We start from the raw sequence: 69,760 nt of genomic DNA, 5'->3' as shown, positions 1-69,760 counted from the left end.
GCTTGTTCCCCAGGGGCCCATGGGGGCAGAAGTGGAGGGGGGAGTTCAAGCCCTCTGCAAGTCCCCAGGATGCCACAAGAGGAGAGGTGGCAATGTGGAAGAAGCTGGGTGGCCTTCGTCCCATTTGCTCCCCCAGGAGGAACATGGGCAGGGGACACAAAGCAAGGGACAGTCCTTGATCTGGGTCGTCTCCCTCGGCATCTCCTCCTCCCCGTCTGCTGGGGAGAGGTGGCAGGGCTACGAGGCCAGGCGGGACCCTTGTCCTCTTCCCACCTGCCCCTCATGGCCCGGGTTTGGATGGGGCAAGGGGGCAGGGGCCAGGGCTGGGCCTCCATGGCTGTGGGAGGCGCAGAACAGCTGGTAGCTGCGGGCTGTGGTGGTGGCGAGGGGACTTGCTCTTGCAGGCAAGCTAATCTCATTTGGTTGCTGCAGCCGCACACCCGCGCTGCATGCTAAGTGGCCTGAGGCAGCGGCCGGCCCCAAACAGACCCAGGGGAGGCGCCTAGGCCTGTGTGCTCCCAGGAGAGCTGGGGGCCGCCCTGACTTGGAGGAGAAGCCACATTGGACGGGGCGGGGGGCTGTGGGTGGGAGGGCACATCCTGTGAGGTCCGAGGTTACTCCCAGGGTGGGTCACCTGCCAAAGATGGGGCTCCAGGTGGCCCTGCTCCTCCCAATTCTCGGACCTCTCCTGTGGGTTCCTGGGTGGTGCCGGTGGATCCCTGAGCACGTGTCCCTGGGCCAGGGCCCCTAGAGAGCAAGGTGGCAGGATCGTGATTGAGGGGCTGGCTGCTGTGGTCACCTGAGCCAGGAGACAAGGAGCTGGTGGGAGGCTCTGGGAGGAGGAGGAGGCCGCTGTGGCAGGGAGAAGTCCTTGAGTCTGCAGCCCCGTGGGCCTGGCCTGTGCTCACCCAGCTCCCTGGGCCCAGCAGGGGCGTGCTGGAGGGAAGGCCAGGAAGGGCCCAGCCAAGAAATGACTGGTTGGGGCTCCTGAGAAATGACCTAAAACATCTTTAGTTTGGGGGAGGGAGGGAAGGGTCAGGGCGAGGCTGGGGGTTCGGGCTGAGCCAGGCTGGGCGCTACCACCCGCCGTGCCTCCTGATGGCAGCTGCACAACTGCTGTCAGCGCCACGTCCGCGGAGCCCCAGGACCACCCTGCGCCACCCACACTGTCGTGGCCGGGGAGAGTCCTGAAGGCACACGGGGAGCCCGCCTGGCATCGAGATGAGGTGGCTGCAACGGAGGCCGCACCCTGGCAAGACCTGGGGTGAAGCCAGAGTCTGCGAGTGGCTCCAGAGGCCACAGCAGTCACCTAGGTCCCTGCCTGGCCTTCGCTGGACCCGGTGCAGCCGAGTCCCCAACCCTGGACTCCGGAGCTCAGGTCTTGCTGGCTCCCAGGGGGTTTGGACTGGGGGTGGACCACCCGTGACGGCCGGGGAGAGGAAACCCTCTCTCCACTTTGTAGCACCCCGAGACCCGCAGCCCCACACGGCCTCTGGAACACCACGCTGCCCTCGGTGCCGTGGGACTGTGGGCAAATGCCTGGCCTCTCTCTGAACCTCAGACTCCGCCTGGAACGTGAGGACAGTGAGCGTTCACAGGGGCGTCGTGAGGAGCTAAGAAGGCAAAGGACACAAGACGACCATCACTAGAGAAGGAACGGTGCCGGGCGGCGTGGGTGCTCAGCACAGGCCCGTTCCCTCCCAGAAAGCCACCTGTCCAAACTTGAGGGCCACAGAGCCCACCAGGGCCTGGAGGAGGGTCAAAGGTCGCCCGAGTGCGCCTGCTGGGGACCACAGGAAGAGGAAAACTGTGGCCCTCAGTGCCATACTCTGCTGGTCAGGGGCTCTCAGGGCCACAGCTGTGGCCAATGCCAAGTCCTGGGAGCTCCAGGACCACTCTTCGGGTTCACCTGACCACCCCTCTCACTCCTGGGGACCACAGACCATTTGATGGAAAGTTCTGCTGCTAAGCCTCAGATGTGGGCCGGCGGCCTGGGCTGCTCAGCCCTCTCCACAGGCCCCTCGCTGCACCCCTGCCCACAGGCCCTCCCACCGGCCTGGGTCAGGGCTGGCCCAGCTCCTGCTGGGGGTCAGTGGACAAGAAAGGAGCTGCACCCCGCCCCCAGCCAGCTGGAGCCTGGGCCTGGGATGCGGTTCCACGGGCAGTTAAAAGTCCCCCTGGCTGTCTAATTTAATCACAGCTGTGTGCACGGTGACTCTATAAATAATTTTTAGTGCGACATAACCATTATTTCACTAATTGCTTCACACGCACCCCTGGCCTGTGAGATGAATTAAAGTTTGCTGAGTCAGCACCTTTGGCCGCTGCAGCTTTGGGGCTTGGGAAGTGCAACTGAGCTGTCCCCACAGCCACCTCAACCTGGCACCCCAAGAGCAAAGTGCCCCTAGCATGCAGGGGCAGAGGGTACAAGGAGCAAGAAGTGAGTAAGGGTCACCCTGTGCAGTTGTGTACGTTGTATCCTGCACAATGGTACTTGCCAAGAGGGTAGGTAGGTGCTGGAATTCAGCCCAAGCCACACCGCATCAATCCAGGTGCCCCGTGCGGGATTGCGTTGGTCCAGATGAAGGTGGTGCTTTTTGTAATTGACACAAAGGCACAGTAGGGACTAGCAGCTCCTGAGCTGAGGCCCACCTAGCAGGTTGTCAGGGGAGGCCAAGCAGTGTGTGCCCTGAGGACACCTTTGTGTTAGCTGCTGGGTGGGGACCTGGGTTCTGGGTCTGATGCTGAGTGACCTTGGGCACATCACTTTCCCTCCTGCGGTTACGGAGGGCCCTGAGGCTGGGCGGGGAACTCCAGCCACCCTGCCCCAGGGCATTCCAAATCAGTAGGTGGGCCAAGGGCTGCTCCTGTGGCCAGGTAAGCTGGGGACCACTGGGTTCAAAGGTTTCTTTTCTGCAGGACTTTCCACAGCACCGTCCTGTGCTCAAGAGCAGCGGGAGTCTCAGAGGCCAGAGATGCTGTGGCTTTCCTCAACGCACCCGGCCACGCACCACCTCACTCCCCAGCGCCCTTCCCAGAGGGAGGGAGGCGCATCCTGGAGGGACAGCAGCCAGGGGCAGCCGCTGGCCCAGTGGGGACCGTGCACCTGGCCGGGAGCTGGCTGCTCTGGAGTCATGACTTCCCCCTCGAACCTCACCCCAAACCTGTGATGTGCAGAGCACCCCCATCCCAGAGACTGGACGAGGCCTGGAGCCGGTGTGACCTCCTCCTCCTCATGCACTCAAGAGCAGGTGGCAGAGCTCCCCCGGGGGGTCTGGCTCCGGGAACTGGCTCACTTCCCTGGTTCTCAGGGGGCTGTGAAGACTGCACATTCCCGAGTAGCCAGGCCCAGGCTGGGGGGTGACCAGCTCCTCTGGGTCCAACACATGGGGTCCCTCTGCAGCCGCTGCCTTTGAGACGTCCCCAGGGTGTGTCCTGAGTTTGGGGCCTCCCTTCCCTCGGTCCCCTGGGCCCTGGCCCCACCTGCATGCTGTTCCTGCCAGAATGAAGAATGGTGACAGCCCTCAGCCGGTTCTCCAAGGTCCCGCTTAGCATCCAGGGAGCCAGAGGAGGAGCTGGGGAGTGGCGGGGGACGTGCCTGTGACACCCACCGTGGGTGTGCTTCCTCAGAGGCCGCCTCCGAGGCCGGTCACAGTCTGCTCACCTCCAGCTCATCTCATCCTGGGGACAGTGACCTCCCTAGACCGGCCTCCCCTTCCAGGGTGAGTCCCTCCCCACAGTCCCAGCCACCCTCCGAGGGTGGCACTCCAGCAGCCCGGTGACATCTCCCGCCTGTTGGTTGTGAGACCCTTGCTCGCCACCTGTGCGCCCGCTGTCCCAGGCACTGCAGAGACAGCAGGGAGCAGAGGAGTGACACCTGTGGAGCCCTGAGAGCAGCAGTCTGCAGGTCCCCCGGGCTGCCGGGCCAAGACAAGGACGTAGAAGGTGGGGTGCCCAGCCAAGGCGTCTGCAGAGAGAATTCGGGGTCGGTGAAGACCACACTTTGTGTTTCACTAACCCTTAACTGAAACGCAGTGTTTCTCTTTAATTGTGAATGTTGGTGACACGTCATGCCGGTCTTAAGAGTGCCTGTGACTTTGTCCTATCACATTAGAGCTGCTGCAGACCTATCAAAACCTCATCGGCCGCCATTGCTGCTTCGGAGTTGTGGAAGCTGACGGAGCCAGGGCCAGATCTTGTTGTTGACCGCATTGATAAAGAGGCACGTCGAGTGTCCTGTCACATTGGTCTGGTGACTGTGTGGGAGCTGTGTTGGGTACAGTTGTCTGCCTCAGTGCATCTGTGTGTGTCCTTCTGGGCAATGACAAACATCACTATGGTCCCTGAGGAAGGGACCCCAAGCTTCGCCAAGTGTCAAGGGACCTGGGGCCCCATGGGTTCCCTCCTGCTTGGGCGCGGGTGGGGAGGGCAGGTGGCAGCAGAGTGGCCAGCAAGGCTCTGGGTGGTGTCTCATCAGCAGCCTGAGGGAGGCTAAGGGGCCTCCAGAGCGTGAGGCTTCCCGGTCAAGTTCACCGCAGCAGGTGGGACCGCAGGGCTGAGGCCTTTGGGCGGGAAGGAGCAGCGGCGGCCAGGGTGGCTGGGGAGTGGCCATGGGGGGAGGACAGAGAGGAACGGGGACCATGTGAGGGAAGGCCCTGTGTTCCAAGGGGCCAGGCGTTCCCGGGTATCCGTAGGAAGGCTCACTCTGGATGTTGGGCTTCAAGTGACAGGTCAGTGGGAAGCAGGGACATCAGGGACATGGTGGCCACGGTCAGGGACATGGTGGCCACCGTCATACCATGGTTGAAAATGACCGTGGCCTGGAGCGCGGCAAGCTGTCCCATCCTCATTCCAGATGCTGCGTTTGTTTCTGTCTGGGGACAAGCTCTCCCTTAGTTGCCTAGCTGGCCTCAGGCTCATGATCCTCCTGCCTCAGCCTCCCAGTAGCAGTGGCTAGGGGAACACAGGCTCTCACCACTGCACCCAGGAGGCTTTGCGTTTTGAGGCTGAAGGCCTTGGGACTTTGCTGAATGGAGTGCAGGGACCTTCCCACTGGGCTTTGTTCCTGCTGCGCCCTGGGATGCGCTCTCCAGGTTTCCGCCCCCTGGCCAGCTCTCTCCTCTGACCCTTTGCCCCCACGGTAGAGGCTGCCGACTGCCTGCCTTCTATCCACGTCTCCTTCCCTCCCAACAGCATCTGAGGGAGGAATGTGCCCAGCTTGGAGGCCACGTCCCAGGCTTCTTGGCAGTTAGGGGTTGCCATGGAGATCTAATTACAGTCACTGGGCAGGGCTTCCAGGATGGGCTTTTGAGAGGATGCTGACTCATTCTCTCGTCCCTCTTCTTCCTCTTGCTGATGGCTGAAACCCCCTTCCTCCCTTTGGAACCGTGAGAGAAAGGTCAGGGGAACCGGCGCCCTTGACCTGGGGTCCTCCAGAGCAGAGCTTCCGCCTGGACCTCCCACCTGAGAAAGTAAAGCTCGGTGGGCTCAAGGCAGTGTGGTCGCGTCATGTGACCAACAGTAGAATAAAGCTCCCACCTGATGTGACCACAGACCCAGCTGCTTGTTAGACGGCTCCAGGGCACAGCAGACCCCTCAGACTGCACACACGCAGGGCGGGCCTGCCATCCTTTTCTCAAGATCTCCTCCCTGGGGGACTCAAACGCGTGAGAGAAGAGAGGTCTGGTCACTCAAGAGCTGCGACAACCTACCACCACCCACCACCACCCACCCCTCCATCCGTCCACCTATTTCTCCACTCAGGCATCTGTCCATCCACCCACCCATCATCCATCCATCTACACCTCCCTCCTCCTCTCCCTCTATCTACCTACCCAACCATCTATCTATCCACCCAACCATCCATCCATCCATCTACCCACCATCCATCCATCATCCTTCACCATCTCTCTGTTCCTATGTGCTCACAGTGAGGACAGAGACATGAATAATATATCTTATTCGATGCTCATTTGTGTCTGTGAGACAATATTTCTGGAAGGATACACTGTGCAGGGAATCCGGGTACCAGGAGACAGGGATACTTATTTCCTTTGAACATTTTGAGTTCTGTAAAGTGTGTACGCATTCACTATCTAAACATTTTTAATTAAAAATATATGTACATCTCATTTGGGTTTTCAGAATTTGCCTTGCTCCTGAAAGGCTTTGAGGCGGGTTACAAGAGCACACAGATGAACAGACACAGCCCTGCTGACAGGGCGGACAGTCTCTCGGGGAAGACAGATGAGTAAACAATCCAGGATCACGTCCTGGGAGGGCGGAGGGGCACGGATGCCGGGCGGCTCAACATGGCCTCCAGTGATCCTGGTGGTGCACTAAACCAGCGTCCCTGAGTGATGACCTGACACAGCCACCTTCCTCTTGCCCCTGGCTGGGCTTGGAAACCAAGATGTCCACTGCTGGGATGCATGTGGCCACGTCCCCCTCCTCCAAGTTCAGGCACGTGTGTGGAGCTGCTCCTGAAGTCACTGTCCTGTGTCCAGAGGCCGCGCAGGCTGTCTGTGTGTTTACGCCTGGGAGTCCCCAGGGCTGGGGGCGGGAGGCTGCCGTGTCCAGTGCAGCCACAACCCACGACCCCTTCCACAGCCCGGGGCTGCGAGGTGGGACGGCGAGGGCGGGAGCTCAGCCAGGGCACAGAGGAGCGGCCAGGCTGCGGGGAGAACACGGTCTTTTCAGAGCAGACCTTTGAAATGGAGCAAGAATAACTTTAAACAATAAGATGCTTCTCTCCCCCGGCTGTTGCCCAGGCAACGCCAGAGTGCTCAACAACTATTTAGTTTTTTAAGAAACCAAATCTCCCTCCCTCGGTCAGCTCCCGCCAGGAAGATGAAGAGGCGGTGGAGGCGCCCCTCGCGGCCCATTGTGCGGGAACCCGGGTCAGCCGCCTGCAGCAGTGACATTTAAATCTGACGTTACACATTATATATGAACCCCGGCTGCACTCCTCTGTGGCTGGTGCTGTTGAACTGGGGCGGCCGCAGGCTCCCAGCCCAGACTCCATGCCCATGTGCTACTTTGGCAGTTTGGGGGTCACAGACCCGGCTGATCTCTGCCCGCCAAGCGTCTGGTAGCTGGTAAGAGTGCGCGGTGGTGACGTGTCCCAGCCCTCTCCATCACTGCCCAAGAGAGTCAGGGGTGGCTTTGTGCAGCTGGGGACTGTGCAGCCCCCAGAAGGGGCCTTGACGGAGAATACCAGCTCCCAAGGCACACTGGTGCTGCTGTCTCTGGGCCTCCAACAACCTGCCAGGAGGCTTCTTGTTATCCCCAAACGACACACCGATGCTAGGTGTCAGTACTTCCCAAAGGAAACCCTTGGGTATCCAAGGATGTAGGTGTCCCCGTGAGCCCATTTCTCCAGACATGGAAACAGAGGCTCCACTGAGACAAGCCAGAGTTGGGCAGGATTTGAACCCAGCTCAATCTAGCTTCAGGGCCTCGGCTCCCTGAGTCTCATCCCACCTTGCCTGGGGAGGCCCTGTGACCTGGGGACAGATGAGTGGGTCTTTCCTGGCTCCTGGGGCTTGGCCGATGGTGCTGTCCTAGAGGGGGACCAACTTTCCTTCATGGAAGGAGGAGGAGGAGCTTTGGCAATACCAAGTTCTGGGTTGTGCGTCCTTGGGTGAGTTGATGCACGTGAAGCTCGTTTTGCTGATCTGTAAAGTGGGGTGACACTCCATGGGAGCTCGGCAGTGAAGAGGGATCAGCAGCCACCGAGGCGCTGGTCTCACTCAGTGTCTGCAGTGGTCACCTCAGACACAGTAGCTTTATGACCGCTGTCAGTGTGGAGATGGAGCCCGTGGCGCATGGCGGGGGGGTCGGACGCTGGAAGTTACAGCTGATGAGCGCAACCATGAGCTCAGGCAGGCCCTGGCACGTAGTAGGTGCAGAGCAGCCTTGGCTTGCTTCAACCTGGAAGATAAATGGAGGGGCTCTGTCTCCCAGGAAACAAAACATGGGAGAAAGTTAAATTTAGAAAAGCCCAGCCAGGTTAGAAGGAGCGCCTTATCCAGCCCGCAGCGGCTGGGAGGGGAACCTGCTTCAGCTGAGGAGTCCGAGCAAGGACAGGACTGGTGGGGCCGGCCTGGCCTGGGGGGGCTCCCCTGGGGGACTCCCCTGGATCTGGGCTCCTGGCAGGCAGTGTGGGGGTGGCCGCTGGCAGCTGCTGGAGTGGAGAAGTCCCTCACCTGAGACAGGTGACCTTGCCCTGTCTGAGAATCCCTGGAGGCTGCACTGATTCCCCGGCAATGACAGGGAACACAGGCTGATGACAAGCCACCAAGGTGCAGAATAACGTTTCCTCGCTGACACTTTGGCCACCTCTCCCTGGGCCCTCTCTCTAGGAAGCCCAGCAGATGCTCTTCCTCCACTTCCCAGCTCCCCCTGTGATTCCCGCCCCCCACCCCAGCACGCCTGGGTGGGGGACAGCATTTAGCGCCACTAAATGGCAAGCCCAGAGGTGCGGCGGGGGAAGGGCCAGGCACTGAACTCCCATCGGCTTCCTTCGCGAGATCACTGCCTTAATTTACGAGGCCGGAGTGAGTCTCATTTCCCCAGTGCGCGTTGAGTAATTAACTATTAATAAAAGCATTACTGAGTTAACCACGGGGGCATGTTTAATTTATGGGGCAGCCCTGGGAACAGGACGAGCAGGGCTCAGTGGGAGATTCCTCCCTGGGCAAAATACTACCAGCAGGATGCCGCCCAGCTAGACCCAGGGCCCCCTCGGAGGGCCATTATTCTCATCCCTAACCAGAGGGACGCACCCCTAGGAGGCAGAGCCTGTCCTCCCTTCAGACCAGAGGCTGCAGAGTGCGGGCGGGGGAGGGGAGGGACTCTGGGATGGGTGGGCCCCAGAGAGGGCTCCCTTGGTGGCTACTGAGGTGAGTGACCTTGGGCAAGTCACTTAGCTTCCCTGATCCTGTTTCTCATCTGCAAACCAGGACCACTAATAACAAGGACTTCCCGGTGGGCTGCAGGAGGACTAAAGGAAACTGGGGTGGGAAAGGAGGTGGTCAGTGGATGAGATGGCTGGTGCTTCTCCTCCTGGCATGGAATTCTCTTTAGGATCAGCCTCCTGCCCCTCCCTAACCTAGAGCTACCCCCAGTTGTTAAGTGAGGTGGGGGGGGAGGTATACCTGATTGCTCCAGAGAACCCAGTGGGACAGTCCCTAGCAGGATACCTCCCGGGTCCTGGGGGTCTTCAGGGGCAGGTGGACCTCTCCAGCCAGCTGTGGTGAGTTAATTCTTCCCTCCCAACACACTGTCATCTCGGGCTCATCCACACCTCTGTGCCTTGCTTAGCAAACTCCTGTTAGTTCTCAAGACTCAGCCCTTCCTGGAAGACCCCCCACCCATGCAGATAGACCCAGGCAGAATTGATTCCTCCCCTTTCGGTGCCTCCTGGACATTCTTCAATTATGGCATCTACCTGTCCACCCACTCATCCATCACCCATCATCATCCACCCATCCACCCGTTCACCAGCCGCCCCCCATCCACCTTTCCACCCGTCCGTCCATCATCCATCATCCATCCACCCATCGCCCATTCATCCAGACTTTCCGCTGAACACCTGGAGTATGCATCTCTGATCCCACTGAACTTGTGGACAAGTCTGGGGCTTTCCTTAGACCAGCGGTTCTTGGTCTTTTGGGGATCTAGGACTCTCCCAGGAAAATACACGTATGTACACACATGTCAGGTGCAGCGTCCCTTTTTATGGATCCTGGTTGTCTCTGGAGGCAGATTGTGGCCCTGGGTACCATGGACACTGTGGGGCCATGCTTAGACCCCCCTTCCTGGGGCATGGCAAGGGGACAGGCCTGGCTGTCAAGCTCCTGGGGGGTTCTCTTGGTTTGAAGATAACCGGCACACCTGAAGTCAGGCCCCTTCCAGGGGCCGGTCACTGCCGGTCTCCTGTCTCAGGGCACATCTGCTGGGCCATCCCAGCTCTAGGGCACAACTGTGGGGCTGGGACCTGCCTTGGGGACGCTCAGCTTCCTCCTCCGCAAGTCCCATCTTGCTCCCTCCACAGTGTTTTCCCAAGACCTCTTTCTAGTCAGCAGCCTGCTCTAGTCTTCATCTCTAAGTCTGCTTTCCAGGGAACCACTGGGCTTAAAGGCCCGCAGAAGTTCCTTGAGGACAGGGACAGTGGGTGTGTTACTGTCACCTGTCACTGACTCCTTTTATCAACGGCAGGCCCCTTGTAGGTGCTGCAGAAACCTTGTTTGAATACCCGCTAATGCTTTCTCTCGGTCCTCTGTTCTGGGCCTCTGTTGTCTCCAGCAGGGGAGTTCCCATCAGGTATCGGGAGAAAGGGACACCCCACCAGCCGAAGCCAGCAGGACTCAGGGGCCTGTTCAGAAAAACGTACTAGTTGCCAACGAAACTGTAAATAACCATGGGAACAGAAGACAGGCTACCTGGTTACCAGGAAGCAGGGGAAGGGGACTGGCTGATGTCAGGGCTGGGCTGGCAGGAGGGACAGGCTCAGAGGGAAGCTGGGAGGCTGAGGCCTGGCGTGAACGCTGCTGGTGGCGGGCACAGCCTCTTCTTATAGCCCCCGGGTCCTGGGGTGGAACCAGGGCCTCCTGCACGCCACCGGGCAGGTGCTCTACTGAGCTAAGCTCCGCCCCGGGACTTCAAAGTGAAAACCTAGAAACCCCCCATTTAGTTCCCACTATTGGAAATTCCTTTGCAGAACAAATGTCCAAGTGGCTCCTCTTTGAGGCAAGGATGGGGACCATGGTGGTGGGGCCTTAGTGCTGGCCACTCCTCTTTCATGCTGTCACTGGGAACGGTGTGTGACATTTCCACTTCTGATGTTCACTGAGAGCTAAGGAGAATGTGCCCAGCACCGTGCCAACCACTTTGTATATTATTTTATCTTTACAGCCACTTATAGATGATCATTCCTTCTTTATAGACAAGGAAGAGAGGACCAGCAATATGGCCGAGATCACAGGGCAGAGAAAAGCGAATCTGAATCTGGTCGTGTCCCCAGGCTGAATTCTTAGCTGCTCTCATGCCTTGCCTCTGTGAATTCAGTTTCCGCAGCCATGAAATAGGTGCAGCGGTTCCTGCTGCACGGGGCTGCTCAGGGTCCAGTAACCTGTGTGAAGGGCCAGAGGGCGCCCAGTGGCTGATCCCTTCGTCCTTCCTTCCCCATTCCCATCTTCTGCCTGTCTCTGCTCCCAGTCTGGGCTGGGAGGAAGGGCAGGCTTCTCCAAGGACAAACATCTCTGTCCCCAAGTCCAGCAGTGCCTGCCACATGGCCAGCACCGCCTGAATGCCGTTGCCCTAAATGGATGATCTGAGGGTCCCCACTTTTGTTTCTCTGCACTGGAAACTTGGAACCCAACTCAATAGCTAGTCCACGCAGCGAGTACCACTGAGGGAATTCTCCCGCTGCCGTGTAACTACTCTCAGGCCACCGGGACTTCAGGGTTTCACAGCAGATTGGAGCAGTTACAGCCGCAGATGATCCGGAGTCCCCAAGGCTGAGGCGAGGACCAGAATGAAGATGCAGGTACAGAGGGTCCTGCCTGGTGGCTCAGGCCTCTCCCACAGCACACTCGAGCTCGCGCAAGTCCCCGCTACAATGCCAACTGCGGACGTCCTCATATATTGGGGGCATTAACCTTTCTCCCACCGTGGGCTCCTGGGAGAGGCAGTAGGCATGTAAGCACTTAAAACCCGAACCCGCAGGTCAGCCCTCCTCCCTCCTCCCCTTCTGCTGGGGACAGACACCACAGCCTGGAGAGACCAGTCACATCCTCAGCTCCTGTCAACCTGTGCAAGCACCGAGTTTCCATGGTGACGCTGCAGCCCTGAGATGCAATGGCCGCAGACAGCACGGGTGGTTGGAGGGCTGAGACGGGTGAAGGCTGTCTGGCCTGGGAGGCCAGGCGGAGGGGCGGGGGAGTAGGGGAGGGAGCCCTCCTCTAGGCCTGGCTGGTAATTGCTGCTAAGTGAGGGGCTGTCATTGAGGCCAACAGGAGTGTGGCAGGAGCCCGGTGCTGCACCCTGTAATTACTGCACCAGACAGTGCTCCCTCGGCGTGGGGGGGGCAGGAAGTGCTCATCCACGGGCCCTGAGGCTGAGGCCACCTCCCCAGCCCCTTCTCAGCAGGCTCGCCTCCTCTGGCCCCTGGCCCCGGAACCTGCAGGATCCAAGGTGGACAGATGGGCAGAAACAGACAAGGGTGGGCAGCCTGCCAGCGTCAGCAGGGAATGGGAACCGGAGGCTGGTCCTCCATGGAGGATCTGAGGGCCTGTCCCGCTGGCTGGGGACCTGGCTCCACACTTGAGGACCCTTCACAGCAGGGTTCAGCAGCCAGCCACTGTCTCAGTCCCTCTTCCCCAAGTCAGGTTTCGCGGGGACACAGCCACACCCTTTTGTTTCTGTATTGGCTCTGGCTTCCCTTCATGCTACAACAGAGTTGAGAAGTTGTAACAGATGCCATATGGTCCCCAAACTGAAGTATTTACCATGTGTCCCTTTACAGGAAGTTTGCAGGCCCAGGCCAGTGAGTTCCAGCAGATTCAACAGGGCTAGCCTTTGATAAGAGCCCGTCCTGGTCCCCACTAAGTCGCCTCCTCTGGACAGAGGTGGCAGGCCTGCCGAGCGCTGCAGCCAGCGCAATGGCGCCACCTGCTGTGAGTGCCCGAGTACCCCAGGGGAAGCCCTGGCTGTAGGCCTGGGCTGGGAGCCACAGGTATCAGGCTGGGGCTTGCTCCCTGCCCACAACACGAGAAGACCGCACAGTGGAGAAGCCTTGGCCAGGTGGACGGAAGTGCGTGGAAGGCGGGCCAGGGATCCTCACAGGAGGCAGCACAGGACCCGGATGGAGGCGCAGGCCCGCCGCTCACTTGGCAAGGTTTGTCTTTTCTAGGTCCTGATCTCTTGGTTGATGAAAGGTTTAAAACAATAAGCCTAAGATTTAAATCTGTTACAAATACTGGCAAGAATCTTCAGAAAGACTCACATTACTTCCATTTCACAGAGAGGTTAAGTATTCACTTAAGGTCACATGGAAAGGGACAAAGCCTAGATTCAAATATAGGCTGTAAAAAACATGTTCAGCCCCAGGATGCTGTGCTCAGTAGATACTCATTTATTCTCTGCCTGCAGGTATGGGGGGGCCCTGCAGAGGGGCAAGGAGGAGATGCAGGAGGCCAGGATGGGCCTGGTCACTTAGGGAAGGCCCCAGCAGGGACAGAGAAGGTGGGGTCAGGCCTTCACAGCCCTCCCTGCCCCCACTCCCCTAGGCAATGTGAGTGGCCACTGGACCATAAACCCATTTATTTCCAAACTATAAATAGATCTGCTGAGAAAGATGCAGTCCAGGTGCCGAGGCCCAACACTGTCACACCCCCACTGCCCTGCAGTCCAAAGTCAGCCCCCCTAGAAGGCCGCTGTGCTTCTGACATCAGTCTTGGGCAGGGCCTGGCCAAGGGCCTAGAAGGACCCACCACTTTCTTCTCCACCAGGATCCCAGCGCAGCGTGGGCGAGCTCCAGCCAGGCCGAGGCTGGCCTGGTGTCACCCTGTTGACCAAGCTCTGAGGGAGGGGTAGGAGCCACACGCCCCTGATCTAGCCCGCCACAGGTGACTCTCAGGCCACTGCTCCCAGCTGCTGTGAAGAGCCACAGGGCCCTGGGCTTCTGCCAAATGCTCAGAGCAGCGCTGGTCACAGAGCAGCCTGCACCCAAGTTGCTCCGCTGGCCCCTCACTGCTGCCCCTGGGCCATGAAGTAGTCTTCCTCCTCGTTGTCCTCATCCTCTGGCTGGCTGCTCCGGAGCAGCAGCTCCAGGTCAGGGCTGGAGCTCAGCCCCTTCAAGGGTCTGGATCCACCTTCACCTGGGGACAGAGATCAGTTATGGACCCAAAAATGGCACACTCCCTGAGCCACAGCAGCAGCCAGGAAGGGAGCTGAGCCAGGCCCTTCAGGGCAGGGCGAGGGGGAATCAGGGGTGCCAAGAGGCGCAGGGAGTGACGTCACAGAATGGAGGCCTCTGGAAGGCTTCAGTTACCTCTAGAGTGTAGAGTTTTGAGGGCCACGTGCAGAGATATTCCCGAGAGGCAGAGGGCGAAGCCTAGCCAGTTCAGGAGGCTGATCTGATCGCCCAGCAGGTGAGCTGCCAGCAGCAAAGTGCAGACTTCCTGTGGCCAGAGAAGTGGGCAGGGGTGGTCAACAGGGGGCGCTCCTTCTCGGGGAGAGGAGGGCGGGGCCTGCCTAGCTCAGACTAGATCCCAACCCTCAGGACTCCTGGCCAGAGCAGGGCTGGCAGGCCTGGAGGGTGAAGAGGTGAGGGACAGGCTCCCCACACGGCATTCCTGCCAGCCCCACTCTGCTACTGAGGCAGAATGTCACAGAACTCTGCCAGGAAAAAGAGGGGCACAACAGACCCAGGGTTGGTGTGGAGCCTGCGCCAAGGGCTCAGGAACAGGGTTAGCTGCCCTGGCAGGGCACCTGTGGATGGGTAGCCCTCAGCTCCTTCGGGCAAATGCAGGGTTGTGCTGGGCTCTGAGGATGCACTGTCCCAGGGTCCTTCATAAACAGTGACCGCAGGTGGGACCTGTGAACAATGCACTCTGAGAACCACAGCTTATGCCTCATCCCTTGGCTGCCAGCCAGAAGGCCCTCAGGGGACATCATCTCTGCTCCAGTGTGGGGTCTGCCTAGTCAAAGACAAGAGCCCTCCTGGTCCTGAGCAGGGAGCTGCAGCAATGGTGGGGGAGGGGGGAGGGGGAGAGAGAGAGCAGGGAGGGCTTCAAGGCACCAGGAAAGTTTAAGACTGGCAACAGGTGGCACCGTCCCATGACACAACTCCTGCTGGGCCCATGGCAGACACTGCCAATCAATCATGGAGCTCTACTGATGAGTCTGGGTGGGGGCTTCTCAGCCTACGGCTCCAGGACACTGCCACACGCCCAGGGCTGGCACTGGAGTAAAATGTAACCACAGCCCGGGTCCAGAGGGGTCAGTCTGTGCACCTTTGGCTGACCCACTATGCACCCTTGGCTGGGAGCAGCTCTGCAGGTCTGAGGGGATGGTGGAGAGAGGAGAGATAGGAGCACAGTGCCTGTCACTGAACGGGACACTCTGGTCTCTTCTCCAAAGGCCCAGGAGTGCCGGAGCTGGGGTGGAGGCTGGGTGGGGAGCCTTTATGGGCCCTCTAAGGGAAAAGAGGGTCACTTCCAAGTCTGTACCTTAAAAATGCCAGCAATGGAGAGAGTGAGGCTGGAGGTTCGGGAAACCAGGAGGAACTCCGAGAAACCCAAACCGAAGGCAAGAATCCCGCCAAGGAAGAGACTCCCAAGTACCCGCAGGAGCAGCCCTGTGTCCTGGAAGCGGAAGATTTTCTCAGATGTGGACAAGTGCAGACCTGGAGCAATGCGGGGAGAGAGAGCGGGAGGCCAAGGCCGGGCCAGGGCCAGGGCCACCCTGCCCAGCAACCAGCCTTGTCATCACTGAGGTGGACGACACACGGAGCCCCTGCTGACCATCCAGCTGGGGGAAAGAACGAGTGGTACAGAGTAATCCCACCAAGTGGCTGAGATCCAGGGAGACTGGAGGAGTTGGAGCCCCAGGGTAATTCAGGCGGGGTCCCAACAGGGAGTGCTGTGGACTGAGGGCTTCCCTGGAGGGTGCGGCTGGCGCTCCTTCAGACAGTCTGCTTGCCTTTTTTTTTTTTTTTTTTTTTTTTTTTTTTTGCCGTTTTGGGGACGGCATCCAGGGCCTCATGGATGATAGGCAAGCGTCCTGCCACCAAGCAAAAACCTAGGTCTTGCTAGTACACAGCTGTGGGACTTGGGCCAAGATGTTCCCTTTCTGGACTTCAGTGTCTCTGCTGATAAAATGACAGGATGGAACTGGACTGGAGTTTCCCTAGCAAGCAGCGCCATCGGGCCAGCTTCACTCCCTCCCTCCCTCCCTTCTTTGGGGACCAGAGATTGAACCCAGGGTACTCTACCACTGAGACACACCCCAAGCCCTTCTGATTTCTTTATTTGGAGACAGAGTTTTGCTAAGTTGCCAAGGCTGGCCTTGAACTTGCAGTCCTCTTGCCTGGGCCTCCCCAGGGCTGATGAGCATTTCTCAAAAAGAAAACATTCACCTATGTGAACAGATGACTGCACAAAACACAAATTTTGCCTAGGGACTTTTAGGAGTCTCTCCAACACTGTCCCTCTGAAGGGACAATTCTCCGGGTCCCCAGCAAGATCCCCATGGTGTATCAGCAGAGGGTGGAGTGAGCTCTGTACTAGACACATGTGGGAGCTGGGCACTGACAAGCCCTTGGGCATTTTGGAAGGAAGCACCGAAGAAGTAGGGGACGGCTCACCCCTGTCCCCCCGGCAGCCAGTGGACTCACAATGCAGGACATCCAGCTTGGGCTGGCTCCGCAGGGCTGCCAAGGCGCAGGCAAATGGAAGGGAATTCGGGGAAGAGCAACATAAGTAATGAAGGCGCTTGGGGGATTAATTTACCAGAAAAGATTAAAGGAGCTAAATCCATGCAGCTTTGCTAAGTGGCGACTACCAGGGGCTTTCGGATGAGGGTTTGCAGATGGGGGAATGGTGCAGACACCCAGGGGGGCCGGGAGCGTGGTGTTTGGTGCAGGGGGCATAATGAAGGAATGGGGAGGGATTTTAAAAAAGAAAAACATGAGGCTCTGAACAGAAGTCTCCTGGACAACGGGCTGCAGAATAATTTTCTCAGGGGGTTTGGAGATGCTTCACTGCTTGAAACTTAAATGGATGTGGGACAGAATTTTCTGTAATGACCCTGAGGACAGTCGGGACTCTGGGAGGAAGAATGAACAGACAGAGGACAAAGACTAATCCCAAAAACCGGGAAGGAAGGTGGTGCTGTGCCGCCCGCCCTCCAAGTTCTCTTTCCTCCTCCTCTGGAAGCCCCAGCCCATCCCACACAGTTACAGGCCGACATGTGAGTGAACCTCCTGTCCTGCTTCCCAGGACACCCTGCCTGCCTTAGTCCACCCACTCCTCTCATCCGCCATAAACACGGATGGTCTGGGGAGCTTCTCTGACTCGCTCACTCCACCCTCCTAAAACAGGTGGTGACTCTGCCCTCCTAGGGGCAGCATGCAAGGTAGGGAAGAGTGGCTCAACCGCTTGAAGCCAGGAGGCTGGGTCCAAATTCTGGCTTCCTTGTGAGCTCTGGGACCCTGGGCAAGCTCTCTTCCCTTCTGAGCCTCAGTTTCTTTCATCTGCAAAACCAGGTGACAATTACAGTATCAGCCAGTTTTTTGGGAGGACTTAATAAGTGTTTGACACACACACACACACACGTATATCTATATACAATATATATCTCTATATAATATATACACGTATATATATATATATAAAACAATCATCTCTTCAGAAACTAATACCCCTACCCAGTCCTCTTCTACTCCTGTGACACAGCATTGATCTATTTCTGAGAATGGAGGCCCCGTGATTTAATCACCTTACACTAGGATCCACCCCTGAAGCTTCCAGCTCCTCAACACTGCCACTTTGGGACCAAGCTTCCAGGACATGAACCTTTGGGAAGACAAATCACACCCAGACCATAACATGCACACTTCCTATTGTGTATATGCCAGGTTACTTTCAATGATACACTAAAGTAGAAATTTGTAGGTAGGGAACCCAAATCTTAATTTTACTAGATAATGCCAATTATTTTCCAAAAATGATTATTCCAATTTACTGACCTACAGGAAATATGAATGTTTTCTGGCATTTGTATATAGGTTTTTGCTATTGTGTAGTTTTATTTCTTATTGAATTGTTTGACTTTTTAAAATAAATTCATGTATTTTTTTCATAAAAAAAAATAAGTATTTGAAATAATTAAAATAGCCAGGCATGATGGTGCAGGCCTGTAGTCCCAGCTACTCTGGAGGCTAAGGTAGGAGGATTGCAAGTTTGGGGCAAGACTGGGCAACTTAGTGGGACCCTATCTTCAAATAAAATATCAAAAGGGCTTGGGGTGTAGCTCAGTGGGAGAGTGCCCCTGGGTTCAATCCCTAGGACTGGAAAAAGAAGAACAAAAAAAAAGATGAAAATAGTCCCTTCAGCACTCTGTACAGTCATTACCACCACTGTCCTTATGTTTTACACTCTTTCTGCAGCAACTATCAGACTGGATTCTAGCCACTTGCTTCCGGGTCTATCCAGTCCCAACATGGGTACAGGGGTGGGGCTGCGTCTTCGACCTTGGCAACCTCTAAAACTAGCACCACACAGGGATCTGGGATTAGCTGTTCTGAGGTGCCCCGAGGTGGCTGGCCCAACATACCTTCAAATATGGCAAACAGAGGGAAGAGCCCCAGAAACATGAGTGGCTGCAGGTGGAACATGGTGTCGATGGGGTTCTGGAGGCCTGCAGGGTAGGACACAGAGGTCAGGAGGTCTGGCCGGTGCTTGCACAGCCTCCAGCCTGCCTGCACCTGCCCCGCCCAGGCTCGCCCAGGCTCACCCAGCTCAGCCTTCTGCAGGAGCATCTGGGTGAGGGTCCAGCGAATTCCACCGATGAACGAGGCCCCCAGCACCAGGGAGAAGCCCTTCACGTTGAACTGGGTGGACTTGTAGGTGAACATGAAGAGGCCCCCAGCGATGAGGAGGACCACCAGGACCAGGGCCGCACGCTGGGAGGAGGGGAGCAGGTGCAGCTGACTTGGGGGTCCGTCACACCCAGAGCCGGGGGTCAGCATCTCCCCTGGCTCCCCCTGGGGCAGGAGATCTTCTACCTCAACCCTCCCAGGGAAGTCGCAGACAGCCCTTGCCCACTGACGTATGAAGGGTTGACAACTGGCATGTCCTCAGTATCCCTTCCTACTCTAAAATACCACAGTGCTTTCTGAGATCTGTTCCAAGTCCCGAGTGGCCTCTCCGCCTCCTTGGCCTCCAAATGAGGACCACCGCTTTGCACAGCAGGGCTTTCCAGGACCCTCCTGATTTCTTCTGTCAGCTGCGGACACACTTGTTTCTAAATACTCTGCATATTGTCCCTATGCCTAGGTCCCTTCTCAGAAGAGGGAGTTACTGCCACCTGGGCTGGGCCTGTCTCAGTCACCGCTCAGATTCCCTCTTCTACTCTGGGCATACTGCGGGTAGGAAGGACAAAACAGACGGGGTGGCCTCACCAGCTCCTCCAGCTTGAAGATCAGAGAGAAGATCAAGATGAATAGCACAGCCGAGGACTTGGTCATTGTGTACCTGGAAGTGGAAATTACCCACACTGCACTGCTGGAGTCGGGGTTAGGACCCGCCACCCAGAAGAGAGCCCAGAGCACAGATCAGCAGGCTGGAAGGGGGAGGAGGCTGACTTTCCAGAGAGCAAGTGGCGCTGCTCAGGGCAGCAGGGCAATCTGGGTACAGAAGATCAAAAGGAGCCTGCCTGCGTCACCTGGGCCGATAAGGGACCTGTCATCGGAAGACTCTCTGAGGCCCCCGATTATCACTGGGAGACAAGGCTGCGTGTCTGACATCGAGGAGTTCTATCCTTTACCTAGCCCTCGGCCAAGACCAGGAAAGGAAGAACAGATGAGACGGGAGGACACAAAGAGGATCGTGTCCTCTGAAGCCAACGCGACACAACCAGCTATCACCCAGCCCGTGCCCACACTGGGCACTGATGTGGCCAATGCTCTGTGGCCAGCCCCTTCCTCGGCTCTGCTGTTCTGTCCCTGCCTCGACTGCAGTGCTCTGTCCGCATCCCCTGGCTTCCCCCGCTGCCCGGCAGGCACAGCGTCCCCTCTGCGCTGGGCTTACGGAAGAGGCTGGAGACTTCTTGGAGAGCTGCTAGGTGCCAGGGAGGAGCTGAGAGAGCAAGGGCTGGTCCCAGAGAGTGATGGAGTGGCTGGCCCATCGGCCAGGTGCGCAGACAGCAGCCGGTACTCACAGCGAGACGGTGATGTAGAGGAAGCTCCAGTTGGACAAGCCCACGTCAAGTGCTGTTGCCAGTGCTGTGGAGACAAGGGGCGCCCAGGGCTGAGGTGGCACAGGAACATCCAGCCAGGTGGCCGCTACGTCCTGGAGGTGGCTAAGGAGCCCATTTTGCCCCACTCTGGCTTCCTCTCTGGGAACCCGAGGCTTTCCTTTCTACCAGCAATTATATGGTTAACATCTGGCTAAAAAGTGGGGCCACCGGGCTGGAGTCCACCCTGACTGGGGGGTGCTATGCTCATGTGTCGACTGATTTCAATATCCTCGCCCCCACTAGACTGGAACCTCTCAGCCAGTCAATCCTCTTGTGAAAACCCTTCTCCCTGGGGACCAAATGAACTCAACAGGGCACCTGGCCCTCCAGGTTCTCGGGTGGCATCGAGTGGCCTTTCTAACTTCACACACTGCTCGGTGTGTGAAACACCAGCACCAGCTGGTGCCACCTGTCCCTCAGTACCTGCCTACTCACACCTGACCTAGGACACAGATGACAGGCAGGCCCAGGTCAGGCTCCACTCTCAGTGCTCTGGGGCACCTCTGACAGCCCACCACGGGGCGCGGGGGCCAGGATCCTGCCTGCGAGGCGCACGCACATGCTGCAGGCTCCCTGCCCGCCGCAGGGCTTTCTGTATGTGTGGCAGGAGGGGAAGTCGGGGAGAGCTCGAGAGATGGTGGGGCAAGGGGAGGGAGGCGCCCCACGAAGAGGTGTGGGGCGGGCAGAGAGGGGACTTGACCTCGAGGCCCAGAGGGCTTCTCTCTGGTCCTCTAGCAGCCCTCCTTCTGCCGGGACACGTACCTGTGGGGGCCACTCTTTTGAGGTAGTCGGTCCAGCTCAGCACCACGCGGGCCCTGTGGCTGGAGCACTGAACCAGCGCCCTGGACAGGGCGGAGAAGAGGAAGATCACGGCCAGGTGCAGCATCGTCATGAAGAGAGGGAAGTGAAAGCTCTGTAGAGCCCAAGCAGACACCCCGCGCCTCAGAGACCGCCCTGGGCTGGCGCCCCCTCCTCCCTCCAGCTGCTGTCGGGTGGGAGGGGCTCTCAGCTGCATTCCAGTTAGACTGAGAGACCCTTTGTCCCCACTGTGGAGGTCCAAAAGAGAAGTGGCACCCTGGGGCTCACTCCCAGTTTGGTGCTGTCTCCACTTCAACACCCGCTGGCTGGCCCATCAGCCTTGCCCAAGAGCCTCTGTGGGCCAACAAGGCCATGCCAACTGTGGCACCTTTGACCCAGCACCCTGCACTGGTGAGGCCTCAGTTACCTTCGTCAGCCATTTGTTGTAGAAGGTGATGCCGATGGAGAAGCAGTAGTAGAGAAGGACCAGCCCCAGGGTCAACACTGCCTTCCACACAAAGGCCACGTCAAGGGCCCACCTCCCCATCCGCGGAGGCTGCGTGCCCCCGCTCCTGGGCCACGGGACAGCACCTCTCCTGAAGACAGCTCACAGAGGAGCGGCGCTGGACCACTTTCAACAAGCAGATGCCCTGGCTGGAAGGGTCCTCTTGGCCTCCATGTTTGGAATGGTCAGGGGAGCCCCCGGTGGAGTCCTCACCTAAGGGGCTGGTGGCCCAGGCCGACCTGTTCCATGGTTAGCTGGGTGCAGGGCTCAAAGGACCCCAGTTCTGTTGCTAGAAAGATGAGAAGACAGCTGTGGTGGCTCTGCGGCTCCCACACCCAGGCCAGCACCCCCAGAGCCCTAGTCAGTCCACTCCCTCGCCACTTCAGGCTGTTCTCCAAGGGCTGTTATCAAAACGACCTTTCCACACGTAAACCTGATTGTGTTGGACCAGTGCCCGGCAGTGTCTCACGGACAAAGGCCAAAACCCTTTCTGGGGCTCCCAGGCCCAGATCTGGCCTTGCAGTCTCGCCAGCCTCAGCCTCACACTTTCCAGGACGGGTCCAACGGGCTGCCTTTTGGTTCTCCCAACACACCAGGCTCTTTCCCGCTGCCTGGAGGAACGAACGCCCCTCTTCAACCATTCCTCAGTCACCCTGCTTTTCTTGGGCACAAAGGTCCTGGGGATGTCCCCACCCACCAGTCTGGAGATACAGGTGGTTCTACTATCCCTTCCCAGCACTTCTGCGGGGTGTGATCTGAGTAATGTCTGGTCCTCTGCAAGGCCAGGAACTTGAGGACAGACAGAACCTACCACACCTGACACTGGGTGAGTTCTCCATTCGGTCTGATGACTCAGCGCCAGACAACATGCTTGTCATTTTCAGGGGACTGATCTCTTCTTCAGGGGTTGAAAGTGGATCAGGAAACCTGTACCTACCTGGCCCTACCCTCTACCAACTGCTCTCAGAGGCACAGGGTGCTGCCTAAACAAACCACTCCCTGCCACCCAAGCAACTCCACAGCCCCAAGGAGTGCATGAGCATTTGTGGCTGGAGACGGTGGACCCACCTGTGCCTAGGGAACTGGGGCCCAGCATCACACCTCTGCTTCAGCTGTGTGTCCCCTCCTCGCTGCCTACTTGGGAGAGGCCCCACCTGCTGCAATGCCATCTCCTGGAAGCCTTCTTAGAAGGCTGACCCCCAGCCCAGCCCAGCCCGTGGGTCTGAAGGGAATGACCACACCTGCCCCCGATGTCTCATCTCCGGAGTCCCTCCTTTCCCAGCACTGTACTCTTGGAACCAGTGCTATCGCTTCCCCACCCACAAGGCAAACTGGGCTCCAGGGCTGCAGTTCTCTTCAGAGGAACTTTAGAAATCTGTAGTGGTGAACCGGGGGGATACCGGAAGCATACAGGGAGCAAGGACCATGAGGCGTAGCCCACAGAACCAAGAATTATTCTACAATCTGTATGACTTTGAGGTGCAGGTGGAAGATTGGCCTATGATCACCTGAACCCAGACCCTAAATCAGGCATAGGTGTACACACGCAGCAGCTTTTCTATGGCTCCACCATGCACTGAAAATTCCCAAAACTTAAACCACTCATGGTTTCTGAGCTGTGGCACACCATGGCTGTGTGAGGGTGTGTTTGTGGCTACCATGTTCCTAGGTGTTCTACAGAGAAGGGAGCCGCTAGCCACTTCACCCTCACTCTGGTTCTGTGCCCAGGAACCTCCACGTAGAAACCCATTTCACTGTCAGTTACTTTCCCTTTGCATTATGTTAGGACACGCTCATTAAAAAAAAAAAAAAAAAAAAATAATAATATATATATATATATATATATATATATATATATATATATATATGTATATGTGAAGGGCTGGATTTGGTGGCACACACCTATAGTCCCAGTGACTCAGGAAGCCAAGGCAGGAGGATTGCAAGTTTGAGGTCAGCCTTGGCAATTTAGTGAGACCCTGTCTTCAAAATAAAAAATAAAAAGGGCTGGGAATGTGGTAGCTCAGTGGAAAAGCACCCTGGGTTCAATCCCAGTCCTGCCAAAGAAAAAAAGGAACATGCTGGAACCAGTCTAAAGCTGACATACCTCCCCAGTGTGGACCCCAGCTCTGATTCACCATGAACCTCAGAGGAAGAGCAACTGCGACTTGACCTCTTTACCCTGATGTCTGATCTCAGGTGTCCCTCCTGCCCTTTCCCAGCACAGCAGGCACCGCCACTCTCCTCCTCTGCTCCTCTGTCCCCAGCTCACTCAACCCCTGGCAGCTCCATCTCTGCCAATATCCCCAATCATCGCATCTCCTGACCTCCACTCCCGCCACCCCAGCCCCTACCTCTCTCCAGATGACTGCAGCAACCTCCTGCGGTGGCCTCTCTGCTCCTCCTGCCACTCCCAGCCAGACTCCTGCTTCTGTGACTGAGTGGGGCAATGGGGCTTCAAACCCACATGGTGCAAGCTCGAGGCCCACTTTCCTCTACGCCACTTTCTCAAACTTGGTGTCACTCATGTTTGGGGCTGGATAAATCCTTGTGCAAGGTAGGATGTTAGCAGTATCCCCAGTCAACACCTGCGAGATGCAGGAATATCCTTAGCCCCTGCTACGCGTAACAACCAAAATTGTGTCCAGACATTGCCAAACACTGCCTGGGGATCACAAGTGCTCCTGGTTGAGAGTCACTGCTTACGCTACACAGGCAGTTGCAGGGCATGTTGATACTAAGGGGACTTTCTTCCTAGCACTTGCTCCATGGGTCCTTCCAGTGGCTTCCAAGTTAGGGCCATCTGTTTCCCTTTCCGGGATCAACCTGCACCTTCTGCTTACACTACAGTGCCTGCTCAACAACGCAAGGTCCTCCCTGGGCTGTTCCAATCATGCCTTTCCTTCCAAGAGCTTGTCCAGATCCCTGTAATACACTCGCCCCCCACCCAGCTCCATCTCAAAGTCAGCAACACTGTTTCTTATCAGCATTCAAAAGGTAATTCACTTACCCAAAACACAAAGACTCATGTCAGCTAGAGGGGCCAGCCAAAATCACAGAGCCACATACTCAATGTACATTCATGACTCACTACTATATCGGAGCACTGGAGATACAGGCACGAAACTCTGTGGTAAGGGAGACCAGACTTACGGGGTTAAATGCTCTTTTCCAAATCTCACTTGCCCAAGAGAGGAATTCCACAGTGTGCCTCACTTTCCCTGGGGAGCAGCAGCCACAGTGGGGGTAGGGCTGTGCACTGTTGTAGCACCTGGCTGCCCTCCATTTTCCCAACTTCAACACAGCGGTGCAGCTTAGTGCTTAAAAGTACAGGTTTGAAGTTAGAGACCTGGAGCAAATCCTAATGCTTCTACTCTAAATGAGTAGACTCTGGAACTCAGTTTCTCCAACTGTAACGGGAGACAGAACCATCTAGCTCCTGGGAAAGGAGTCAACAGCATTAGGTACATACAGCACTGATGCTGGATGGTGTCCAGTTACAGCAACACTTCCCCAGAGGCCCTGCACTGACAGCCTACTCCTACTGACCTCCTCTCACTTCCTGTCCCGACTGCTTCCGAGTTACTACACCTTCCTCCAGTTGCCCCCTCAAGGGCCAACTCTCTCTTATACACTGACCACTTCCTCTTTCTACAAAGAGGACTCGGACGCCAAGACCCTACAATCTCTGGCTTGTCTTCTGCTCTTCTCGGCTCCTTCTTCAGTCTTCTAGCTGACACCCCCTCTTCAACTCAACGTGTAAGAGTTGGCACCTGAGGGTCGGATCCTGGCTTCGCTTCTCTCTTCATTCTCATCCTAAGTACTGCATCCAACCCAAACCACTTGCCAGTGATGTCTTTACATTAGCCAAGCTTTCCTGTGAGGGCAGGCTTGTGTATCTCAGTGTCCTTTTGGTAGCTCCACTCCAGACATCTAGATCTTAAGATGCCCTAAGAATACATCTAAATTACTCCCCATGCCCCCAACCTACTCCAAAGTCATTTAGTAAGCGCCAGTGTAATGCAGTTACTTAAACCAAATGCACACATCAGAGATGAGGAACACTTGACCCCCTCTGGCCTCAGTCCTCACATCCTGCCCTGTCAGCTCCACCACCAATGACTTCTGGACCCGTCCACTTTTCTTCACTTCCCCTTCCACAACCACAGTCTCAGCCACGTTATCTTCCGTTATCGCGGAGCTTCCTCTTTTGTCCCCACAGCCTGGAGTCCACGAAGCAGCCAAAGGGGTGGCCTACACACAGGAAGCTGACCACGCCCTCCGAGGGCGGACCCCGCTCGTCGGCTCGGCCCGCGAGGAGGCCGCCTACCACCTGGCCTCCGCCGACCTCTGCCACCCCCTCCCACCGCTGTCCCCGGCCCCCGCCGCCCGGCTTCCAGCGGCTGGTCAGGCACATCGAGTCCGCGTCCTCCGACTCCGCCAAGCGCCCCCATCCTCCAGACCTCCCACCAGCTGACGTGGCCGTGTCGGCTGGTGTCTCCCGCGGAGCCGGCCTCTGCGAGCCGGTCGGGGTGTCGGCTCCCGCCCGGCGCAGGGCCTGGCACCTGCAGGTGTTCCGAGTGCCAGCCGAGGGGCGCGGCGGGGCGGGCGGCCTGCAGGAGGCCGGGCTCCCCGCCCCTCCGCGGACCGGGCCGGGCGCCGGGGCGGAGCAGGAGCCAACAGCGTGCAGAACCGAGGCGGGACGGCCCCCCACGCCAGCCGGACCCCCTCCCGGAGCTCCCGCAGCGCGCCCACTCACCTCCACCGTGGCGCTCGCGGCCGCGATCCTCCCGCCGGAAGTGCGAGCCGGGTTCCGCCCCCGAGCCGCGGGAGGGTGGCTTCCGCCGGAAGCCGCCGAGGGGCCGAGCAGTGAGGGGGCGGAGCGGGGACCCTGTGCAGAGGCTGCGGCGGGAGCCGCTGTATTGGCTGGAGGGGGCCTTCCTCCGCGCTCAGCCAGACCCCCGCGGTGCCCTCGTGCGCTGGGCGCCCGCGCCCACCTTTTGTTCAGCCCTGTACTGTGATCGCTTGTCTCCGGCGCGCAAGCAGCCACTTGTCGTGGAGCCGCGGTGCCTGCTACTGTCCTGCACACAGTGAGCACCCCCACGGTGGTCACCTATTTACCTTTGTCAAACAGAGGGTTTATCTACATGCAACCCAGTGCCAGGCAAGCATGCAGCGAACCACGAAATCTCTCTGGGCTCCCGCTTCTGGAAGCTGCAGCCAGCTGGGGAGTAATGTCAGGGACACTGAATTTTTACTTAGAAAGATACAGAATAACATTTGTGAAATATTTCGTCTGAAGCCTTTTAAGAATAATTTCAAGAGGTTGAGTAAGAGGAGAGTATCCCAGAGGAAACAAGAACCTCAAGAGGGGCTGAGAAAGTGCCACGCTTGCTGGGAGCTCAGGTGGTTCAAGAAGGTAACAAAAACTACAGTGGTTCAAGTAGCCAAGGGACAGGTTGCAGTGGCCCCCAGACGCCGGCCAAGAGCATTCAGATTTGATGCATCTTGTGGGATGGGTTAAAAGGGGCAGTGTTTATGGACAGTGAGAAACACTAGGCCCGGCAGGTGAGGGCTGCACACCAAGACCCAGTTTTGTGCTTTTTGCTCTACTCCAGTCTCCTGGGCTCTGCACTGTGACTGGCTGCAAACATGGATCCTTGTGACTCAGCTGGGCTCCCAACCCCTCTGAACAGAAGGCTCAAGGCCAGAGTGTGAGCAGAGCTTCCTGCAAACTGCTGCTGTCTCCATTGCCAGCTGGCATCACGCTGGCATCAGTTCATTCAGTGCTTACCAAGCACCTACAATGGTACCCGTCGCTGCCCCAGGTCTTGGCTTTATTCAGTCCGAAAGGCCTGTGTGGCATGTACTTTCTATGCCTTTTGAGAGAACTTGTTCTCATCCCCTCCTCTCTCAGAGGTGAGAGAAATTAAAGTATCTATTTTCATCATTACTGACATTCATGCCACCAAGGCTGTGGACTGGAGCAACAGCCTTAAACACCAGCTGCAAGGCTGGGCACCAAACACAGATGACACAGGGTGAAGAACGTCTTCTTTGTAAGGCAGAAGTGCTCGGGCTGTTCCCTGGCAGGGGGGAAGAGGGAGGATGTGTTCATGGGGGTGGACAGTACTCTTTTCCCTGCTGTACAGAGCCACACGGAGCTGGAAACACTTTGTCCCAGTACACAATCTGTGAGAGTTCTTCACCAACAGGTGTGTACTGGGGGGCGTGGATGAGGAGGAGGAAGGGACTTTTGGAGTGGCTAATGGCTCCACCTGGAGTCCTGTAGCCTCCCAGGTATACTAAAATGAAGACGGCCAAGGTGACTCCACCCTTGGGCAGGGAGCAAGTGCAGGGAAACAGCTGTTAACAGGAACCACAATTTGTACATGAAAGAGTATTTATTGAAAACCTGGTTACTGACGGGAAGCTCCTGGCCGTTCTCTGGTTACTCTTGGCTCACAATTGGGAGTGTTACTTTTTCCCCATTTTACTGCTCTGCAAACATTCCGTCCTAGGATAGGTAGATATTATATAAATATATATACATGTCTGTATAAGTATGGCCTATAGTAAAGAAAATATATAGTACACTCTTCATTGGGTAGTACCTACCATGCCAGGGTATCAATACTGAATGCCACTGTGTTAACGGGTCCAAGGGGAGAAGATGTGCATGTGGTTCAAGTGCTGAAGCACCAGGGAAGCCCCATAGCACAGCTGTGGCCTTGGCTGACCCCAGCCAGCTCCCTGAAATCATGGCCAGTGGCAGAAACCACAGCACTAGGAAGGAGAGAAGGGAAGGCAAACTTCCTACAGTCTAGAGGCCAAAGGAAAACAAACTGGAGGGGCTGCAGTTCAAGCCAGTGGGAGATTTCTCCAGGAAGGAAAGATAAACGTAGGGGCAACCAGGGGGTCAGTCCTGACCTAGGCCTCAGCGGGGCTTTCCCTGCAGTGTTCCTGAAACTAAGAGGGCAGGACTTGGACTGGAGGTCTCTGCCTGGCCAGGAAGAGACAGAGAGCTTGTATGGAGGAACATCCATCTGTTCTGATACCTTCATGGGCAAGAGAGATCTGATAGCTCTGGAGACCAGAGATGTTAGAGCCAAACCTCAGAAGCAGCAACATCTTGGCACCAGATGAGGCTAGAGTAAGCCCTCACGAAGAAGACAAAGCAAAGGCACAAGGCCTATATTCAGATCCACCCAAAGGCGGCCACTCCAAGGCTCTCAACATGCCCAGATTACCTGTCCTCTGCAGGCAGCTTTTCCTGAGCCATCTCTGGCTCACATGGGATCCAGCCAACAAGAGCAGCCTCAGGAAGGAAGGTGGGTGGCTGCTGTTAAACCCAGTTCAAGACAACAGTTTCTAGGCTGGAAGGCAGGGCACCTATCATTCATTCCTCATGGCCCAATCCCAGGCTTTGCGGTGATGGGAAGGCAAAGCACCCTGCCTCCATGACTCCTAGTAGGCAGGGACCAGGAAGAAGCTCTGTGTGGTCTGAGGTGGGTTTGAGGAGTGGCTGGCATTTACTGGCCACCACCATCACTGTAGTTTCTGTACAAGCAAAAGACAAGGCACCAGAGCTGAGTGTCTCTCCTGGGCCCAAATCCCTCCTGGGTACTGTGGTCTCTGGCTCTAGGCTCAGCCGTAATGATAGACAAAGTCATAGCTGCTGGGCTCCTTGGGGACTGGTGGCGGTGCTTCAGGAATCTGGATGTTTTCCAGGTCCAGGAGCCGCAGTTTCATTTCCATGCTCAGCAGGGTATCCAGGTCACTTTTGGTCAGCTCACTGGACATGTCCTTACCCAGAAGGGCACTGAGGCCATCAATCCAGATGCAGTACTGTGGGGAGCAAGTTGCAAAAATGTCACATGGTAGCCATGGGGCCATAAGAGATCCTGTCAGAGTCCCTGTTCTGATGGAACTTACCACGGTCCCCTTTGCATTGTTTAGAACAGGCAAAACTGGTCATAGCAAAGATAAAGTGGGAAGTGGTCACACTTTTAATTACTAATTCTGGTTTTTATGGAAGATTTACAGTTAAACTCCCTAAAATAATATGAAATGTGGCCTAAAAATAATTAATGAATAAAGCAAAATGAGACCTAAATCTGGAGCAACATCTACCTGAAGTTGGGTACAGATCTGTCATGATTATGGTGGTCAGTGAATGCTAGTCAGTCCCCAAAACTGGAGGCATATGGGGCAGAGGGTGTTAGGTGGATAAAATAGGACCCATACAGGAATATGGAAGTATCTCAGTTTTATTAAAAAAAAAAAGTAAATTAAAAAGATCAGTCAATAAATGTTAAAAAGTAAGTATTAAAGAAATTTGGCTGGAGGTGTCGAGATGGGAGGGAATAACTTACAATTCTTCCCAACCTCCGCTCCTGAAATCTTCCTGTATTCTCTGCTGCCGTTTTCCTGCCCTCCTGCCTTGTTCACCTGGCTCCCCGCCTGCGCATCCTTCCTTTCCTCCCACCTAAACTCTACTGGCAGCTCAGACCCTACCAACTGTATGTTCTTCTCAACACCTGGCCTCTGGTTCTCACTGATGGCTCTCAGAGGTCACCAGGCACGTAGGGTTTCAACTGCATTTACTCATTTAATGTCCAGCATCTTCCAGAGCTGTGGGTAGAAATGCAGGCCCCTTGTCAGAAGAACCAGATCCACTGGCTTCAAAGCCCAGGCTGGATCCATGATGACATGTGACTGGGAGCCCTGAGTAGGGAGGACCTGTCAAGTCAAATTTGTATTGGGAACCACAGAAGAAATGAAAAGAGAATTTTTCTAGTCCCAGGTGAATACGTTGTCCCTAGTTGGCCCCATGTTTCCAATATATGGCTATTGTTAAAAAATAACCTGGGAAGACCAGTACGCGGTGAAAGGCCCACGGTGTGGCAAATTTTCAGCATCTGATGGACTGCATGATCTGTTAGGCCACCTGCTTTGAGATGGATGCTCCTGTTCTGCCCCTCCTCCTCCTACTGCAGAGTCCCCGTGAGGGCTCTGCTGTTCCGGGCAGCAACACACTGCTCACCTCATATTTATTAGGAGCGATGAAGTTTAAGGTCTCGTCAGGGTCATACAGGATGGAGAAAGCCAGTTCCAACACCTCCTAAAGGAGAAAGGGTGTCAGTTACTTGGAACAACAGAATGGCCTGGGCTCTGCACATCAAGATCTTGGCCACCAAATGCATTGATTTAGTTGTGATATCCCCAAGGCCTGTAGGCATGCACAGGTGTGGCTAGAGATAAGGCCCAGTGGTCATCGACTTTAACTCTTCACCTAAGTCCTGCCTAAAATGTGGGACAAGTCATTTCAACACTCGGAACCCTTGCATGTCAGAGTCCTTGACTGTATGTTGTTAAAACTTTTTTATTTTACATTAAAAATGACTGGTTTTCTCTTTCTATCATGCTATAATTAGCACAGGGAAGTCTTCACAATTTTTTAAAAATTACCAAAAAACAAACTGCAGACAAAGACAATTTGAGCATCAATAAAATAACTGCAATGGACTGAATGAAACAAATATAAATTGCTTATATCCATGACTTCATAATAACACTAAAAAACCAAAGCAAAATAGACAGAAAATTGGTTATTATTGAATGACAACAGGGCACTCACTGTCTTAAAAGTACGTACATAAGAAAAAAGAATCAAGCATGGATCTTCCTTTCTTACATGAACTGTACTCCTAGGAAACCAAAACTAAATAAGGGCAAATTTCAGACAGAGAAGTTCAGCTCATAAGTGAAAAAGGAATAACTACATTGGGAAGTCCCTCGTTTGCAAATCTTAACTTACTAACGACATGGGCACCAGCAGTGAGTCTGCTGATGTGGCCCAAAGGAGACACCAGACCTTAGGAGCCTCCTGACAGATCACAAGACAATCTGTGAGGGGTCTTGCCAGAAAAAGGACAAATGTGAACCAAATCAAACCTCTAGATCCCTCTACCAATTTACAGATATGGGACAGAGGAGCAAGTTAAACTAGACCACAGGAGACATTAAGCAAAATTCAGACTCTGGGAAACTACCAAACAAGCAACCTGATTTCTTCAACAAATAAACTAAAACAAGGAAAAAAAAAAAGATGGAAAATACAGCAGGAGAACTTATGAATGAAAAAACTTAAAAACTTATTATGATGTATAGACTTCGGATTCTGATTTAAATAAAATGGCTATTCTGGGCATGGTGGCACATGCCTGTGATCCCAGTGGCTTGGGAGGCTGAGGCAGGAGGATCATGAGTTCAAAGCCAGCCTTAGCAACAGCGAGGTGCTAAACAACTCAGTGAGACCCTGTCTCTAAAGAAAATACAAAATAGGGCTGGAGATGTGGCTTAGTGGTCCAGTGCTCCTGAGTTCAATCCCTGGTACTGCCCCACCCTTCCCCTGCCAAAATGGTTATGAAGGTGTGTGAGTACGCATCTAAACCTTTACATAAAGAAATTATGACACTTATAAGACAATTGGTGGACATCCCAACATGTAGAAAGTATTTGATTAGAGGGTTCTATCTATTTTTTTGTATGTTCAAAATTCTTACTAGAACATTCAAAAATAACTTAAAGAGAGGGGAAGAGACTAAGCATGTAGCTAAACAACACCCCCCACTGGCTGCACTCTGCAGGTATCATCACTGTGCCGGCTGCTCAGGACTGTCTTTCCACTCACCTTATTCTGTTTCAGAGCACTTTTCTCTTTCATGTGGGGACAATCTTTCCCAGTGACAATGGCCTTAATGTCTGCAACAGGAACTGATAAATGGTGGGAATTAGCATCTGGAAGCTGATGCTGCAGGCTGGTCAGTGCTTGCCTCAGGGCTGGAAGGGAAGCCCTGGGCAGAGTGCCAGGGAGCTGCAGATCCCAGACTTGAAGGGCTCTAGTGCCTCAGGAAGAGTGGCTGTGGACCATGGCCTTGCAGTGTTCCCTCCTCCTTGGTCACTTTCCATAGACCATGGTTTAGTGAGGCTGTCTCATTGGGCATCACTGTGGGGCTCCTGGTTTAATTCCCAAGGAGTGGGGCCCTGGACACTTCACAGAATGAAGGTGACAATGCCATCAGAGTGAAGGTCAGTGGCAGCTGAAGACTGGGCTAACTGCCCACCAGCCATTCTTCACCACCCATGCAGACCTCTAGGAGGGTGACCATCATTACCATTTTACAGAAATACCCAAAGCAGAGGGGAGAGTTAACCTGCAATTAATCAGAATTAATCACTAATTAGGGGGAGAGCCAGGATCTAAATTCAGGCTGTCCAGCACCAGAGCTTTTTACAACCTACAGAGCATGTTCACTTCTGTGACCTCATCAATTTCCCAAATAACCAGAGAGATGGGTCAGGCAGGTGATCTCTGGCAGATAAGGAAACAGGTTCTGAGCGAGCTTGGGCCCAAGAACAGACCTCAAATAGCCAGGACTAGAGTTCAGGTCTGCTGTCAAGTCTAGCTACTACAACACATCAGCAGAGAAATGAACCTACTTTTCTCCTGCAGGGATTCAAATGTCACCTCTCCTTGAGGGTTGTCATCCAAGTCACCGTAGTGCAGGACCTTGTGGTTCAGTGCTAATCGGCAGTACCAGAACCGTTCTGGAATACAAGGAAACCAAGCCGGTGGACTGGGACAGTACTGAGAAAGGCCTGGGCCCACAAAAGACAGAAGGACGACTGGCCTGCCTGCTCCCTCCAGGGGCCACCAGGCAGCCTCCTCCTGGCCGCAGGGAGTCGGCGGGTGAGGACCAGCCCAGTGTTCCCGTCTCCTCACCTTGCCTTCGGCGATTCCCTATCTTTCGGAAGCTGCTGCCCTCACAGAGCCTGTTCAGGCGCTGCTGCTTAATCAGCTCAAGGATCTCAGGCTGGATCTTCTCCCTCAGCTCCCTAGGGTGGACACGCACTGAGTGAGGAGAAGGTCATGGGGATGGTGGTGCTCCTGAGGGCACAGCTGGCAGCTGCCCCTTCCCTCCCCGGCTCCTCCGGGACAGCACTTACACAATCGGCGGGGACTGGAAGTCATCCTGACTCATCCTCTCAGACTGGCGCAGTCTTAGAATCTCAGAGTAGCTTAGGCTACGCAGTTTACTCTTGAACTGATCCAAGGAGTTGGGTTTGGAGGGCAAAGCTCGCGTGATCTGCTCTCGGACGACCTGCATAACCTGAGAGGAAAGAAGGCAGCAATTCATGCCACTGCTCTGATAAAGGGACAGGCTCTCCTCAGCTCCTGAGTCCCGAGTCCTAGAGATACCTGCTGGGTGACTTTCTAAGGGACACCCTTTAGTGGCTACTCAGGTCAAGTGACAGATGGTTAGATGGAAGGCAAGCACGGTGCCTGGCACACCGTGGTGTGCGGATAGTCTGGCTGCCCCACTGGGTGTGCAGATGGGAAAGCTGTGGGGAAGAATAGGGCACATCGCAGCAGTGGCTGGTGCTGGGTGGTGGAATTATAGGTGACGTTTTCTTCTTTATACTTTTCTATTTTTTAAATGAGATGATTAACTTTAAAACCCTCATCTCCTAGAGTGTCAGCATGCAAGGGCCTGGCACAGTGCCAGGAGTGGGCACCCCGAAAGCACCAAGGGACGATTATCAATTAAAACCCATGATGGCCAGAAGATGCCTGTGGCCTCCTGACATCTCTCTACATCGGCAGTTCAACAGCAACCACAGGCAGTGCACGATAAGCCACAGCTATTCCGCTATGCTAATTTTCCTGCCCCCAGCCAAGGGAGATAGGAGGGGCAGGTGCTGGCTTCATTGGGCAAATGAGGGCCTTGGGCACCAAGACTCCCACTCAAGGTCACAGAGGAAGTCACAACCAGATGAGACCGAGGCTCTCCAACACCTCAGTGTTGTGACTCAGCACTGCAGACAAAGCTGGTTTTCTCTCTCAGGGGTTCCCCAGGCACTGGCCAGCTGTCAGAGACCGCTGAGTGATAATCTTGCATGGGCCTCAGAGCAGCTTGGTGACACTGACCTTGTTGAAGTCCTCTGCTGTTGCCCTCATCTCTTTCCAGGTCTTGTTCAACAGCTGGATGCAGATTCCAAAGAGCTCTTCAAATGCTCGGTCATGGGTAAAGAACATCGGGTGGTAGTCATTGCGCCCTTCGTTTGCTGCAGGAGGAGAGTAACAAAGGCCAAAGGCTCTGTCCATGGGGCCTGGGAGCTCACATCCAGAAGCTTTGGTTCTCTGCACCAAGGTTCCAAAGAACCAGAGCAGACCAAGAACCAAGGCTGCCAGGGAGCACGGGTGGGCCTTTCTCCCTCCCTAGCTTTCTTCTCCAGGCTGCTTTTCCTGGTTTCCTCTACCCTGTTAGGGCCCAGCTACCTCTGACACACAGTGCTGCACCTTCTGATTACACCTCAAATTACCAGCTTAAACAAAGCAATGACCATGATTCCCACAAAGATAAGACGGATGACCAGCTCAGGTAGTAATTTAAAATACCCCAAGGTTGTCCAGGCCACTGACATCTAACTGTTGACAACCTGCAGTCTCAAAAGGTTCCTGGCAACAACACTGGCTAAAGGAGGAGAGGAAGCTGCAGAGACTTACGCAGTTCCCCAACCTGCAGGATTTCACAGAGCATTTTGGTGAGCTCGATGGCACTACGGCCAAATGGACATTCATGTTTGTCTTCTCGGCTGCTGTTCTCCAAGACAATCTGTGGGGAAGACAAAAGACAAAGAAGGATTAGGGAGGTGAGGGAGGAAGACAAGAGATGGGCACTGGGAGCAAGGCCAACTCCTGCCACCTTTACCCGGATGTAGGTGTCCTGGTGGACTTTAGCCAAGTACAGCATGTTGTCCAAGGCCAGCATTCCAGGAGGAGTCTGGGTAAAGTCCAAGGCTGGGTTGATATGGTTCTGGAGAAACAGAGACAACTGATCTAAGACTCAGTAGTGCTCCCATGTGTGCAAAGACCTTAAGGGAAGCCCTATGCCCTCCCTCTATCTGCTGCCAGCACCTCATGCTTTCTACCTTGGTCCTAGCTCTTTTTGCATTCCCATCTCTGTGACTGAACTGGGAGCTCTCACAGAGCTGGATTGTGGCTGTCTCATCGTGCATCCCAGGGCCTAGCTGCTGCCAGGCACTGAGCAGGTGTGCAGCAAATCCATAAACCAACTCCACCCTACAGTCATGTTCTACCATAAAATTGTCATGATAGCTTTGCAAAGAACCTAGCTGTTTAGGGGACAGGTCCCCATTCTACCCACTGTGGCGGACCTCCTGGGCCCACCCCCTGATGAATGTGTTTCACGGGGCCAAATGTTGCACAAAAACTTGCAAACTTGCTACTACCAAAGCAAACCAAACATCAAGACCCAAGGCTACCATTATGAAGGAAGAGTTATCAGCCTGTCTAGATGGACCTTCTGACTTCCTGTCAGAGGGGAAAGCCTACCATCCTCTATTCTTTACTTACAGTAAATCCCAACATTTTGTAGTCCTTGGTGTACATGGCTTTGCGTTTTTCAGTCCCACTCCCAGGAACATTGCTAGGGTCAGATTCAGCATCAAACGCAATCCTCCTTAGTTCAAATATAATATCTCTTTGAGCCTGACAGGTGAAGAGACAATCAGGAAGTGAGTCATTCAGCCAAGGGAAGGAAGAAGGGAAGAGTGGGGCAGGCTATCCAGAGCCAAACTCTGGCCCCAGTCAATCTCTTGGGAGGCATTACCTCTACCCCAGCAGAAATAGGCAAGGCCCAGAGACTCCCTTAGTAGGCAAACACCATACTACTTTTCAGGGAAGATAAAGACCACACACAGTACCTGGCACAGACCAAAGGGATGCACAGCAGGGGTAAGAAAACAGCACTTCTAAGCAGGAAGGCACTATCCCACTTAGCACCTGCCTGGTCATTAGGGTCCATCTTGGTCATCATCCTTTCTTCCAGAAGGTTAAAGGTCAGGACTTGAAGGACATAGAGCTGATGGGCCATCTCTGTTTTGATTGGGCGGTTCCCTCGGATCACATGCTAGAAAAGGCAAAGGCAGAGAGCAGGGGGCTGAACTGTCTCTGTTTCTGAAGAAGTGCCATAGACATGCTGGTGAAAACAGTGCACCGCAGGGAACGAGCTTCCTCCGACACCTAGGGACTGCGTGTTCTGGAAGGAGGCACAGTGTGATCCTCCTGCCTCGGCCTCCTGGGCCACTGGGAATATAGGTGTGCTCCACTGTGCATGGCATCCCTTACTCCTTTTTTAATGTTGTAACCAAAACACTTAAAATTAAATATGTGGATAAACTTTATTTCCACCAGCTGGGCTGCTCTAGACCTCTTCCCTAGCTGTGACTCTGTGCTTTCTTCCTCATCTAGATGGTGCTATCCAGTAGAGTTGCCATAATCAGAGTATGAGTATTTAAATTTAATTGAAATTAAAATCGCACATTCATTTCCTAGCCACACTAGACTCATTTCAAGTGCTAAGTGGATACCATTTTGGACAGCAGTTCCATAAACTAGAGCAGGTGCCAATGCAGTTGAGCCAAGTCTTGCCTCACCCTCCCTCTGAACTGGGGACTCCTTCTAGCCCTCTGTCTCCCCAGAATGCCTGTGCCCAAGCTGTCTCCTTCTCTGCTCTCATGGCCTGGACTCTCTGCCCTGCCTCTGCCGTTTCTTACCCCCTCCACGCCTCTTCTGCTCACTGAACCTTTTCTTTACTGTTCCCTCTTGCTACTACCCTGATTTCTCCGGCTCTTGGTTTTCATTCACTTTAATCCCCTTTCTCAAACTAAAGAGACACCATGATGGTTAATTACTCTAGCCAGCGGAAGGCCTGAGGAAGTACAGCTATAGCTTTGGAGGTCTTGCCTGAAGGCTTACTCGGCTTACTCCACTGCCAAACTATCTGAATCCCTGGGCTTCAGTGAGCATGCATTAACCATTTCCTGGCAGGTCATTTAAGTCCTGATGCTGAATCATCTTCTGTAGTGCAATTTTTGCTTGTTCACAAGATTTGTCCAGAAATGAGCTGATTTTCTAAGCCTATTCAGGAAAAGAAGTCTCAAACATAATTAATTTCCCTGGAGGGGCACCCTCAACCCCACATGAAGATGAGGGTGCCTGGAGAGCTGCTCAGAAGTGTTGCCAGCCATCATGAGTACCTGTGCACTCCCAGTCACTTGGGGGCTGCATTCCAGTATTAGCTGGAGCCCTTCCTCCTGGGCTGGTGGCTGGGCTTTGACAGCAGGGAGGAGCAAGTTCTGCAAGGTGAATCTTGTAGACTACAAGTTCAAAACAGCTGACTGCTCCTCTTCATAGGTGCTCAGGGCTTACTTCCTGAATTCCATCTCCCTTGCATCCTGTTCTGCCCATAGAGTGGAGGCTTACCGAGTGCCAGGCACCCTGCTGAGCACGTGTATGTCTGTGTCTATGTGTGGACATGCACATCTCATTTAGTCCTTGCATCCAGATGAGCAAATTAAAGCCCAGAGAAGCAAAGTGAACTGTTCAAGATCAAAGAAGACTGGAAAATCACAGAGCAGGGGCTGATCAACTCCAAAGTCCATGTTCAGCATTATTTTTTTAACACTTGACTCCTGAGTTTTCCTTTATTCCCTTCACTGTGGTCTCTTGTTTTTGATAACTAATAGAATTGTTTCCTTTTAATCTAGATCCCTGGCTCTCCTTCCCAGCTCCCAGCTCCCCTACTACCCACTCTGTCCTCCTGCACCTGACATCACCACCACAGTAACAGCACAGGACCCTCCTCCCTGCCTGGCAATTCCTTCTCTCCTCTCCTCTCTTCTTCCCCCCTCAGGAAACAACACATCTCTTTCTTGTGGTCTTTCTAAAATGCAAACCGGCTCTCTTGCCACTGAGTAAATCCCCTCAATTGTCCCTACGCTAAGGCCTTCCTTGATCTGGTCCCTATGCTGCTTGCCCTCGCCTGCGCTCAGTCACACAGTGCGTGATTCCAGATGGAATCCTGTTCTTCCTGGTGTGCCTACTTGTCCTCCAGGGCTTACCCAAAGACACTCCTCCCTCTAAAGGCTTCCTGACATGCTGAATCTAGGTGAGGATTCATTGTTCCTGTTGTCCTCTCCAAGACCAAAAATCTATATAGAAGCACTGACCACATCGTGCTACCATCACTGTTTTTCCTACTGACCAAAGATCTTTGAGAGTATGCACTCTTATTCATCTCATCAGTGCCCTACATGATTCAGGCTTATAATCAGTGTGAATTGCTTTCCTCTTTTTTTTTCTTCTTTCTTTTGTGGGGATTGAACCCAGGGCTGCTCTACCACTAAGCTACATCCCCAGATCTTTTTATTTTGATACAGGGTCTCAGTAAGTTGCCCAGGCTGGTCTTAAACTTGCAAACTTTCTGTCTTGGCCTCCCAAGTCACTGGGACTCTAGGTGTGTGCCACCACAGCCAATTATTGTGCCTATATAAAACATACACCCTCTGATGAACATTCTGGAGTTGTAACAAGTAGTCAAGCAGTAGAGCTGGCCTTAGTCTCTTCTTGAAGTGCTGGAATTCCTAGTGGGATGGCTTCCCAGAGACAACTCTGCTTACAGAGGATTATATGAAAATCTTAACAATTTAAGAACAGTGTAGTGGGCTGGGGATGTAGCTCAGTGGTAGAGTGCTTGCCTAGCATGCATAAGGCCCTAGGTTTGATCCCCAGCATGATAGAAAAAAGTGTTGTGGTTTAGATATTAAATGTTTCCCCAAAGCCCAAGTATGAGACAATGCAAAGAAGTTTAGAGGTGAAATGATTGAGTTATGAGTGTTTTAACGGGATCAGTACAATAGTCTCCAGATGCCGATTAAGTGGATGGTAACTGCAGGCAGGTAGGGTGTGGCTGGAGAGGTGGCTCCCTGGAGGTATGCCTTTGGGGTATACATTTTGTCCTTGCTGAGCTGAGTGCTCTCTCTCTGCTTCCGGATGTGATATGCTGAACTTCTTTCCTCTGCTACCTCCTTCCACCATGATTTCTGCCACACCTTGAGCCTCTGGGGATGGAGTGGGCTGTCTAGGAACAAGACCTCCGAAACTGTGAGTCCCCAAATAAACTTTTCTTCCTTTAAAATTGTTCTTGTCAGGTCTTTTGGTCAGAGCAGCAAAAAAGATGACGAAAACAAAAGGTTTAATATCTATTAAGTTCCCTCTGTGTACCCTAATACGCAACAGTGATTTTAATAATAATAATAACTATAATGATAGTTATAATTGCTATTAATAGTAACAAAATGTGTTTAGGGACTTACATTCAGGATTATGGATCGAAGGTGCTTCTGTGCAAATGCATTGGCCATATCCTGTGGGAAAAAATAAGCAAATGTAAGGAAAGACGGCATGCACACATCATGTGTGATTAGTAACCAGAGGAAGGTGATGTCAGCTTTTCTTTTCCCCTTTCTTAAAGTTTTCTCCCCTTTCCAACAAAATGTGGGTGAGAAGAAAATCTATTGACCATCAAACGTATCTTACACTCTATCAAGAACCACCCTCCCTTTTTAATGAGTGCAAATCAATTCAAATAGAACTTTCCACCTAATGGCACAATCAACCACATGTCTTCACAGAAGGACATGGACGATGAGACACTGTGTTACAGGATGCTGGGCAATGGACATTGCACGGAGCACGAGCAGCATGATGGTTCCCGAACTACAGGCATCATTGCAGGCCACTGCCCAGGCTGGACAGGACTCTGCAGAAGCACCGACTCCAGACTGAGCAAAAGGCTAGCCCCAGCCCCTCCTCCAGCTCCCCAACAGTCAGGGCTGGGGATGGGTGCCCCAAAACAGACAGTAACCCCATCGCTTCTCTCTCACTTAGAGAGCAATGTGCTCTCATAATAGGTTCATTTACCTTTTTAAAAAATTATTATATTTGGCTTAGATTTTGACAGTGATGATTTGCTTATTTCGCATGCCCAGGAAATAAAGTATCCTACACAAATGAACCTTCCAGGGAGCAAAATCTTAAGGGTTTATTATTTTACCATTCTTATGCAAATCTTTAAGAATATATACATTCTTTATTCTGAAGAGCCTACAATGGTTATAATTTAATCTTTGCCAAGGACTCTCGGCTTCATCAAAAAGAACAGTGATTATTCTCTGCTATGACACTGTATCACCCTGAAGAGCTATTGAAATGTGAAGCTATTTTCCCCTAAACAAAATGGTCCCAGATTGCAATGCTTTTAATTTTCCTGACAGCTTTTCACAATAGTGCCGTTCCTCCTTCCAATGTCAGCCATCACTTCTTCCCAATGTTAATTAGTATGATTTCACTTTCTAAGCTGCTGCCTTCACTTAATTTTATAGATAATTCTAAGTCAATGAGCCTGAAGGAGATGAACACCTCTCCTGTGGTATGGTATCTATGATCTCTGTCATTTTCCCTCAAGCTGAAAGGCCTTCCTCTTTCCTTTCCAATTTCTACTCATGACCCAGATGACTGACACCGCCAGGAGCTCTACGTTTTACTTTGCATGCCTTGAGCACGTACTGCTGGCAGAGAGGAGAGTGGCCTAGAAACTTCCTTGGTATCTACAGGAGGTCAGTTGAGATTTAACCTTGCTGTGGTCAGTAACGGACTGTGGCCAGGAGCTGGAGTACAAGCCTCACACCAAAGCCTCTCCTTGACGCTAGGGAAGGGAGCACTCATTGTCTTTGGTATCTCGTAAAGCTGGCCTCTCGAAGCTTCCCTCTAACCAAGACATGATCATGTGGGATCCCTTTTGTCAATTAAGTCTTCTTGAATTCCCCAAAGCATGTGGATTGACCTTCACCCTTTTGCTATAGCAAATTAGGAGGCGATGCTTCCATGGCATCCTCTGGGTGAAAGTCACAAGCTTTTTTTTTTTTTTTAAATATTTTTAGTTGTAGATGGACACAATATCTTTACTTTATTTATTTATTTATATTTATTTAGTGCTACAGATGGAACCCAGTGCCTCACACATGCTAGGCAAGTGCTCTACCACTGTGTTACAATCCCAGCTCTTTAAAAAAAAAAAAAAGATTTTTAGTTGTACATAGACACAATGCCTTTATTTTATATTTATGTGGCACAGACTACTTTTGAATCTGACCTTCCTTTGCTGACCACAGAATGTGCAAAGCAAATCACAAAGGAAAAACTGGACCTCACTCCCTGGGGCAGACCTGCCTTCAATCCTTCTTATGATGCTGAGCGTCCTTGGGTCCTGACAAAGGAGATTTACAGCTTTCAACCTTTCCCTAGGCCTTGGCATAGCCTGAACATCCTGATCCGCCCATAAGATTCCTGCCCAGCTTTGACCTCCCCACCTGGAAGACAGCCAGGGTCCCTTCCACACAGCGGTGCTACTTACAGTGACAGGCAGGTCTAGAGGATTAAGGTGCTTGTCCTGCCGGCAGAAAGCAAAAAGCACAGAGAGAAGCAGACGAATGAGCTTCAGCTTACATTCAAACGAGGAGGACTCAAAAGGAGGAGTTTAACAGAGCCACACCATCCAGGACAGACAGGACAGACAGAACCACAGATGTTTCTGCTCCTCCTGCTACAATCTATCAAGAGTTTGGCCATTCCACTTGGACTTTCCTTTATGGAGCCCATGATATTGACAGAAGACTAAAAAGCCTTAGTTCTGTACACGAGTTGGACATTTATCAGAGAGACCTAGAAATGTTAAGGGTTGGAAGGGCCCTCAGAGATCATTTAATCTGGCCATTTCATCTTACAGGAAGAGAAAATGAGACCCAGAGAAGTTAAAACATTTGCTCAACAAAAGGCAGGAAAAGTAGTTGTCTCAGGCCCCTTGACTCTTAGGTAAGTGCCTGTTCTACTGCCTGGATGACAGCAGGTTCTCTCATTGTATAATAGGTGTCTACATAATGATATCCTTATGAGGTAAACGAGGCTGCTGCTGCTCTGCTATAGGTGAGGAAATAGAGAGGCAGTGTGATTTGCCTACTGTCACACAGCTAAGCAACAAGGAAAGAGAGACATATAGGATTTGGATCAGAGGACTTTTAAACAGAAAACTTGGTGCTAAGTTCCATTTGTTTGAGACTCCTCAGAACTCAACAGAGGTGCCAAGAGGGTCTTGCCCTTCCTTATTCTTGATCCTCTATCCCAGAAGTTAGCAAACTAGGGCCTGTCTGTGTAAATAAGGTTTCACTGAAGACAGCCACACCATTCATTTACCTGCCCCCTGTGGCTACTGTGGCTACAAAGGCCAGGCTGGACAGCTGCCACAGAGAATGTATGGTCCATGAAGTGGGAAATATTTACTCTGGCCCTTTAGAAGAAAAGTTTTCAGGCCCTGCTGTGATCTAAGACCCAGCTCCTTTCCCCTCCTGGTGCCTTCCCAGGGCTTACTTAGCCAAGCCACCCTGCTGGGCTCTGACCACAGAAAGTTAGGAGGAACTCGTGGGGAAATGGTTGCATTTCTGTTGTCTAAAGAGCAGAGACTGGATAGAGTGAGGATTCTCTCAGAAAAGCCCAGATGGAAAGTTTGGAAAGGCAGCCACAGACCTGTCGCTTGTCCTCAGGAGCCTTCAGAAAAAGTGCGTTAATCAGTGCGATGGCGTAGGTCTGGATCTCCTGGTTGGAGCTGTGTCAACGGAGAAAAGCAGCAGAGGGAGATTAGAAGACCGAGATCATACTCACAGATGGTTCAACACAATCTCTTGTAGACTGTAAACAAATCACAATCTGGGGCTGAGTTTCAAAAGCATTTAAACTGGGCACATTCATGATCCAGCAAAAGAAATTTATGCAAAACAGTAATCAAAATTTATTGATCAGGTGTTTTACTAGAGAACTATTAAAAATCAAAGAATGTTAAGCAATCCAAATATTTCCAATAGCAACTCTGTTTTATATAAATGAATCCTGAGTAGTTACTACTAAAAATCATGCATTTGGATAAAGATTCTTTTTTTTGTCTTTTTTAAAAAAATTAATTCATATAATGGTTTAGAGGGTTGTTTGGTTGTTGTCTTATAGCACTACAGATTGAACCCATGGACACCCTACCACTGAGCCACATCCCCAAGCCTTTTAAACTCTTTTTATTTTGAGACAGGGTCTCACTAAATTGCTAAGGCTGGCCTTGAACTTGTGGCTACTGTGGCTACTGCCTTAGCCTCCTGAGTCACTGGAATTATAGGAATGCGCCACTATTGTCCAGCAAAAGTAGATTCTTAACCTTGAATTCAGGGATCCGCTTAGAGACTGTAAACCCCAGAATGGCACAGAAATTATTCTATGCATTTAAGTAAATATATGATACTTTTTCCAAAGAGAGAAGAGTCCATAGTTGGTATTAGATTTTCAATGGTGTCTGGGATGTAAAAAAGTTTTAGAATTATCCTTTCAAAAGAATCTTTGACATGGAAAAATGTTCAAGATATTATTTGTTTAAAAAAAATTACCAAGGTACACATAATACGCGTAGTAAGACCCCAATTTTATTAAAAATATGGAAAGAAAAAAACCTAGAGGAATATTTAATACTTAACAGTGGTTATGTCTAGAGTGGGATGGTTAGCCAAAAATGTACTTTATTGTGCTTTTCTAAAGTGTGACTACAAACTTATCCTACTTTATTTAAAAAAAAAAAAAAAAAAAAAACTTGGGCTGGGGATGTGGCTCAAGAGGTAGCGAGCTCGCCTGGCATGTGCGTGGCGCTGGGTTCGATCCTCAGCACCACATACAAACAAAGATGCTTTGTCCGCCGAAAACTAAAAAATAAATATTAAAAAATTGTCTTTCTCTCTCTTTCTCAAACAAACAAACAACAAACTACACCCATTTTTGGAATCTTACAATCCCAACACTTGACATCCCCTGCCACGTTGTGGAAGCATCCTGTGGCTCTTTTTCCAGTGGGGCTCATGGGCTTCCTAGTTAGGCAGGGACACCTCAGGACTCTAATGGAGGGCACTAAGTGGCCCCTGCCCAAACAGCAGAACACAAATGTGCTGATTATCAGCCATGGGCTGAAAGTGGTCATGACAGATCTCTAACAAGTGCCATGGTCCTCTTTCATCCTCAGGGAGGGAATTGGGGATGTCCCCAAATCACACACAAAGAAACAGAGTGGTAGGTTCAAGGTCACCAGAAAATCAGAACTTGATCCAGTGCCCTTCATGTTCCCTCCCCCTAATCTACCTGTTGGCTATTCAGGTATGAAAGTTAAAACTGAAAAATTCCTTAAAAGTAACAAAGTAGAATGAGAAGTGCAAAGAAATCACTGTGCTTTTGTTTTACTTGGATTAGGAAGGAAACATGGGTCAGGAGCATAACTGAGTAAAGACGGGGCTGCTGTACATTCCCAGTGGGGAACCATGCCTCCATCGGGGTACAGGGAGTCTGCAGCATTACCCCCCTGGCATTGGGAAGTCCAGCCCCCTTCAACTGTGTATGTAGCCTGGATCAAACTGCAGAAAAGGAACAGAGAGCAAAGAAACGTCCTCCCAAAGGTTCATTTGCTATCTGGTTTTATTATCTAACAAAATGTTTTAGGATGTAAAAAGCCTCTTAAAAAAAAAACAAACAAACAAAAGCAAAACACCCTGAATTTATTGAATACCTAAGATGTGCTGACCTCAATACTAGGCCTTTTAAAAATCTCCTGTGTCCTCACAGTCTGGGAGATGGGGACTCTAATCTAGAGATGAGGAAACTGAGGCCAGAAGAGACTAACTAGGTAATTTGCTGAAGGCAGAGACCTTTAGGCCGCAGAACGTGGTGGATCTTTACTGGTTCCTGAAGTCACGCCTTGTTCTTTCAGCAAGCATTTACCCAACAAATACTGAGCTTCTACTTAAATCAAAGCCAGGGACACAAAAATGATCAGTCCTTGTTCTCATAAAGCTCCAAGTGTAAGATAGAAAGCAGATAATAAAGACACATATATTACATATAAATATAACTATCATAGGTACGAACAGAGCCCGTTAGGTCCACAGGAGAAGCAGCATGTAATTCTGTCTGGTCCCCAGGGGAGACTGGGAGAAGCTCCACTGTGGCCTTGTGGGGCAAGGAGTTCAGACAAGCGCATGATGTGATCAGACTTGGATCATGAGGGGAATCTGACAGTCCTGTGGAAGAGGTGATGGATGAAGGATGCGCACAGCTTGAAGACATGAAAAGCAGAGGTGGCACTAGAAGACAAAAGAGGAGGGACGAAAACAAACAAATGGGAAGAGGCAGGGTGGGGTCTCTTACACCTGCAGGTGCGAGATGAGCTGTCCCACGGTGATTTCCTCTGCTATCTTCTGGTACAAACTTTGGCTGTTCAAGACCATGCTCTCCAGGATGGCCAGGGACCTCTGAAGGATTGACACATCCACCATGGGCTGGCTCACGTACCCTGCAATCTAGACCCAGAAAGGAGCAAATCAGTTGGGAAGCTCAGGGCCCAGGAGAGCTGAACAGCAGAGCTGAGCCGCTGAGGCACCTTCCTTGGGCATGCCTGTATTTGGGCTGCTGTGGCCAGGTGGACAGTTGTATCTGGTTTATGGTACCCTGGCCAATGTGCCAGCATTCCCTAAGCACGAATATCTTAATGGCAGATTATAGTAGTCACTCAATTATGTTTCCTCAAAATCTAAGACCTCAATTCTTTTCTTCAAAACAAGGATTTAGGTGTGAGAAAGCTGAGCAAGTTGAGTGTGGAAAACTATAAAGATTTACTGATGCTGGGATCTCATTTTATCTCATCTACTCTACTTCTGACATACACTTTCCCCCTATACACATTCAGAACATCACAGACTTTGAGAGTCAGAAAGGACCTTAATGTCTTTTAATCTAATCCCTCTTTTCAACCCCCATTATAATATCCTTGACACATGGTCATTTCACTTTTGCTCAAGTGCCTCCAGTGTTTGGAAGTTCCCAATGTCCCAAACCAATAATGGGGGAAATTCTAGGTCAGCGGATATATTATTCATTGGCTGTATTTCAGTTTTCTGAATTGACACTGACCCCTGTGGTAGAAGAAAGGAGGGTAAAACCGGAAGTACCCCCCTTCTACCCACAGTCTTCAATCTGACAATCCAAACAGGCTAGCTTGCAGATTTGTAAATAAAAGGCAAGTTTGCAAATGAAATGCACATTTTCTTTTTCAAAGAGAAGGGAGAACCCAGAGGGAGAGGGTAAGAACACTCGGACAGCACCAGTAAACTGGTTGGTTTATTCTGAGTCTCAATGACAACCAATTCTACTTGGACCATATTCAGTTCTGAGATGCTGGCCCCCTTTTCAATGCAGGCCCTGAGAATACACAGCCCTTGACTTGCAATGATTCAAAGTATGATTTTTCAATTTTTCAATGGTGCAAAAGTGATATGCATTCAAAAGAAGTAAACTTTGAACTTTGATCTTTCCCTGGGCTAGCAATGACAGTACTCTCTCTCTCTCATAGCACGGGACAATGGAAGCAAGTTGCCACAGCTTCCAGTCAGTCACATGATCATTAGGTAAATAACTAAATCTTTACAGTGTACTGTGTTGCTAGATTCTGATATTCAGCAGATTCAGCATATTAAGCGCATTTTGGCTTTATAATATTTTCAACTTACAAAGGGCTCATCAGGTTGGAACCCATTGTGAGTTGAGGAACATGGTGTAAATTTATGAAGAGTCAAAAAAAGATCAGAGTTTGATGATGAAAAAATCTGGCCACAGGGAATACAAAGCTGATCCTCACCATAGTGTAGAGGCTGTACTGCCTGTATCTCCCCTTAAGCCCAGAGGATAACTGGCAACTGAGGGAGAAGAGAGAGACAGGATTTTGGAGGCCTCACCTGCTTAATAAAGGTGATTGAAACCATGTCCCAGGAGACAATGCCATGGTCCATGAGCTCTAAGAAGGCAGTCAGGGTGAATGCCAGCATCTCACTGTAGCTGAGACATGTGCAACACACACACACACACACAAAATAATACAAAGATTCAGATCCGGAACACAAGTGTGAAGGCAGGCACAAAAGGGACAGATTTCAATGTAAACACCCCAGGGAAAATCAGCTGAAGGAGCTGTAACTGCCTGCATGCACATCCAGCCAGATGTGGAGCAGAGTCAGCCCAGGTCTCTATCGTCAGGGGAGAAAGTGTAGCTGGGTGACTGGGCTTGCCTTCTCTGTGTTGCTTCGTGTCAGGGACACAGAATCACTCATCTATTTCCCAAAACAAAAAAAGACATCAGGTCTTATGTCCCATGTTAACCTTCAGACCAAAAGGCAGCAGGGTGCAAGAGAAAGAGCCCAAGGCCTGGATGTGGGTTCAGTGCCTGCTTAACAATTTACTAACATGGACATTTTATTTTCTCAAAGTTCAACTCTGTCCTCTGTAAAACTGAGTTAGGCTCCCAGGGTTGTGGTGAAGGCAGCAGATACTGTACACAGAGCGTACAGTAGTGCTGGAACAGAGTAAGGACTCAACTGTTCTTTCTTTTGTCTCTCCTTACACATTTAATCCCTCATGCACCTGTACAGCGATCTCTAGTTAGCAAACCATCTTCCCGTTTACCAGGCATGTTCAGACACATTAACCGTAATACTCCTCAGACTGCTACCGGAAGGCAGGCGTTATCCCCATTTTGGAGAGGTGGAAATTAAGGCTGGTCTACCCTCTACTCTCAGGAGGCTGCAGAACTCCTGCGTCAGTGCTTACGGCAGCTGAAGGCTTTAGGACTCTAATGCAGCTGGAAGATGAAGACTTACAACAAATACCTATGATTAGTCTCTCAGTTTGACAAGGAATTTCAGAAGCTGATCCATCGCCTGAGAGAAGATTTCTGACTCCCTGTATGCCAGCTCAGGCTCCGCAGGCTTAGCTGGAAACCCAAGCATCTGTCCTTCACTGCTGACCACAGGCATGGCTCCCCACCACATCTGCCTAACTCCGTGGGGAGGCGGAGTTCTGGATCTCCTGCTCCCTAGGAAAGTGTGGCAGGAGATGGCTAATGGCAGGGGAAAGCTATGGCAGACATGAAGGAAGGCGGTGTGCTTGCGTTCTCACATGGGGACAGGGTGGGAGGTGACTGGAGAAGGAGGGAGGCAGGCAGAGGGCTGTTAAAACAGTCGTCCATCCTGGGAGACAAGGGGCAGTCTGGTCTGATCACTACCCCTCATTAAGCCAAGCATGTCCCATACATTAGCAGGTCTGTCATGGGCAGATCTCTTCCTTCTTGGCTTCTGTGGTCCCTGTTTTGACAGTCCCTTGGCATAGTACCGTTTTGTACTGTTACTTAATTTGTGGGAGCACAGCCAGGTCTGAGATGTAGGATCACAACGGTGACTCAGCCCTCTCCATGTGGACTCTAGTGTCCAGAACACTGCTCTTGTGTGCAGAGGTGGTGGTAAACTCTTACCTCACTCAGTGAAATGAGAACAGGAGGCCCTGCAGTGTGGTAAAGCCTTTGAAATCCCTTGGAAGACGACAGTGGTAATACTCACTGAGACAAGAGCTTGGTTCCACTTTCCACGAGCCTCGTCAGCACAACAATGCCGTCCATGTTGATGAACTCGGTGGCAAAAGTCACGTCAGCTGAGAGCTTGGCCAGTTCCTTCATGGCATCCAGCCGGGTCTCCATGCTGGATGACTGGGTCCTCTCCATCAGCTGGCGTGCAGCCCGGGACTAGGGGACCAGGGACAAAATACATGCCATCTGCTCCTTGTGGCAGGTGAGTGCTCTGTGGAGAGCTCACAGGGGCTTTTCTGTAGACATCTGAGCCCCCAGCAGAGTTAGTTTTTCACACTGCTGAATATATGTTCACAGGATCAGCCAGGGAGTTCCAGCATGCAGCAAGCCGAGACCAATCTGCAGTTATCTGTGCCTTTTCTGTACCACCTTGGTCTATGGATTTTTAAACAAAAACAGCCCTACCAAGGAAATACAGAAAGATCTGGGAGATCTACTTACTATGGCAAGATGCAAGAGAAACAGACACTGGTTTAATAGGAGTTTTCTATTAATTAATGTTGTCAAACAGCAGAAGAGGTTTCTCGGAGGAACTAACTCCCTGTCACTGGAAGCAATCGATGAGAACCTGGACGACCATCTGTCAGATATGCTATAGAAGGAACTCGCACACTGGGTGGTGAACTGATCTGATAATCTTTAAGGTCTCTTTCAATCCTAAAATGTGATGAGCCTGATATTTTTTCTTAAAAAACTTTGCCTCAAAGTCCATGATCATTTCCCACAGTAACAGTCCTAGGAAAACAAAGAATCCAAGGAGTTGGATACCAACAACTTCAAAACAGCTTTGGAAAATGATGCCGGTGAAGACACCACTCCCTTCGCCACACCAACTTTTCCTAGTGGGACCTGCCTTCTTGCCACCAGCCACAGTTCAATCCCTCTTCTCCGTGAGCTCACCCCTTTCCTTGTGCTCGACTTAACAAGTTCACAGTCTCACCTCATCATTCTATATTTTAAAAATCTAACCTTCTCTGCTGGGAAGGAAGAGTCTGGGGAGCCAATACGCCCCCAGTCCTTTCCCTCACGCTGTTAAGCAAGTGACTGAAGCCCCGTTCGGCGGCCAGCTAGAGTCAAGCCCCTCTCCCTCCCCTTGCCTCTCCTCTCGTACTGTTGAAGAGGGCCCAGAGCGCATAGTGCTTTCAGTGACACACAAATCCTCCAAATCCTACGGTAGAGAGAATGCGCTCCACAAGAAAAGGTCACAGGATAGAGCAATTTGAAGAGCACTGGTCTGCATCACACTTAGAAACTTCCAACCCAAATGTCAATTTTCCTCCAGAGACAGCATTTCTGGGCTCCTGCTCCAGAGAGATGAACTTCTGGGAAAGTCAACTACTCCATGTGAGGTCTGTAAAATGCTTTGGTACTTCCAGAAAAGTAACTCCCAAACTGTCATGTTCAATTAGCAGAGTTTAAGAGGGGAGAATGAAGTTCTTAAGCTGAGAAGAGCTCAGGAGAGAAGGCAGAAAAACACGACGGTGAAAAAACCGGCCCAGAGTCACACAGGGAAAGAGCCAGCTGGGACTACTTTTTAGCTGTGTGACAAGTGGCAAGTTATTTAATCTAAGTCCTCATGTCCCTGTCTGCAAAATAGGCCAATCTCATTGCTATTAGGATTAAATAACATGACATACACAAACCATTATCAAAATATAGGCATTCAGTGTTCGGTGGTCTCCCTTCACACACCCCCCTCCTCTCAGGTGGACCAGGCTCTCCCTCACCGTGAAAACAGGCTCCATCACACCCTTAATTTCCTAGAAGCCCTTCTACAAATGTGACCAAAGCTGCATCCCTGGGAGGTCTTTTTCGTGGGACTGGCACTCAGGGTGGTTCCCTCCAACTGGGTTTTAGGTCCTCAGTGTCCTGATGTAGGAAGGTCCTATTCTGTTAATTTCCCACTCCTTCCTGCATCTTCAATCTTCCTCTCTCCCATCTTAACACCATCTCAAGGACACAAAAAACTGCAAAGGAAATCAACAGCCTCAAAGGGTCAGAAAGGTGGAGAACTAGGTATATGGGGTTCAAAGTAGGAGAGAGACCTTTTACTAGATCTTTGTCAAACTATGATTTCTGAAACATATTAACCTTTTACCTGTTTTTTTGAAATGTCTTTTTGACTCCACATCCTCCTTGAGTTATTGCCTTCTCCAGCTACTTCCTTTTAAAACCAAGTCTTTTAATACAGCAGTGACTCCAGGTCTTAACCTTCTTACCTTTTATTCAGTCCACTAATCTGGCCACCAGCTCTTCCCAGCAGAACTGTTTCTCACTTCTTTTTTTAAACTCGGTATTGAAAAACCCAGGAGTGCTTAATCACTGCCCTTTTATTTTTTGTTTTGAGACAGGATCTTGCTAAATTGCTTAAGGCCTTGCTGAGTTGATGAGGCTGGTCTCAAACTTGTGATCCTCCTGCCTCTACCTCCTGAGCTGCTGGAATTCTAGGCGTATGCCAGCAAACCTGGCCGGAACAGTTTCATGAAGATCTTATGTGCGCTTGACCTCCCAGGTCTGTTCTCAGTGTACCTTCCCTCTCTGCTTATTACAAACTGTAAACCACACCTTCCCCCATTCTGACTCTCTCCCCTGCCTTCAGCTCCTGAGTCACTTCACGATCCAGGTTTTCTTTCTTCTCTTCCGGTGGCTTTTTTAGTTACCTTTAAGGGCTGCTCTTGCAGAAGTCAGGGGACATCTTGGATTCTCCCTTTGCCACCTATATCCAGTTTTTCACCATAGTCATCAGGGTTGTCTCGTGAGTATTTCTCAGGTCCCTTCATGACCAATGGCCTCACTGGGACGCTAACGCTCCTCACCAGCCTCTGAGGTGCTCATGCTCCTACCAGCCTTCTTCTTTTAGCCCATCTTCCACACTGTCATGAAAGTCGTCCCTCTAAAATTTAAATCTAAGTAGAATGTACCTTCCATCCTAAAATCCTCCAGTGTCACCACTTCCTTCTAGTGGACCATGGGCAGGACATGCAAGAGCTTCAGTACCTGGCTTCTCAGTGAATGCCACAGGCCTTCAGCCACTTCCCGAACACACCTCTGTACTCTGACATCCTGACTTCTCTGCTTGGAAACTTTCATTTTCTTCTTTCTCTGGCAATTCTAGCTTATCCTTCAGCATCTCAGCTGTGTCCCATTCTCTGGGAAGGCTTTCTGGAAACCCTCAGGCTGAGAAGGTGGTCTCTCTGAGTTCCCACAGTTCCCTTAGCAACTCCCTCCTGAGACCCTTGGGAGAGGTACATCCTATTTGTTTGTTTGCTGTCAGGAGGCTGTGAGAGCAAAGATCTACTTTTAATTGCCACAGTCCTAGATTCTGGGTCAGTCTGGCCTGTGGTGCTCATGACTGTTAAATTAATAAACTCTTAAAGAGGGAAGAATACTTACCGGAGATATAGCCAATTGTAAGATTGTCCCATTCTTAATGTCACTGCGAGTCTGGAAAGCAAAGAAAAAACAAGACAAAAAACAATGAAGATACTATATCAAAATAGCATAAGCAACCAGAACCGACAGGAACTTCTGGTCATCTTTAAAGTCTAGTCAGTTCTCCTTCCCACAGGTTCCACATCCATGGATAATTGGAACAATAGAAATTCTGAACAGTGGGATTTTTTTCCTTGTCATTATTTTCTAAACAGCATAGTACACACCTATTCACAGTGTTGCCTTTGTGTTAAGTATTATAAGTCATCTACAGATGATTTCAAGTATGAGCGGTATGGCCAGGCATGGTGGCATGTGTCTATAATTCCAGCTCCTTGGGAAGCTGATGAAGAAGGATCACAAATTTGAGGCCAGCTTGAGCAACTTAGTGAGACCCAATCTTAAAATAAAAAGTAAAAAGGGCTGAGCATATGGTTCAGTGGCAAAGCATCCCTGGGTTGGATCCCTTATATTGGAAAAAAAAAAAAAAAAAAAAAAAGTATGAGGGGATTGCCTAGTCATATGCAAATACGGTGCCTTCTGAGCATCCACAGGTTTCGATATCCCTGAGGTCCTAGAGCCAGTCCCTTGTGGATACTGAGGGATGAATTTAACTGACACTGATGCTTTTCAGCCAGGCTCTCTCCTCTTGCTTGTTTCTTCTGAGAGCCTCTTCAAGCACCCTGGGCTCTCAGAAGTCAAATTCACTTTTTCCCAGTCACTGGGGGAGAGCAGGACTGGCGCTATCTCTTTTACCCAGGGAATAACGCTTTACCCAAGAAATGGAGCTACCTGGATGTTAAGACCTGCACTGCTTCAGTCCTCCCTGTACTAACCTGTTCCGTGATGTAGAGCTGGGGACCATCTGCATATCGCAGGGTGTAGTACTCCGGGTTTGGCAACGACCACCTACACAAAAGAAAACGGCATATCTTACTTGGTCATTCCTTTGGGCCTATCCAGAAGCTGCAAATAAATAACTTTCAATAGAGTTGCTTAAGGGACTAGGTGTCTTGTTTGGACCACAGTGGAATTAAAACAAAGCTTTAGGTTGAGGGGTTGAAAAATAACCTCCTCCACCTTTGGTAAAGGGTAGTATCACAAAAGGAAGTGCACACAGCTGAGGGTGGGCCTTAGACCCTTCCAGAACTTCCATGGAACACTCCTGCACTTGGGAGAGCAAATGAAGATTCACAGCAGCCTCAAGGAAGCCTCATCAAGCACTCTTTCTTGGTAAGACAAGACAGCCCACAAGAGCCCACACAAGGGACTGCCAACTGGATACCCTGCAAAGTCCCTTTAGACTTGGTGCTCTTTAGGCTTTACCCAGAACAAGAAGTTTTAACTTACCCATCACAAACCTCCTTAATGATGGATGCTAGGGGCCGTTTCTGAAAGAAAAAGAGAGAGAGGGAGATCCTTTACCAGCAATCATGTGCTAGTTGTGCCAGGCTCTGAGAGGAGCTGCCAAGCAGGACCAGGTTGGGGTGTAGGAATAATTTCCTGACAGCTTTTGTTGAGGAGAAAGCCTCTTCCAAACTGTGACCCAGTTCCTTGTGGGGCCAGGCGGAAAGCTCAGTCTTCCTGTTGCGTCCTTACCCTTTAGGCCTAAAGACACCCTCTGCCACACACCCCCAGATCCCTTTACTTGCAGCGCTGTGTCTCATTTCTGGAGCATACCTGATCAATTTCAAGGAGCTGGGCATTAGCACCTGGCCACTCGATGGCCACTTTGACGATGTCAGATGGTGGTGGCATCGTTCCCAGTGGGCCCTACTTCTCTAAGACACACACACTGACACGGCTGCCTGGGGAGAAAGAACAGGGAAGAAGGAAAAAGTCAGAGTATGCCTTCATTTTCATTCTTGTTATCTATTTTGGAGATACAGTCTGAAGTCACATATGGAACTACTTGGTTTGAATTTTTCTAGATCATACCAAAGCTCTCCTTGGGCCTTTGTCTCTTCAGATTAAATCAGCAAAAGAACTGGGACAAACCTATTTACCACCTACAGTTCAGACAGTAGCACTATCTGCCAATGTGACACTTCAGTTGAAGGGTCAAGAGGATTTGGTGGTAGAAGAGCAAATTTTCCACAAATTCCTGTCTTGGGACCTCGGGATAGAAAAGCACATGCTCCAAGACAGACCAGAACAGACAGGCTCCTCTTGGTTGAGTGGTTGGCTGAAGAAGCCAGGCTACTTCTGTTCAGCAGCATCCTGGAAAGACTCCAGTTCAGGAGGGCCCAACCACACACTCTCTGATCTCCTTCCTACTTATTGCCACTACTTAACTGCCACTCCATCCCCCTCAAAGGACACAATGTGGCACCTCCTCTGCGTAGGATGATGCAGAGTTCAGAAAATGGGGAAGAGAACTGGGACAGGAAATGCTATTTTAGTCCCTACTGCCAAGGGCAAGGGCTGCTGAGGGCTTAGGCGCAGGGAAGCGGGAAGGATGCTTTCACACAAAGGCCCTTCTATGGGAGGACAAAGCTTTGGAAGTACCTCTGGCCCCCCTCCCCCACTTCTCTCTAAAATAAAGGAAAATAAATCATTTTGAGCAAGTCTGGGAGATGGGCCCATGTGACTGGTATCCTAGGCAACTCTGATCGCTTAGTGGTATTCTAAGCAGTAGCTAGAATCTCTCTCCAAGGTCTGACGAAGGGAAGCCTTGGCTGATGGATTATTTCAATGTATATTTACACTGCCTGCCTACAGATTCAGGAGAGGCCGCTCTCTTAATGAAAAAGACCTTTCTGCATCTCAAGGTTGAGCCACTCACCCGCATTTCATGCCTCACTAATGGGGACCGCCCGCCTCTCCTGGTACATGCAGCATAGATGTTGCTAAGCTGTTATTCATGTGGGCTATCAATTTTTCAGCCCAAACAGATGATGGTTCTCACAGCCTGGCACCTACAAATCTCCCCGGTGAAAAGGGGTAAAACCCCATTCCCTACACACCTACAGGCTTCAGAAAGATGGAGGCTTTCACAACCATTTCCTGATCAGGGTGGGCTACTTCAGAAGCCAGATGTCATATCAGCATTTCCAAGACTTGGCCATGTCAAATAAGTGGTTTTCAGAATGCTTTCATTTATTTTGTTGTGTGTTCCCCGTAGCCCACGCAGTAGGCAGAATAGGGCTATTATCCCCATTTGAAGATGATGAAAGAAAAGCTCAGAGTTCTGTTCAGCCAAGAACGCCCAGTTAGTAAGTGGCGAAGGAGAGACAGAACTTGGGAGCTGACTTGGCCAGGGCTCTTCCTCCTCCCCTCAGCAGGCCTGAATTCCTGTTCACTGTGAATCAAGGCTAAAGGTTTTGAAATGGGCTGACCTGATGGCCCCCAAAGCTTCCACAACTTCTGCAGCTCCACGCAGACTTTTCGTGTGGATTTATGTGCCTAACACACAACACACCTCTGAAAACAAACTGACTCATCAGTGTAGCTTCCAGCTGAAAGGCTCTGCTCCAAAGCCAGGGCAAGGCAGGAAGTTCTCACGCTAGGTGTGGTGCTGGGACTCTGGGTGCTGCAGGTGGGCTCCTAGGCTTACTGTCGGTCTGCTGTAATTGGGTGGCAGGACTACACAGTAGTGAGGTCATTTCTACAAACTGAGATACATTTACATACAATAAAATGTCACATGCTTAAGAATATGTGTGTGTGTGTTTACACATATACATAGTAGAAACACAAAAACACAGACCTCCCTACAACTACCTCCAATAAGATACTGGACATTTCATTACCCCCAAAAATACTTTGGAACCTCCTTCTTGTCCTTTCAAAGGCCACCTCTTCCTGGTTTCCATCACCATAGAGGAGTGGTGCCTGTTTCCGCACCTCACATATGCCTTGTACAGCATGGCTTTTTAGACCATTTGTTACTTAGTTTGGTTTCTTCTTTTAAAAATAAGTAGACAGGGTAGGAATAGAGAGCACTAGGCTGGGATGACTCTCTCCGCTGAGGAAAGCAACTGGATTTACAGCCCCAGGACTTGGGACCTAATCCTAGTTCCCTCACACTGCGTTCAGGTCCCTTTACCCAAGTCTCCATTTTCTTCTGCAGCAGCAGAACTGTAGTTCTCTAGTGTAGAACTAAAGCATGTCTCAAGTGCTCCGGAGTCTAAGTCCATGATTGTAAAGCAGAACTTAAAAAATCCAAATGAAGATACCATTGTAAAGTCCTTAACCAAAAAAAGAAAAATAAAAGTGAAACTCCTAATTTAAGAAACTGCATATTTTTAAAAACTCCTTTCTGAATTCTATCTTTGGAGAAAAATAAGCTAAAGCTCAGTACTTTACAGATATACTTTCTCCTTGGTCCCATATGACATTCCCTGGGATGTCTCATCATTTGTTAAAGCTAGCACTGAATGGTTCTTAGCAGTTCTGAAAACTCACACCCATGTTAAGTCAGAGATCTGCAACAACCCAGATTACCCAAAAGATATTAATAAGCTCCCATTCTCCCAGAAACCCCAGGCAGCCTACCTGGGCTGCACGACACTATCCCTAGCCCTGCCACAGCTACTGGGACTAAAGAGTTGGAAAAAGCCCTGCCTAGTGACTTTCCAGATTCCATGGCTGTACTTCCTATGCTTGGCTACGTGATATTCCTGACATTCTATCATCACAACTCCTTAAATTAAGCTAGTTTGTGTTTCTGTTTGCTGCAACTAAAAAGGCGAAGAGCAAGACTGACCCCAAGCTCTGAAGAATTCTGAAGTGGAGGTAAGAAAATAGAGCAACATCACTAGCATAAGATAATGACATTGAGTACGCACCTAATTAACACTAAACTGATGAGAGCAAAACCCACTTTGATAATTCTGGCTTGTTGGAAACAGATCAGTTATACGGTGACTTTGAAGTACTCATATTATAGCATTTTATAGTTGATCTCACAAGAACCCTGGAAAACATTCCTATTTTACAGGTGAGGCAAACAAAGTTCAGAGGGGTTGAAAAATTCCTTGTCAATGTATCTCCTTTCATGCCCTCCTCCAAAGAAACCAAACAGTCCATCATAAAAGAACTGGGTCTCAAGGTTAGGTCTTGGCACCACAGTTCTCTACACAGTAGTACTTCCTTTGATGATGACACTAGCTAGGTAACAATTACACAATGCTCAGCACTGCTCTAAGGGCTGTACATATATCGATTCACTTAATCCATGATGCACCCTGTATGGTGTGTTGTTATCCCCACCATACAGACAGAAAAGTGAAGTAGCATTTTGAGGGTCACATCGTTAGTTAAGTGGCACAGCCAGAATCTGATCCCGGTGGTCTGGTGTTTTTGGAAAGTCATGTGAAAGCAGATAGCTTTGTACCTAATCCGCAGCAGGTACTCTGTAGAGACTTCTGGTTTGTGTATCTAAAGTTAAAGCACAATGACGCTAAGAGACCTGTATGATAAGGGTTCTCTCTTGTAGCAGAAAGGTCCTTGATGGCCTAAAAACATTACTTCATGCAGTGCTCAGTCTGCAATCTAGTCAGCCTTTTCCCTGGACCACCTGCGATTTCTACAGGCAGGCCACATTCTCTTCTGTACCTCTGCACATTTTCTTCCTTCACTGACTACCAGAGATGCCCCTAGCCAAGCTGCAAAGTCCAGCTCAGATGGTACCTTCTCTTTATAACATCCTTAGCTTTCTCTACCTTTCTTAGCAAAGCTAAATAGGATAGGGGCCTCTGTCCCTGCTTCTGCGAACAGCCCTGTAACACTCAACAAGACATCGACATAGCTCTCCTGTTCCCTAGCTCCTCCTCCATGTCAGGTACAGCTGGGTGGTCTCATGAACTAGCATGGCACCTGGTGAACAGTGAAGGTGCACAAACACAATGGCTCCTAGGAACCAGGTCTGCTTCCCAAGGGAAAGAATGGCAGGAAATGTTCGAGTAGTTCTACTCTTGTACCTCTGTGTCCCACTGCCTTCCAGCTGGCAGGGAACAGACAGAGGTGAGTGATGGGAGCATGAGGTAAAGGGAAAAATTCTGTAAAGTGGGTCCACTGTGCTGAACCCCACATGCTGTTTTTAAAAAAACAATTTACCTGCAGCCCTGTCTGGTTTAAGTTAACAGGATATGTTACATTCCTTTGCAAATAATCTGCAGGAGAAATGCAGGCCCAACATGCCAGGTAAAAAGAATACAGGTTATCGTGAAGGGGAGACTTATGTGATCCTTACACAAACCAGATTCCAGAATTCAGGGATTTAAAGATAATTCCCATTAACCATAAAATCTGTAAGAACAGGTTCCAATCAGAACTGATCAGCATGGGCCAAAGTGATCTAGAGTTGTCATGCACAGCAGGGTCTTGAAAGCCTGATGTCATCCTGCTGTCAATCAAAAATCAAGAGGTAAACCTGGGTAGAACTGTCTGGAAACTTCCCTGGGACCCCCAATAAAAGAGGAGGGCAGGACAGGCATGTCCCCCTTTCCCCTTTCCTATCTATCCCTTCTAATAAACTCATGCCTATTAGTCTGAGTGACGGGTCTCAAGTCTTTCTGGCATGATTTTAAGTATACGAGTGAAGGGGACCTTTGCAGCTGCTTCAGTTTTGCAGAAGGCCCACACCTTATAACACAACCACACAGAATTTCCATGTTTATAATTTTGTTTTTTGTTTTTTAACATTAGAACAAATTTTACTTGAGAATCAGTCTTAGCACCCCTGACTTTTGTTAAAACAAAGACGGAAATATCTTCTGCTTTTCTCTCTATGGAAACCTTAGGAGGTATGAGAATAGAGTAATATTTCTCAGATAATTAATATTCCTAGGATAAAGGGTTTCCTTGTAGGGAATCCTTCGAGCACGTGCTTGCTTACTCTTTTCATTTTCATTTTATAAAGGAAGTGGAAATTAGGTCGAAGCAATTCAATAACATTGCAAAATTCTCAGGATTATAAATAGCCTCTCATTCCACCACTCAGCAGGACTGTAGTTCAATAGCAAATGGCCAGGATTTCACAGCTCTTCTCCCTCCCACCCTCTTTATTTATTTATTTGTTTGTTTTGTGCTAGGGATTCAACCCAGGGACTCAAATGCCAGGCAAGCCCTCAATCACTAAGCTGTAGGCCCAGTTCCCTCCCCACCCCTCCCGTTTAAAGCATTACATAAATAAAGATGACTTGGAAAGTTAAAAAGACCACAAAACAAGAGGCTGAGCTGAAGATGAGTCTACTGTGAGGTATGAGGATGAAGCTCTGCTTTTCAACAAAGTTGGGGAGACAGACAATAAGAACAGCAGTGTCTCCAGTGGAGCCATCTCTAAGCAGCTTCTGGAAAGTGAGCTTATAAAATCAGCACCATTACAAAAGGTCCCAGGGGCTTTATCAATCACCCCTACAGTGACTGCTTCATAGAACTGGAACTGCCAGAAGGTTGGAGAGCCCATCTTTGGGGAGGAAGTGAAAGATGATCTCCTCCCAGAGAAGGAATCTGGATGAAGAATGCCAGAAGGCTTCCAGCTCCTCTCCCTCCCCCACTCCCTTAAGGGTAAGGATGATGAGTGCTTTTTGTTCTGTTCTTTGGCTTGTGATTCAGTGGGGGAGGCAGTGGGGTAAGTTTGGTTTATGTTTCCTGCAACAGAATACAACTTCACCAGGAAGGCAACTGGAGGTCACACCCTATTTTCTAATCAAGAACACAATCTCAGTAGAGGCTTCCCCTCTGCAATCTTCTCATCTGACAAGTGACTCAACTTCCCTTAGTCCACACACTGCATGAGCACAATGTGCCGAGGTGCAGAGGGGGATTCCAGGTCAGAGACTCAGGTCCTGACACCACTGCTAGAAATCCAGGGAAGAACCGCCACACCACAGGCAGCTGAGGGTCTCCTTTGTATTGACCTGTGAACTCAGGACTCACCTGATGTGGTTAAAAACCACTGACCTGCACAGAGAAAAGTGTGGAGGGAAGGTTGTGTGAACCAAATACTGTGTGGCTTCCCCCCCAACTCCTACCCTAAGAGCCCCCACGGCTCCTCTCCTCCTGCAGACCGTTCCTGTAACACTCCCAAGCTTAGAGAATAGTGCTGAGGCTCAGGACAGCATCCAACTTACTCCAGTTTTACCACAGCTTTGGGGTGACACTAGCTTTCAGACTCACCCTCGAAGACACCAAGTCCGTCTCACCAGGCCACCTGTCCCTCAAACACCATGTTCTTCTGGGCTGGACCTTTGTAGTACTGAGTTCCCTCTGCCTTGTTCTGCTGGCAACATCTTGCTCAGCCTTCCAGGCCCCGCTCAGGTACCACTCTTCCTTGTGGCTTCCTGACCCTTTTACCTCAGGGACAGCTACCTGCACCCTCATCTGTGCATCAGTCCTCCATACAGCCCTTCACTGGGCCCATTACTGTGATTCTCTATGTGCAGTCTTCCCTAGCTACTAAAACTGGATCTGTATGCCAGCAGCGGGGGCATCTCTGGGGCTAGTACCAATGCAGAAGCACCCCTCTAGCCCAGACCCCTGACTCAGAATTTGCCAACACCACCCCAGTGTTGGAATGTCTGGGAAGCAGACCCTAGACTAGTAGTAAGTCAGGCACAGTGGTGCACCCTGTAATCCCAGCGTCTTGGAAGCTAAGGCAATAGGATTGCAAGTTCAAGGCCAGCCTGGTCAACTTAAAGTGATCCTGTCTCAAAATCAAAAAAGGGGGGATGGCAAGAAGTAGCTCAGTGACAGAGCCCTTGCCTAGCATGTGGGAAGTTCGGGTTCAAACCCTAGTACATACCAAAAACAAAAACAAAAATAAAACAATCCCCCAAAACTTCCCCAGATGATTTTAATGGGTCCCAGGATTGAAACCATGCTCTAGGAAGGTGAGCAACCTGAGGGCAAGACTCTGAAGCCTGTATCTACTCCCCACTAAACTGTCCCCCGAGCCTTCAACACAGTACCCTACATACAGCTGTGTCCATAGAATTCCATACCACAAATATCCTCTGTGCTCTCCCCAGACCTAACTGCCTTTAGAACACTACTGATAGGGTTATCCATTATCTAGGCCTTTCCGAATCCTTAACTACAATAACTGAAAGTTTAGAAGGGATTTGTAGACTACTTGTCTCCACTTTTGGAAATAAGAGGAAACAAAAACCAAGACAGAAATACAGGTGAACTTTAAGAAAACGTTTCCTGCCAGGCACCGTAGCACACCTGTAATCCCAGGGGCTCAGGAGTCTGAGGCAGGAGGATCATGAGTTCAAAGCCAGCCTCAGCAACTTAGCAAGGCCTATCTCAAAATAAAATATTTTTAAGGGTGGGGGAATGGTTGGGAGTGTGGCTCAGGGGTTAAGTGTCCCTTGGGTTCAATCCTCCATACAAAAAGACCCTGTTTCCTGATGAATGTAGTGGTACAAACTTGTAATCCCATTTACTGTGGAGGCTGAGACAGGAGAATCACAAGTTTGAGGCCAGACTTAGCAACTTAGCAACACCCTATCTCAAAATAAAACAAAAAGGTCTGGGGATATAACTCAGTGGTTTGTTTGTTTGTTTATGGTACTGGTTCAATCCCCAGTACCATAAACAAACAAACAAAAAAAAATGAGAGAGAAAAACTTTTCCCCTCAATAAATTACCATGGTTGCACAAGGAGATGAAGCCTGAGAAGAGGCCTGGGTTATGACTGAAATCCCAGGCTGTGAGTCCAACTCCTTTAATAGTGACCATAACAACACAGCACTGTTCTCATAAAATTAGGCCAAGCCCTCTAATTTTATAAGGGAGGGAAGTAAGGGACAGAGCCACTGGCAAGGCCACATCACACCATCAGATAGAGATAAAAGAAGACCTAGGCCCCCACTCCTGGTTCAGTCCTCCCTCTGCAGCACAGCTTTGCCATAAACACAAGCCTCTCTGGATGGGCTCTACACGTAGGGGCTGGACTAGATGTTTTCGAGGTTTCTACCAATGCTTGAACTGTGAGGCAATGCAGGTTAATGCTAAGGCGCTTGTGTTCTGGAATGGAACAGACCTGGATTAACAACGTCCTTATCTGTAAAATGGGAATGAGAACCAAACCTACCTTACAAAGTTGTGTGACCATTCAACAGGATAACATATATAAAGCATTGAGCATAATATCTAGCAGAATTCTATCTGTGTGAACTTGAAGAAAAAATAAAAACTGTAACCATGTTTCCCCAGCATAAAAACAAACAAGCAAACAAACAAACCCACTGCCAGATTGTGACAAAATTAGAGAAGGTATATGATGGCAATCAGGGAGAAAAATCAGTCTAAAAGGCAAGTCATCTGTAGATGTTGTTGTTATTATTATTATCATCATTATTATTCCTAGTGGAAGAACTTTTTATTTTTATTTCAGTTCCAGAGCAGAGGCCAATACAATGCCTGACACACAACTGGTAATGGAAAATCATCTTCTAGTGAGTCAAATTAAAGCAGCATGCCTAATGGGGTTCTAAAGTCAAACGCTTTAAGCAGTCAGACAGGTAAGAAGATAAACCAACAAACGGCCTTCATATCGGAATTGAGTAAACTATAAGGAACTGTCCTGACTAGAAGAGCTCAAATTCAATTTGTGCTTAAAAATACATCATGCAGCTTAGCCACACAACCACTTTGTAGCCTGTAGCAAATCAGATTTTGGAGCTGCACATCATTTAGTTATTTGATGTGATCCAGTCTCGCCCTTCTAAGTAGAAATGTAAGCATCTTGAAGATGAAGGCTGCGACTTTCACTGTCTAGTCACCATTGGGCTGGAACAGTGCTGGCCTCATGGTAGATACTCAATAAGCAACCGCTGAACTAAGACTGTAAACTTAAGCCTAGTATTCTCAGCACCTCTGAAATGCTACAAGGTGTAGGTTTTCTACCCAGCTCCTGGGATCGGGCTATTAGTGCAGCTGGGCAAGGTATGGTGACTGAGTTAGAGAAGGACTGCCTTGCAGGGTATTTTTCTTCAACTGTATCAACTGTACATACTTCTAAGCCACCAAGGCAGGTGCTGCTAATACATCCAGATACCTTACCTTGGTATAGAACGAGCTAGAGTATGCTATATACTGGTGCCATTGTTTCTAAGAAGTTTGGTTCCCACTTCCTGTACCTCATAACTTCCTTGGCACTACCACGAGGTATAAAGAGTAACTAGACTCAATACGGAGGTCCTGGTCCTGGCTCCTCCATTCACGAACTCTGCGATGATCCCTGGCAGATAACAACTTTTAGGAGCTACATTCTTTTTTTTTTTTTAATCAGTAAAATGCAGATACAAATAGTTCCCTCAAAATACTCTGGAGGGAATAAAACACTCTGAGGTATATAAAGTGTCTGGCACTATACAGCACAATGTAGCAGCCACTAGCTATGGAACACTCGGGAAGTGGCCACTACAAAGTGAGATGGGCTATCCTAAGCATAAAATGCATGCCAGAGTTTAAAAATTAAGTACAAAAAAGTAAAATATCCCATCAACACTATTTAATATGGATCACATGTTGCAATACTAATATTTTGGAATATATTAGGATAAGTAAAACATTATTATTAAAATTAATTGCACTTGTTTCTTTTAACTTCTTTTTTAATGTTGAAACTAGAAAATTTTGAGCATGTGATATGAATTATTTTTCTATTGGACAGCATCACTTCAGCATCCAGCCTGGTACACAAAAAGTATTCCAAAGGTGGTTTCCATTTCCCACAGGTAGACGTCAGGGACCACAATGCACACCCCCTTCTTCAATATATCTAAGCCCTGCACTCATTTATTTAGTAAATATCTAGAGTGCCTTAAGGGCACCAAGGGCTTCTTCCTTGTGGGCCTTACTATCTGGCAGGACAGACAGACATTAATACTTTCTTAAGTAAATGTAAAACTGCAGTTGGGCAAGTGTTGTGAAAGAGAACACAGGGTTTTCAAAGTGGGGCACTGACTCAGGGAGTCAGGGACCAGGGACGCCTCCTCTGGGGAAGTGAAAATTTGGAGGATGAACAGTTTACTAGACTCCAGGCCAGGGAGAAGGGACACTCAGAGAAAGCCCCAGAGGACACCAAGAGCTGCCGAAGGAACAGAAAAAAGGCCTGTGCGGGGACAGTACTGGGACACGGGACTGGGGAGAGACGGAGCCAGATCTCCAGGGCCTGGGCGGGGGCCCAGTGCTGACCCCGCGAGGGTGGGTGGGAAGCCGGCCCGTCTCCAGCCAAGGGTCGGACCTGATCTGCATTTTGAAACAAATTCCCCGGGCCCGACGCGAGGCCGACGGGAACCGGGGCTGTGGGCAGACCCGTCGGTCACTGCAACTGTCCGGCAAGAGAGGGGCCTGAACTGCGGGGGAACCGAGGGGCGAGTGGTGGGTGGCAGCCGGCAGGACGGACGCCCGGGGCGGGTGATGCACCAGGGAGCGGCGAGGCCGAGCAGACCCGGGCTTCCGAGCGCTCCACCGGCCCCAACGCTCCCGGGCGCCTTCCAGTCCCCGCGCGCCCCCTCCCCCTGCCTCCCCCTCCCCGGGCTCCCACCCTCCGCCCTCCGAGCGCTGCCCGGCCCAGCCCGGCTCCCCGCGCCGGCCCGCCCTCTTTCCAACCCGGCGACCCTTCCCCGGTGAGGCCAGCGGTCCCTCCCGCCCGGCTGGCCCTACTGGGCCGCGACCCCGAGAGGCCTGAGGAGCCGGCAAGGTCCAGCCCAGGCCCGCCCTGTCCAGCCCCTCAGCCCCCGGGGCAGAAGCAGGCCGCAGCCCCGAACCCTGTTTCCGGACCCGCCTCTCCTCCCTGCGTCCCTCCGGCCGGCTCCTCCCGGCAGTCCGCGCACACGGACCCCGGGCGCACCCCTCACTCACCAGGGCGCAGACCTAGGCCCAGCTCCCGCGCCCGGGTCCCGCCGCCGCCGCGGGTCCTTCGGCCTCCGCCCGCCCCGCCTTCTTGGGACTCCGCCCCTCGCAAGCCGGCCCGGGCTTCTATTGCTCCGTTTCGCAGTCACGCTGAGCTCTCTTCCTTCAATTGGAATGCTAGTCTGTCACTCAATAAGGGGCGGGTCTAGCTGCCGGCGCGGGAGTGAAGGAACGCCGACAGTCCCCGCCCCCCAGCCAAGGCCTCTTAAAGAAACAGGTCTCCTTTCTTCGGCAGGCTCTCTGGTCTGGAGGAACGGGATTTCCCAGCAAATGCCAAGAGGAGCAAACGCAAGAGGTAGACTCCCCCCACCAACTTTTTTTTCCTTCCTTCTTCTTCTTCTTCTTCTTTTTTTTTGGTGCACATCCCAAGAATGGAGAAAGAGGCTCTGATTCCTTGTGACACATCAAGGGTTGTGAGGACTAAGCTGTTTTCTGGTGGCACTCAGTTCTGTGCCCAGTGGGCACGTGACACACTCTCAACAGTGGGGATAACTGGTTTGGAGAACTGAGTGGGAGGTGACAGTCGTGTCAGCGGCAGTGAGCACCCGCGGCTCACTGCCGAGATGGAGCTAATTATACCGGCACCCCGGGCTGACCGTGGGCGCTGAGCAGAGGCAGAGGGGTACAGCTCAGCTGTACTGTTGGTAGGGATCCGGGGGAGGTGGCATTCGTCACCGCACCTGCGAATCGGAGCAAGGCCGGGCACTTCGCCAAGGACTCTCTCCTGCTGCGTCCCACAGTGCTCACCGCAATCCCGTGGGGTGGAGAGTGCGCTGATCCCTTGTTACAGATGAGGACACTGTGGCCAAAGAGGGTCAACATTCACAGCTGGAGAGGCGCAGCCGCTCCCTGTTTGAGTCCGAAGTTTATACTTCACTTATTTCCTCTCACAATCCTGGGAGGTAGGCATTTTGTTGTCCAGAAACCCATACTCAGCAAGGGGACTAAATAATGACCACCATTTATATGGCACTTAACAGTCTGTGAAACAGTTCCTAATGCGTTGTTTCGCTGGATCCTCTAAACACCTTGGAACTGAGGTTGATTTTTATTAGCTCTGTTTTACTGGTGAATAAAGTGATGCTCGGGAGGCCAAGGCTCAGCCATTACTAACTTTCAAACTTCCCTTTAGGTCCAGGTCCGAGATACGTGTGGCCACAAGTCTCCATCATGTCTGCTCAATTGCTGTGGGGGGACACGCACACACACATGCACACGCGCGCACACACATACACACACACACACACACACACACACCTGTGTTCCAATGAGACTTTATTAAATAAAGCAGGGGATGACTTGGGACAGTGGTTCGTCCACACCTGATCTGTAGCACTTTGCTGGATACCCAAGCCTTTCAAAGACATGGTTTGTGGAAGCTTCACAACAACCTTATTGTTATTATTACTTTATTGCTCATTATTAGTGCATTATTATATTAATGATGTTGTTATCACACTTATTTTAAAAAGAAGGAATCTAAGGCTTGGCAAGATTAAGGATAATCTGAGGTCAGCCCAGAAGCCAGACTCAAACCTGACTTTCCTCCGCCTCCCATCCTGTTCTGTGAGCTTCCACGAACATTCCACCTGATCCAGCCCATGTCCTTCCTGCCACTTCAAAATATGACAGGCCATGTCTTGGCCTTCCTTGGCCCCTAAGCCTCTCAGTGGCATTCCCCCATCTCTCTGCCTTCCTGGTTTCCTCCAGTCCACGAACACCCCTCAACCCCCACAACACTTAACTCAGCAGCCTTTATTCAGAATAGAATCTTCTGGAAGGTAGGCTTCATGGGAGCAAGGACTGCCGCGGAGATGGCTAGCTATCCACCAAAGTCCCTTCTCCCCTCCTTCCAGGCCCCATGGCTACCCAGGTTGCGTTTCCCAGGTGCAGAGGCCGGGAAGGTCTGGTGGGTAACTAGTTCTTGCAGGTAGGGTGATGCGGGAACCTCGGGCCAGGGTCTGAACTCAGCGGGCTGCCTCCACCCTGCCCTTTCTCCTCCCCAGGCGAACCCAGCCCTGACCACATGATGAGGAGGACAATGAGGAGGACGATGTGCAGGGGGAGGACAGAGTCACGGCACAGAGGGTGCCAGGGTCCCCAAATGATCACCTGGGGCCGAAAGCTCCCTACCGCCTGCGACGCTCATTTCATATTTTAATATGAAAAAGAAATAATCTTTGCTCTTTGAGACACGAGTATTTTGGAAGGAGGAGGGGGGACCCTGTTTTCACTCCTTCCATTTTGTGTCCTGGGTGCCTCCCTTGCCTCACCCCAGTCCCGGACCTCACCTTTATCCAAGGGTCACTTCCGTTTTACAATTCTTTGTCTCCCCTCTGCTATGCCGATTGCTGGTCCTTTGATCCTGCCACTTAGTCTTAGGAACCAATTCTGGCTCCTTTAGAAATGAGGAGTTCACGGGCAGGCCGGGGGTAACTGATGGTGGTGGCCGGAAGTTGGAGAATCAGCCTTAGGAAAGGACAGAGAACACAGATGCTTTGGGAGTTTAGGTGGCCAAAACACACCAGTCTCCTCCCTTTCTCCCTTTTTATTTTATTTCAAGACAGGGTCTCTCTAAATTTCCCAGGCAATTCAAACTCATCATACTCCCACCGAATGCCCAGAGTAGCTGGATGACAGCATGTACCATTGCGCCTGGCTTCCTCTCTCCCCTCCTTGATCAGAGTCCAAGTCATTGGAACAAGAGTCTGACGGACCAAATTTAGGTGACGAGTCTTCCCTTTGGCTAAGAAGGGCAGCTCCTGGATTGACAACTCCGCTAACATTGCATGTGCACCAGTGAAGAGCTCCAGATCCTTCCACCTCCACCCCAGCTGCTAGTACTGTGCAGTTGAGGCTAGGAGCCCTGTTCTCAGGCTGGGATCTAGTAGGAGGAATACCCGAAGCTGAATGTCAGTTACATGATCCCAGCTCGGTGTGTGGCATATGGTGGAGCATGGCAGTCAGGATCCTGAACTTTGTGATCCTGCAGACCTCTCCGCCACTTATCAGCTCTGTGTCCTTGGGTAAGTTACCAGATCCCTCTGACTCTCAGTATAATGGGGAAAATAACAGTTCTAACCTTAACGGGTTATCGAGAGAATTAGATGAGATATGGTAAATAAACGAAACAAAAGGTATGTCCAACACATAATAAGTGCTCAACAAATTAAGTCTAAAAGTTTTCAGTAAGTATTTATTTTGGGAGTGAAGTATTTATAGTATTTTGAGTTCCCCTAAAATGATATCTGAAACCGGAACTGGTAGAAGTACCCCTCCCAGTTCTCTAATCCATGTGACGATCCACATTTATGAAGTTTGTCACCCCTTTGTGAGTTCACTTCCCTCCCTGCCTACTAGAAGCCCAGCTCAGGGCTGGCCTAATCACTCCCTTCTCTTCTTTCTCAACTCCCACGCTCTCTTCTCCTCTAAAGCCCGCCGCCACCCATTCCCTTCTCTTAACTGCTCTGTGTCCTCCTTGCAGTTGACGTCACATCGCTGTCTTGTTTTCTGACTTCTGCATTAGTTTTAAGCCTTGTGACAGCAGAGACCCCAACTGTCTTGTCCATAACTATATCCCCAGCACCCGAGCAAGCCTGGCACATGATGTGTGCTCAATATCTTGTTTATTACATCTTTGGATAAATGAATAAAAATAAGCCACGGGTAACCAGAAAGTCTCTAGGGCTTAGGACTTGACTAATGTCTGAACTTTTCTAAACACTCATATAGGTTAAGTGTGTGCCTTCTCACATACAATTATCGTCAAAAACACCAATTCCTGCCAAAACAGGAGAAGGAATTCTGGTATGGTAGGTCTTAAATGTCAAAATTCACATTTGTCTTCTAAAAGAAGCAGAATCAGCATTTATTGTGAATCTACTGGATGTCAAGACTTACACTGGAGACTGTTACATACATTATACTTAGAACAGCCAACTTTCGATGGATATGAGTGTACCATTTTACAGATAAGTAAGACTGAGGTTTAGAATTGCAAAGAAACTTGCTCAGACCACACAGCCTGTCTGGTACTCAAATCAGTGTGACTCAAGGGGTATCTCTTTCTCTTTATACTACCCAATGGAACAACATACTGTGGCATTTCATCCTTGGATTCTCTCCTCTTCCTCCTTCTCCTCCTCCTCCTCCTCCTCTTCCTCCCCCCTCCTCCTCCTCCTCCTCTTCCTCTTCCTCCTCCTCCTCCCCCTCCCCTCCTCCTCCTCCTCATCTTCCTCCTCCTCCCCTCCTCCTCCTCCTCTTCCTCCTCCTCCTCCCCTCCTCCTCCTCCTCCTCTTCCTCCTCCCCTCCTCCTCCTCCTCCTCCTCCCCTCCTCCTCCTCCTCCTCTTCCTCCTCCCCTCCTCCTCCTCCTCCCCCTCCCCTCCTCCTCCTCCTCCCCTCCTCCTCCTCTTCCTCCCCTCCTCCTCCTCCTCCTCTTCCTCTTCCTCCTCCTCTTCCTCCTCCCCTCCTCCTCCTCCTCCCCCTCCCCTCCTCCTCCTCCTCCTCCTCCTCCTCCTCCTCCTCCTCCTCCGTGCTGGGGATTGAGCCCGGGACCTCACACATGTTAGGCAAGCTCTCCATCACTGAACTTATGTCCCCAGCCCTTTTTGCACACTTTCCAAGCGTGGATACAGATGAGACTAAGTGCTCAGG

General features: G+C 51.0%; 2 protein-coding genes across 5 annotated transcripts; both read right to left on the bottom strand.

Annotated features, from left to right (window-relative positions):
• Window positions 1-13,127: 13,127 nt before the first annotated feature.
• On the bottom strand, window positions 13,128-26,139 carry Slc35h1 (solute carrier family 35 member H1). 4 transcript variants are annotated; one of them, XM_026391001.2, is made up of 10 exons: window positions 26,088-26,139; window positions 21,251-21,617; window positions 20,788-20,938; window positions 19,948-20,011; window positions 19,190-19,262; window positions 18,523-18,691; window positions 18,343-18,426; window positions 15,237-15,412; window positions 14,057-14,186; window positions 13,128-13,883 (listed from the first exon to the last, which is right to left on the bottom strand). In XM_026391001.2, the coding sequence occupies exons 2-10, from the start codon at window positions 21,368-21,370 to the stop codon at window positions 13,753-13,755; spliced, it is 1,098 nt and encodes a 365-aa protein (XP_026246786.1). In that variant the 5' UTR covers window positions 21,371-21,617; window positions 26,088-26,139; the 3' UTR covers window positions 13,128-13,752. The 4 variants fall into 4 exon arrangements, with proteins under 4 accessions (XP_026246786.1, XP_026246787.1, XP_026246788.1 ...); XM_026391002.2 differs by lacking the exon at window positions 26,088-26,139 and adding an exon at window positions 23,683-23,703; XM_026391003.2 differs by lacking the exon at window positions 26,088-26,139 and adding an exon at window positions 22,145-22,319.
• A 1,513-nt stretch (window positions 26,140-27,652) lies between these two features.
• On the bottom strand, window positions 27,653-65,133 carry Elmo2 (engulfment and cell motility 2). Its single transcript, XM_026390968.2, has 21 exons — window positions 65,056-65,133; window positions 53,914-54,041; window positions 53,584-53,624; window positions 53,070-53,142; window positions 52,195-52,245; window positions 48,776-48,957; window positions 47,123-47,222; window positions 45,540-45,691; window positions 42,840-42,918; window positions 39,575-39,625; window positions 36,205-36,327; window positions 35,772-35,906; window positions 35,107-35,211; window positions 34,902-35,010; window positions 34,323-34,459; window positions 33,341-33,504; window positions 33,117-33,229; window positions 32,834-32,941; window positions 32,025-32,107; window positions 30,375-30,452; window positions 27,653-29,176 (listed from the first exon to the last, which is right to left on the bottom strand). The coding sequence occupies exons 2-21, from the start codon at window positions 53,989-53,991 to the stop codon at window positions 28,976-28,978; spliced, it is 2,163 nt and encodes a 720-aa protein (XP_026246753.1). The 5' UTR covers window positions 53,992-54,041; window positions 65,056-65,133; the 3' UTR covers window positions 27,653-28,975.
• Between the last annotated feature and the right edge of the window lie 4,627 nt (window positions 65,134-69,760).

Source organism: Urocitellus parryii, chromosome 6, assembly GCF_045843805.1.
Source record: "Urocitellus parryii isolate mUroPar1 chromosome 6, mUroPar1.hap1, whole genome shotgun sequence".
Lineage (NCBI taxonomy): Eukaryota > Metazoa > Chordata > Mammalia > Rodentia > Sciuridae > Urocitellus > Urocitellus parryii.
The sequence above is the reverse complement of the archived record's forward strand: the minus strand, read 5'-3'. Positions and strand labels throughout refer to the sequence as shown.

What these genes read in the sequence shown, in the direction of transcription:
- Elmo2 (XM_026390968.2), bottom strand. Translation starts at nt 53,991, where the DNA reads ATGCCACCACCATCTGACATCGTCAAAGTGGCCATCGAGTGGCCAGGT. An exon ending in AGGGAATCGCCGAAGGCAAG is followed by an intron (nt 32,942 to 33,116) that starts GTGAGGAGACGG and finishes CTTGTATTCCAG; the next exon opens with AACGGTTCTGGTACTGCCGA. An exon ending in TCGCTCCTAATAAATATGAG is followed by an intron (nt 29,177 to 30,374) that starts GTGAGCAGTGTG and finishes TGCTCCCCACAG; the next exon opens with TACTGCATCTGGATTGATGG.
- Slc35h1 (XM_026391001.2), bottom strand. Translation starts at nt 21,370, where the DNA reads ATGGGGAGGTGGGCCCTTGACGTGGCCTTTGTGTGGAAGGCAGTGTTG. An exon ending in TCTGTTTGCCATATTTGAAG is followed by an intron (nt 15,413 to 18,342) that starts GTATGTTGGGCC and finishes GCATTGCTCCAG; the next exon opens with GTCTGCACTTGTCCACATCT. An exon ending in CAAAACTCTACACTCTAGAG is followed by an intron (nt 13,884 to 14,056) that starts GTAACTGAAGCC and finishes CTCTGTCCCCAG; the next exon opens with GTGAAGGTGGATCCAGACCC.